Source organism: Phyllostomus hastatus, unplaced genomic scaffold (assembly GCF_019186645.2).
Source record: "Phyllostomus hastatus isolate PE091 unplaced genomic scaffold, TTU_PhHast_1.1 phas_contig_209, whole genome shotgun sequence".
In the NCBI taxonomy this organism is placed as follows: Eukaryota; Metazoa; Chordata; class Mammalia; order Chiroptera; family Phyllostomidae; genus Phyllostomus; species Phyllostomus hastatus.
This window is the reverse complement of record NW_025333735.1, coordinates 13,453,299-13,525,387: the sequence shown is the minus strand read 5'-3', so window position 1 is coordinate 13,525,387 and position 72,089 is coordinate 13,453,299.

The following is a 72,089-nucleotide window of genomic DNA, read 5'->3' as shown; positions in this document are numbered from 1 at the left end:
CTTTGCATCTTCTTCTGGTGAGTTGGCGTGGTTTTGTTGTATACAGGATAGTTGTGTCCTGCTCTGCAGACCTTGTTATTGTCTTTATTTTGAGACTAAAGATGGTTTAAACAGATGTGTATCATTCTCAAGTTCACAAGGGGTGACCTGTGATGGTTATGTGGCCCAGTTATTTGGTTACAGAGTTTAGATAACTGTGTGCAGGTTTATTTTTTAGATATGATTAACATTTAAATCAGTAGACTGTGTGTAAAACAGATTATCTTTCATCATGCAAGTAGGCCTCATCCATTGGGGTGAAGCTCTTCAGAGCAAAGGATGAAGTTTCCCAAAAAAGAAACAAATCTGTCTCAAGATTGCAACACAGAAGCCCTGCCTGAGATTACAGCCTGCTGGACTGCCCTGCAGATTTCAGGCTCAGGACTGCATGCAACGTCAACTCCTGCCTGAATCCTCAGCTTGCTGGCTTGCTCCGTCAATTCCAGATTTGCCAGCCCCCACAATGGCATGATTGTAGTGGCTTAAGACAAGAACCATGTTATTATCTCATTGTTCTGTCGGTTGAGTGGGAGCTCAGGTGGGTGATTTGTCTGCTCTACAAAATGTCAGCGAGGGCCTCACACATCATAGCATCTATTTTTAAGAAGAAACTGGCCAATTCTTGTGTTCAGTTTTGGCCATATGAGTTTGAGGTGCTTTTATGATATCACAGTTGAATCAATGTACAAATGATACTTAAGCCATAAATACCAAATACTTTGGCCGACATATTTATTGTCACTGCCCAGAGCAGGAACTATGAGAAACCCCACTGATGCAGTTGTCTGCAGCACCAGGGCAAACATTTTGCAATGGAACTCCTAGTTAAAAAAAAAAAAAATTATGGAGGCCCATGTTGCTACATGTCACTGCTGGGGAAAGACTGGTGGTTTCTTATTCCCTTTTGTTTTTCAGAGCTTGTGTATAGGGCTCTGACTGGAAACATGGCAATTGCGTTCCAGCACCTGGAAGTGAAGCAATCTGGCAAACACAGAGGTCTTTCCGAAGCCGTGATAATGGAGAAAACATAGCAGAGAGTGGTGATAAATCCCATTTTGATCTCAGATAACCCTTTTGGCTACCTTAAAAGTATCTGTTTTTTCAAGGTTTTATTTACACTCAGGCTATGAGGTCATATTTTTATTTGCTTTCTCAACAATCACTCTCTTTTTATAGTTGTGTCGATACCTAACTTTAGAGAGAAGTGGCGAACAGCAAAATGAGGCTAATAGCAATCCCAGTTTGAGCAGTCTTGACATGAGGTTGGAATATCAGCAAAATATCCCATAGAGGACAAGGGCCGAGAGGAGAATTTGGAAGTTCAATTCTACTACATAGAGGCCAATCACTGTAAGAGGTGGAGAGTGAGGCAGTGTACAGTTTAATGGCTTATTCTGTGAATCAAACAAAGTCAATGCTTATGCGTTTCAGTCTTTCAGTTAGTGCACAGTGTGTTGCCGAACGTCAAATGGACATTTCCCCACACCTGTTTGACATTCATCTTACATGCCTTAAGCCTACACAGACCTCATAGAGCTACTCAAACTGTTCTTTATTTTAAAACAGGGCTGTGTACAGATTTCTGAAATAGCACTTTCAGACTTTCACTGTTTATCTATCCATATGTATGTTTCTTTCTTTAGGCAAGAGCTCTTTGAGGGTAGAGATCATGATTTTTAAAAGCATTTTGGTGAGCTCATTTTAGAATAGCAAGATCGAGAATGTGAAATAGTTAACCCATGGTAAAAAACTAGCTTTAAGAATTGGACTACCCAGCTTAGGGTGAGAGGAATAAGGAGATAAAAAGACAAGATGAGAAGAATTCAGACTGGGTGTGTGTGTATCTGTGTATAGAACAAGAAAGGAACAATTTCAAGTTGCACAAGCTCAGTAGCTTATTGTTGGAAAGGCATGGACTTTTTATAGGAAATTAGATTGAATTCACATTTAAAAAATCTTTTCCAGCTTAAAAAATGTACAAGCACTTTTTCTGCCGGCCATAACGGAGCATTCTGTCCTCCATGATATTTCGCAGCACCTCACGCTCAATTGCCTCTACTCAGCATATCCTCCTATGTTTTGCTATATATTAAACCCCATGCTTTTATGGTTCACATGGACAATGTTTTTTATTAATGCCTATAGTCTAGGTGCCCTTAAGCAAACAGAAGTTTTAATGGATGGTCCAACCATTTTAATCACCTGTCCCAGACGCTCAGTTCAGAATGTCCCAACATAGAAGGAATGATACTTCAGTTTTAAAGCACTAAATTGGACATGTATAAATCATAGGTGATGCACCATAGGTTGATGACTTTGAAAAAGGTATTTCACAGAACAGAAAAATGATTTTTCCATAAGATTCACAGAAAAACAATTGACAGAGAATAAACACATGTGAACTCACAGTTTTGAAAAATACATCTTACAGTATTTTAAAAAAGCTTGTCTTTGATAGACTTTCAGGAGAGTATATACAGGGTAGGTTTTTTTCAGAAGCAATCAGTATAAGAATATGGTATTTAAGATAATTACGAGATTGGCTTCAAATAAATTCAAATTTTCCAGCAAATTTCTCTGCCTGTGATTCAGGTGACCTTTACAAGTAGCAAAACAGAGAATGAGTCTGTAAGCCATTTGATTTAGTGACATGAGAGCTCTGATTTGTAAAGAAAGTATAATAAATGTACTTTTTGATGACATTAATGTACATTCACATATTTTTGCTAATATTTGGTCTTCATAATCACAATGAAGACATACAGAACTGATAGTGTTTTTAAAACTCAGAATGTAATTTCTAAAACTATTATTTATATATAATACAAATGTCATCAATAGTATATTATTGATATGATAATATAAATATGCATATAATAATATTAATATAATATTGTGTTAATATTATATTAACACAATATTATATATATGAGCTATTTAATTTTTCTGCAGTTGAAAAAGCTTGGTAGTGTGACTTTTTGGGTATCTAGAGAAACCAGATATTGTAGTCCACAGTGTTTCTATGATTCTCTGATTTTGATGGGGATTCAACGTGGCATCTCTATCTGACCTGTTCTTCTATCTATCCTTTTTCTTTCTATTATTTCTCCCAACTGCTGTGATTCAGACTTGAGAAGCTCCTGAACGTGGATGGGAAGGCAGACAGCACATCTAACATAACGACTTTTACCTGCATCAAGCAATGTGAGTTTGCAGGGACAAAATGACAATAAAAACTAAATATACGTGTGTGTGTGTGTGTGTGTGTGTGTGTGTGTGTGTGTGTGTGTGTGTTAGGCCTGGCTTCCTTGTTTTTGTTACTATATATTAGATTAATGGAGTTCACAGATGGGATACTGGAAGAAGCTTCTGTATAAGAAGTCTTAGGAAATCAGTAAGACGCGATTACAGGGGAAAAAAGGCCCCATGGTCATTTTCTACAGATGAAGTTCTGCCTTTACATTTTCTTTTTAAAAAGTAAACAAGAAAGTATGAACACATTAATCCAACTATTCATCCTTTAAAAGTGTGAATGATATATTTCAATAATATTCATAATTCCCAAGAGCTTCTTTTTACCTAAGGTAATTTTAGTTTTTCATTTTGCACAACAGATAATTATGTAACATGAGATAGTTAATATTTTGACCTTGCATTTTAATTTTAAAAGTAAATTTAAAAAATTCTACCAAGGAAATTTACTCACTCATTTTCCATTGATAGCAGATATATAAAGCACACCGTGTGAGAAAGGCATCCATCAATCAGTTGCCTCTTGCATGTGCCCTGACTGGGCATCGAACCTGTAACCCAGGTATGTGCCTTGAAGTGGAATGGAACCGATGACCTTCTGCTTTGCAGAATGACATACAACCTATTGAATCACCTCAGTCAGGGCCACGGTTATGTGGTTTTCACTGAAAATAATTATTTTTATTCTTTCCTTTGTGAACTTTCTTTCTTATCCTCTTTTATTTTTTGGTAATTTTCTGTCCTTCATTAGCACATTCTGTAACGTGAATTACATTGTCATGTGTTTTGCTGTTGTTTCTCTTTCTCTGTCTCTACTGTATAGTGCTCAGGGTCTGTGATACCGCTTTTACTGTCCTTTACTTAAGCCTCTGTGTTTCACTCAGCATGTTGTCCTTTGTCTCTCCCTAACTGACTGATAGATCTTGCAAATTATTTTAGGATACCATTCTAACCTTCTGTATCTTCAGATACTATTTCCATAACTCTTTGTAGGTTTGTTTGTTTTCATTTTGATTATACTTCTGCACTGAGCAGAATTATTTATTCTTCTTAGCAAATCCTGTGGCTCCAGAAAGTTAGCAGAGTGATGCTAGGAAGACCATTAACCATTGCCCTGCTCATCTACAGCATGAAGCTAAGTTTCAGATACTTTATTATTTCTTCCACATGATGACTTTGTCAGTGACTCACAGATTAAGTAACAGAGCCTAAGCCTGACCCTACGGGAGCAATGGAGCAGACTATGAGGGGTTATTTGGACAAGATTAAGTTGTTCTCACAGGTTGCTTTCAACATTAAAAGAAAGTGAGCAATGTAAATAATTTCCACAAAATATGTTTTACTCAGAATATTTTTGGCCCTTGAAATGTAATTTAGATAACTAACTTTAGGGATACTACTGATAAAATGATCAAAATTGAGAATTTTTTCTTCTCAATTTACAAAGGTTTTGTTTAAAGTGAAAAAGATAAATCTCATAGTCTGAAGTTCAGTTCATCTCATGTGTTATTGAGTGATATGTATTAGATATTTTCAATTTATATAACACAAATACTTTACTTTTAAATTTGGAGCAGAATGAAAGTCAATTGTTAGATAACTGATGCTAGACGATGCCAATTATGCTGAATACTACATAGAAATTTTAGTAACATATCTTAGCCTCTTCCAGACCTCCTTGGTTAGATACACAATTATCGATCCTCAAAATATAGAGGAGACATTCTTTTGCATGAGAATTACAGAGGAATATCCAAGTCAGTCTCTGGTTCTTCACTCTGTCTCACCTCGTAATTCTATTATCTACCATCAGGAAGAGTAAAAAAGTCCATGCATTCTTTGTGAACAGCCTGAAACCTAGAGCCTTTGCTAAAGATTATGCTATGTCACTATAAGAAAAATAAAACATTTAGCTTCTCTAACCTCAATTACTCATCTGTAGCATAAAGGTAATAATTCTTACCTCCTATAATTATTGCAAAAGGAATAAAAAATGTTGACTGAATTGCTAAAGCACTTATCAGGCTGGATACTTTTCATTTTTGCCCCTTTTTTTACTATCTTTCTTCTCTGCTTTATTTATCATTCCTTTCATCTTCTTTGATCATGGTTCCTCACTTCTTTCAGTTTTTTAGAAGTTGTTACTTACTTAAATAAACAGCATTCTTAGCCACAAAAGCCACTAAACTCTATGCCAAAATAGAAGATCATTATAGCATCAAATGTTATACTTGTGTTCTTCATCCCTCACAAAATAACATAAAGTTTTATGAGTATATCAAATGACTTTTTATCTGCTTTCATATTTTTATAATATATGTAAGTTATCTTCATAGAACAATGTATGACATCCCTATACATTTAACACCTTCCACATACCCCCTGGTAGAATGAATTTATAGAATACAACAATTTGGCCCTAGAAAAATATATAAAACTGTGCAGGCAGTAGGAGGCAACATTAATAAAAGCAAACATAATGTCCCTTGAAAGAAAGGCCTCAGCCTACTCAGTTCAGCTCAACTCATCATATGGTCACAAATGCCCACCATGGGACTTGTCATGAAAGCATATTACATACTCATATTAAAAAAAAGTAGTTGTGTTCTACAGTGTGAACCCCAAATACAAAGTCTGTAGCAATTATGATAAATCAGTATTATGGGCCTAGTGGAAAACGTTACCTTTTTTTCTAATGGAAAGTGAGAAACTTTTTAAAAAAATTTCTGGGTTACTCTTTATTTCAGCTTCTACATGATAAGACAATAAGGGGAGACCCCAAGGACAAGGAGGAAACAATTTAATCTAGTAGTATATTATTGTCAGAGATAACTTCGCATTCTCTGAACAACCAAATTTTATGAGTTGATTTCAAATATGAATGCTAAAGCATATTATGAGTTTTGAGAGTCTTCTATAACACCTACAAAATCATTCTGGATAGACAGTAAAGAGTCATAAATATCTAGTTTAACAATTTGAACAGGTGAAAATTCCCTGAGGTCAAGATTCAGGAAGACATTGCCAGTTCAGTCAGTGCTATTTATCTCTGTGGTCCAATGCCTCACAGGCCATTATTGGCACATTCAGATTTGTCTTTACGCATTGCACTCATCTCTTGTTTGTCATATTTAATGATGCAAAAAAAGAGCACTGGAACTCATCATAGTCATTGTTTATCTATGTTCAACTTTCATTGTTATCTATTAAAAATACCTGTTTTAAGTCTCTCCACATCTGAATACATTCCTCCTCATTATTTACTATTATATTGCCCTCATTTCTTTCTTTTGCTTGCTCATTTATTAATTCCTTACCCTTCATCTTTGAAATTTCCACTTGGACCTATTCCACAAAATGTCCTTTAATTGATGACAGTCATTTACTGAATGTTGAACTTTGCCATAGTAGACAATTTGCAGGTACTATTCATGACCCATCCTTTATATTAATCTTAAAGCACAGTCTTTTGAAAGGATGAGTAGTTTGCAATCATTTTTTCCATACTGACAAACTTAGCTTTAATGAGGTTTTGTGTGCCACTGCAAAATAAGATACCAAGTACTCACTGGGGAATTTTACCAGTCTCTTTTCTTACTTCTGTAAAAACAAAGCAAATGTGGAAAAATTGGGCACCAAAAAAGAAATTTCAGAGAAGAGAAGGAAAATGCCAAGGAGAGGTATTTTTTTAGTATGCTAATTGCAAGAAAACTTGTAAGCAATATCACTTAGAAAAATAGCTCATTAGAAAATGAAGCTGTACTTATATTTCTGTACATACAAAGAGACTTACAGAATTGAGACAATTATCCGGATAACTCAGGCCCAAGAAGAATTTCACTAGAAATCTTGTCATGAGGCCAAATTATATGTGAGTGTGCATTTTTACCCTTGCTTTTTTTAATCGGAACACTTAAAAATTGTATTATAGAAGTAAGTAAAACTTTATCATGAAAGAATCATTTACGTACATTTTCATGTAAACCAGGTGAACACTCACAGAACTTGAATTTAGAGGTTATTCTTCTTGCCTGAGAAAGGAAAGTGCTTCATAGCTTTTAATTTTCTGCCTCTAAAGTTCCCAGTTAATATTTTGCTTTTCCAAGGAGAAAATTTTGAACCACAAATAAGGGTCTTGAATTAATTTTGTACATATCAAAGTGTTCACTGCTTTTCCTGGATTTAATTATAATTATGTCAATTTGTTATATTTACTCTATAATTATAATAACTGCTCTGCATTTATTTTTAGTACAGTTCAGAGAGGAGTTGAACAGGTTAATGACACTTTGAGAGCACATAGAATCAGTGTGTATTTGCTCAGTGAAATTACACATTAAGAAACCTCTCAGATATGGAAACAAAGGTAAGAAATGTGTTCCTAAATTTCAGTTACTGAGTCATATGTGAATATGGCATAGCATGGCAGGAAATCTGATTTGCAACATAGGTGCCACTTGTCTGATGTGAGCAGTACTTCTGAAGTACCATGTGCCATCCCTGACCCTTACTATGGCACAAATCGGCTGGTTACATGACATTTACAACTCAGTAGCACCTTGAATAAAGTAGGTCTTGAAACTATTTTGCTTCTTGGAAACAGAGGAATGGGCAAATTGCCTCACATGATGGCCTCTGCTTCATTAGCACACTGGTCAGAGTATGTTGTTAGGAACTAAAGAAGGATACTGAATTCAGTCACCTCTCTTTCCCTGGGATGTAGGAGACATTGAGTTCTCAGATGTTCTAAAATGAGAAAACTTAGGTCTTTAACTCAGATCGGTCCTGTGGATCAGTAGAGTAATCCATTGTCTATATGATTGGGTAGTTGAATGTCTTGAGTTACATCTTGGTTAATTGGTTGAATTGTACACACATGACTTTTTAGGCATCACTTTACATTCCCAAACTTTGATTTTCTTAGCTGTAATGTGGTCATGACACAGAATTATAACAAGCATTAAATAAGTCAATGGATATGGAATTATTTTATATACATTGTGAAAGCTGTGTAGAAGAATTGCTGAAATATTTAATCCTTAATTTCTAACAGTGTCTATCAATGAGATTACTAATCTGTTTCCTAAAATCTTTAAAAAATATAATTAACTTGTTTACTGTAATTAAAGACAGAATCCATTTTTCATATTGGACTAGTAATACCTTTCAAGCTCCTCCCTTCCCCTTCCCTTCCCCTTCCCCTGTTACTTCACAACTGAACCAACCTGTAAGAAAACCTTGTATTCCCTCCCTTGGTGCTGGCAGAAAGTTCAGTCAATGAACGTGCATATCCCAGCCTGCTCAGAGTACCTTGACTCTGGCTGTTCCTCCTAACTACAATTAAAACCAGACTTACCCTTCTCTCTTGATCTTTCTTGTTTCACTCTAGACCATGTTTGAGCCCTCCTCCTTGGAAGAGTAAACACCTACAGCTGTTTACTATGTAAATAACACATTTTAGTTCATACCTATTGGTGTTTGTGTCATTCATGACCACATCAACACAACTTCCTGGGGTGAGGATGAGGAGGTGGAGGTTTGGCAGTTACTCAACCTTCTTCAGAATTAGGTACCCAAATAAAGCATGTGCTCTGTCTAGCCAACACAATAGCTGGTTCTCCTTAGCGATGTTCCCTAGAACCTGGGACAAATCTAGACAGAATTGTTTAAAATGTGGAGAAAATTAAGCATTTAAATCATTCTGGAATGCCAAACAGTCCAGTTTTCTTTTGAAAACCATAGGAAAATGACTTATTTTCAGTGTGTTCAAGAAGGATGGGTATAGGAATACAAATACCTTATTATTCTTACTCCAAAGGGAGGTGCTCAATGTGTGTTTAATTGATTATCCCCATTTAATAAGACTCCAATTTTACCTGTGTATTCACAGTCCAAGAAAAGAAAACAACTGTGTTATAGCTGACTAATAATTATGGTAGGGTAGTTATTTTATGCTATTCTATGGAGATAATAATGGTGAGCCAGACTAAAACTCTACACTTTCATATTCCATGTGGTCTAGCATAGATAGAATAACATATAATAAAAATAATGGGTGTTTTCTGTTGTGTTTTAGGAAAACACATTAAAGCCAACTCACATGGTCTATAAATAGTGGATAGGTTATGAAAAGATGCATAGACTATAACTAAGTAATAATGCCAGGAATATGGGGAGGGGTAGGCTACTCCAAAAAAGGGATGGGATTTGTAAATACCTTGAACCAACAAAGAGTATAAAATGTCCATATGTCCAGATTTGATCGGGATAATCTAAAATTTCATCTGCTGTACCAATGTGATGATTAATGGTTCCCTCATTTACTGCCAAAATGTGTTAGATCTGACAACAAAAATATATAGTTCCTGTAGCCAGATTAAAATATAAAGTATTTTAGTATAAATTTAAATTTGACATATTTTTTCTCCTAACAGTACTATTTAGTATTCTTTTAACCCTAGAATAAAGCAAATTAAAAAATGTTTTGGTCAAATAAAAGCCATGATTGTAAATAAAATTTAATAAAAGTCCAACATATTTCTATTAACCATAGATAACTTCCTCTTCTTCCTTTAGGATAAACAATTCATCTCCAAATTTTAGTTCCTTTTAGTGTTTGTGTTTATTTCCCATCTCTCTTATTGAATAATCTTTTTCCTGGAAATTTAACATCTGACATAGTGCCTATAAATGTTATCAAAAATAACTTTGTTAGTGGTGTGTATACAGTGCAATATACAGATCCTGTATCATAGAAATGTACACCCGAAACCCGTATGATTCTATGAAACCATGTCACCTCAATAAATTTAATAAAAATAAAAACATAATACAAATAATTCTGTTACAATATTTCTAAATTATTGCAAAAGAAAAAAGAAAGGAGAAAGGGAAGAAGGAAGGAAGGAAGGAAGGAGGGAAGGAAGGAAGGAACCACAAAGTCTGTTACAATATTCTATTTTATGCCTGCTGACTGAGGAGTTAATTTAAGAGTTTGTCTTTTATTTCTACATCTGTAATGAAGGCCTAAGTATCTTGAGAAATCAGTTTACTGGCTGTAATTTTTTAGTTTGTCCTGTCTTATTGTGATCAAAGGAGAAGGGAGCTGTTTCTTGAGAGAATTTTTACTTTGGAGAACAGTTAAAAATAAGAAAAATGCTATATGTTTCCATGTAAAAAACATAATCATGTGTATATCTAATCTTTCGGCCTATGTTCATTTTTAATTAGAGATGTTACATGAAGTTTACTTATTAACATTTAAAACACGTAACATCTCTAAGAGTATGTAAATAAACTGATATTACACATGAAGCAATGCTTTTTAATGTCTCAGAGATTATATGAAGGCTATAGCCTATAAACTGGATGAGAAAAAACAGTGCTTATTAAACATGCCTATATATAATTTTAAATCCTGTTATGAATCATTGGAAAATAAGGGTGAAATGAATAAGCAGTGTTGTCAAAATGATATGGCATTAACATCTACAATGATACTATAAGAGGATTAAAAAGACACAAAACTATCTCGCAAAGAGAATAATGAAATGAATTCTACAAAAAGCTATTTTGGACATTTGCTGGTCTTTTCATGTTTATGTTTGCTAGATAAATATAGATATGATTGATTATGACTGATAGAATGTAGACACTGTAGAAATTTTACAGGCCCAATATTTGAATGGAAAAGTTTAGAAGCACACAAAAAGGAACCCAGGTGGTCAGAGAATGGCATGATGTGGATAGTAATTTAAGAAAACATGAATGAAATGAATAATCTTTTTATGCTCAAAAGCCTATTAAACACTGTTAGGGCAAAACATTTAGAAAATAAGCAAATCAAAGTGTCACAGGTGTGCACAGGTGTTCACAGGTAACCAGGTTCTTAGTGATCGAGAACAAAGAATTGAACTGAACACACAAAGTTTATAGCATAAAGAAAGAGGGGAGGTTTATTAAGTGATAGTACACACCACAGGACACGGGAGTGAGCCAGCTCTGAGCAGAGGAAAAAAAAGGGGCACGTGGGCTGGGGGGATTCTATTCTTATAGGGGCAGAAGCCCCCCTGCTAGTCTTTGGCGGGCTTTTCCTGCGCAGTTACAAGGAGTTGGATTTCAAAGCTACTGCGCATGCGTGGTTTCCCATGACTTTCTTGATTGGCTACTGGAGAAGGGAGTCCCACAATGTTATTTCATTATAATGATATTATAATGAATCAGGGGTAGCGCAGGCGCATTCTATGATTCAGAGTTATCCCAGAAAACAGAAACAACCCATCTTAGGGGGTCTTTGTCATGTATAGGTGTTTTCTACCTCAGCCCTGCGGGGCCTCTGGAGCTTCCTTCCTGACTACCTCCTGCCTCAAAAGTGTGTGGAATACCTTTTATAGACTGTGTATTGAACATAAATTCATTTCACTTAAGCCTCATGGTGATCTTATGACGTGTCAAATATCTTAAAATGTTTTGCTTGATAAGCCTAACAGATGTGTTCATTGGCCAGGAAGGATATTTTAACAAAACTTTGGTGTTGAAGTTCCTTTTGGCGAGGCATTTCCTTCTCACTTTACCATAGACAACCCCCTCTCTTCACACATTTGGTCCCCACACCTCCTTGTCCCCTGAAGACATTCATTGTGATAAGCATTAGTGTTTGGTGTCAGAGGAAGAGGAACTGAAGCTCAGAAAAACTGAGTAGCTTTCTCAAATTCAAACAGGAAAAGAATTCAAATGAAGAATTTTAGTTTCCTTATGTTTACTTCTTTGTTAGTGTGCATTGCCATCTTTATTCCTGTGGAAGGAAGTATAATGTCCCTCCAAAGATGAGTATATCCTAACCCCTAGAAACTGTGAACATTACTTTGCTTTTTTTAAAAATGTTTTAAAAGATTTTATTTATTTATTTTTATTTTTATTTATTTTAAATGTTGATAGTGTCCATAGAACAGATGTTTCATTTAAAAATACATACTATTGCTAATTCTAATATTTTGTTATTGTATGAATGGATAGTACTGTAGCAAAAAAAGTATCATCTTTAACCCTCCTGCTCAGTATTTTTAATATTTATTTATTTTTAGAGAGGAGAAGAGAGGGAGAGAGGGAGAGAAACATCAATACGTGGTTTCCTCTTGCCCACTCCCTACTGGGGTACCTGGCCTGTAACCCAACCATGTACCCTGACTGGGAATCTAACTGATGACCCTTTGGTTTGCAGGCTGACACTCAATATATACCATCCAGGGCCTGAACATGCTACTTTGAATGACAGAAGGGAATTCAGATTGCAGATGAAATCAAGTTGCTAATTAGCTGACCTTACAATAAGGAGAGTAACCTGTATTATAGAGGTGAGATTAATTTAATTACATGAGTTCTTTTTTATATAATTTTTGTTTTTTAAATTATTTTATTGTTGTTCAATTACAGTTGTCTGCATTTCCTCCCCACCCCAGCCAAACCCACCTCCCTCCCTTGCTTCCACCCTCCCCCTTGGTTTTGTCCATGTGTCCTTTATAGTAGTTCCTAAAATCCCTTCCCCCCATTATTCCCTCCCTCCTCCCCTCTGGTTATTGTTCAATTGTTCTTAATTTCAATGTCTCTGGTTATATTTTGCTTGCTTTTTTCTTTTTTTGATTATGTTCCCATTAAAGGTGAGATCATATGGTATTTGTCTTTCACTGCCTGGCTTATCTCACTTAGCATAATACTCTCCAGTTCCATCCATGCTGTTGCAAAGGGTAGGAGCTCTTTCTTTCTCTCTGCTGCAGAGTATTCCATTGTGTAAATGTGCCACCGTTTTTTGATCCACTCATTTACTGATGGGTACTTAGGCTGTTTCCAGCACTTGGTTACTGTAAATTGTGCTGCTATAAACATTGGGGTGCATAGGTTCTTTTGGATTGGTGTTTCAGTGGTCTTAGGAATATACAGAGGGCCCAGAGACATATGAAAAGATGCTCAGCATTACTAGCCTTCAGAGAGATGCAAATTTAAACCACAATGAGATATCACTTCACACCGGTCAGAATGGCCATCGTAAACACATCAACAAACAAGTGTTGGAGAGGATGTGGAGAAAAGGGAACCCTGATGCACTGTTTGTGGGAATGCAGACTGGTGCAGCCACTGTGGAAAAAAAGTATGGAATTTCCTCAGAAAACTAAAATGGAACTGCCTTAATTACATGAGTTCTTAAAAGTGGGAACACTTTTCTTCTTGTTGGATCAGCGTAATGAGATAGAAGGAAGAGTGAGTTAGTGTAAAAGAAACTAGACTTGCACTTGCTGGCATTGAAAATAGAGGGAGAGTCAAGGAATGTGGGTGACCTCTAGAAGGAGGAGCAGCTGACAGCCAGAAACAAAACAAGGATCTCTGTCTTACAGCTTCAAGGAACCTAATCCTGCCAACAACTCAAATAACAGAAAAAGGATTCTCCCCTAGAACCTCCAGCAAGGAATAGAGGCCTGCTGATACACTGGTTTTAGTACAGTGAGACTGATGTTGGACTTTTGACCTAGAGAACTATGAGATAATAAATCTTTGTTGTTATCCTTCTAAATTTGTGCTAATTTCTTATGGCAATGATAGCAAACTAATTCAACCACAAATGACAAAGAGTATTAACCCGAGTATAGGACACCAACTGGACCACTGCTAGTGGGTGGTGTCACTGCACTAAAATCTTAATGCTGGCTGTCTTTTACATTTCTTCTATGCCAGAGTGTAGGGTGGGGGAGTGTGGGCAAGATCCTTCCTGTTTATAGTCTGCTCTTTCTCTGACGTACTTTGGCCTGGGACTATTTTAGCTATAGCTGCAATCTAAGGTAAAGTAAACCTATGAGGTCAAGTGAACTCTGTCTTTTCTTGTTCTGATAATGGTGTGTGCATGTGCACGGGGCCCACATGGATAGGTAGTGGTGAAAGAACAAAGTTAGGTACCCTTGTTTTTTGAATTCCATAGTTATTTAGACTTTATTACATAATATTTAGAAACAACAATATTCCTAGCTATCCAAGACCTCTGTCTTTGGTTTGGGGGCTAAAGCCATGACTAATAATAAAAATGTATTTTTTATCTGAAATTTTTTTTTGTGTTCAACTCTGCTATGGAACCTTGTGGTTGCCTTGTCTGATGTTTATTTTGAACACTTCGGGGTTCTTTGACCCTTATCTTAGATTCTATCAGATTTGTACCTACCTGTCTCTAGATCTTCCATCCCAGGATTGTTACACAATGCGATACTACCTATCCCACCACCTGATCCCCCATGAAAAATTAACAGGTTGAATAATTACCACTCACAGTTCAATGCTCTAAAATAATATGGCTATTGCAGAGCCACAATAAACAGAGAGTATAAAGGTAGATTTATTTCTACACTCAGCTTACATGGTGAGAACACTTGTTTAGCATTCAACAAGAAAAAAACTAAATCACACTTCCTAATAATACATCCTGATTTTATTTTATAGAGATTATTTCAAAGCAAGTACCATTTTCTAATAATAAAAAGCAATTAACAATTTAACTTTAATATAATCTTATTCTAAGTGGTTTTGTTGCTATAGGCAAAATTTCTGCTATAGTGAACATGTGAAGAGAAAGGGAATTTGGAAAGGTCACGGAGCATGTTACCATCTTTCCAACCTTTTTAGGACCTGAAATTCTGTATTACAAATAGCATTTTCTTCAGGTGGGCTGTTTTCACAAAATCCTAAAGCTAGGATCTCCTAAAGCTGAAAGGAGAGGTGGGTTATCTGCTCACGTCCTGGGGCAGAAAGTGATGATGGTGTTTGTCTCCAAATGAGCTATTATTTATGCCTCAAGTTTCAATAGCCTCTTAAAGACTCCTTTGTATTTCTAATCTCTATTTAATAGAAATGCAATTGGTTTAACACAGTTACCCTTTTCGAATGCCACTGAACCCACAGATTCATTTGATGATAACATTAAAATCTTTATTTTTATATTTTGAATTTATCGGGGTGACGTTAGTTAATTAAATCATGTAGATTTCAGGTGTACAATACTATAATATATTATCTGTATACTGTATTGTGATTCTATCACTCCAAATCATTGAGGTCTTTATTTAAAGGGAAAACTCCAAAGGGGCTCTCCCAACCCTAAGCTTTTCATGGTGTCAGTCAACTCTAAGTAGAAAATTATGATTTTGAACTTGTTGTCATCACAATTTTTGGTAATAAACTTATTTAGGAATACTTAAGTATACTGAGTTCCCACTATGCACCATGGAATAAAATTGTTTTTTACACTTATTTCCTTTCTAATTATTTTTACCAGTCCACTGTTATAGGCACTATTTTCCTATTTTCAAGGAAAGGAAACCAAGGTACCATGATATTAAAGACTTAACTTTCAAGATTATCTAGATAGTAAGTGACAGTTTGCATTTCAAACCTGAGTGTTTGTCCCTAATCCCACTTTTTAAATAAAGTGACCCACATTGTCATGTATGCAAAATTTAAAAGGAAAGGGTACAACTGCAATATCAGTAAAGAAATAAATCACTGTAGCTAGATGTGTGTGTCTACTTTAACAGAATTCTGTATGTTTAATCTTGAAAGGATTAACCTTCTGTGTTGGAGATAGAAATTATTTCCTACATAGAATTACTTTAAAAAACATGCTGAAAAAATTCTCTCACAGAACTCAATTGATCATTAAAACACCAGCATGGCCCTGGCTGGTGTAGCTCAGTGGACTGAGCATGGGCTGCAAACCAAAGCATTGCAGGTTTGATTCCCAGTCAGGGCACATTCCTGGGTTGCGGGCCAGGTCCCCAGTGGGGGCCACATGAGAGGCAACCACACATTGATGTTTCACTTTTTCTCTTTCTCCCTCCCTTCCCCTCTCTAAAAATAAATAAATAAAATCTTAAAAAACAAACAAACACCAGCATGACGGTTCCCAGGTTGTGAGGGAAACTCTCCCCTTAGATGCCAGGAGCTACCCCTACTCTTTGCTCTCCCAGTGTGCCATGAACTAGTAATTATTACCTATCTGTCTGCCAGTCCTCCTTGTGAGACTGAAAGATTTTCAGAGCAGGGTGGGGAAGGCACTCTTTATTTCTTAGTATTACAGGGAACATTAAGTGCTCAAAACATCTGTTGAAAAAATGAAATGTATTTCAATGATATAAGGCCTTCATCTAACATGAGCCCACTTCTAAGACAGCAGAGATCTAAATATTTATCAGCAAAAAAGGAGCTAAAAGTTTTACCACCAAACCTGTGAAATAGATCTTTTTTTTATTTTTTATAACTTTCTAGTGTCAAGGTAAATGCCCTTTTTAATTGGTCTCTGCATTTCTGCAACGGGGTTCAGAACTCAGGGTGCTGGAGAATCTAGGAAAAAACCTCACTAACCCAGCTTGGGGGATGGTGAAGCAGAGGATGGCCATTGAGAGTTACTTTGCAACTTGGCTAGCTTCATAATTATGTTAAATGGCTGTACCTGCCACCTTCACACTTGGGGCCAGGAAGATGGGCATGACTTTAATCATGATGTAGCCAGAAGCTTGCTGCGCCTCTATGAGAGCTTGGAGGCAGAATACTCTGTGCCACGGGGTCATGCCTGCCCGGACTAATAACGGCAGCCAGAGAGAGGCAGAAGATAGAGTAACTTGCAGAATGTAGCTCATGGCAGAATGACTCAAAATGGGATCACACTGGAAGCTCCGCGTGAGATTTAAACTAGGGCTTCATTCGCTCTCTTGGCCATACGGGTTAAAAGGGTGCAGAAGGACACCCACTGGCCCACAATGAAGTCCGAGATGTAAGACGGAGCCAAGCGGTTTTGGATTAAGGGCTGGACCAGGATGCTGAGCTGTGAACTTCCTCCCACCGAAAGACACTACCTCTGACTGGCATATTCTGAAACTGGCCTGATTTGACAAAAGGGAGGTAGGAGTGTGTTTGTGGGTATTGTAAAGGGAGTGGGACTTATGGAAGAATTCCCCCATTATTTTAAATCTGTATAACTTTTAAATAAACATTTCCTTTCTTTTTCACCAAACTCTGGCTTTGGGAGCCATGCTTCTTGGCAGTGGGCAATTGGGCCCACACATCTGTTTCAGAATTTCATAGGCTGGGATTCTATAACATGTCCAGGATATTCTATGTAAATGCGTGGTGTTTAATGAGAAGCAAGAATTTTCAAGAGCTTTTACTTACCGGTATATTAAGGTAGTTTCTCCATCCTTTGTCATATTTTTCTGATGTTTTTATTATAATGTCATACCTAGAGATATATTTTTCTTCTACTTCCCTTTTATTTCTGCTAGCTAGTCCCTACCCTATCAAGAAACAAATCGCCCTGGCTGGCATAGTCAGTGGATTGAGCGTGGGCTGCGAATCAAAGCATCACAAGTTCGATTTCCAGCCAGGTCACATGCCTGGGTTGGAGGTCATGTCCCCAGTGGGGGGTCACATGAGAGGCAACCACACATTGATGTTTCTCTCTCTCTCTTTCTCCCTCCCTTCCCCTCTCTAAAAATAAATAAATAAAAATCTTAAAAAAAACAAATCTATAATACCTCCCATCCCTCTGCCCACTGAACTCTGTCTCTCTCTCCCTCTCTTCATCTTGTTCTCTCTTTCTCACAATTTCTGCCAAACACATGTAAACATAGTGTTTTCCTTGTTTATTCCATAGTGAGTATGACCATACCTACCGTAGTAAAAAGTTAGATGAAAGAAGTTGGTTCATCTGGGCTTGAAGCTTTTTATGAAAGAATTGGTGATTGTATGAGAAAAGAAAAAAGGGGATGAATATTTGAGGAAGAGGAGCAAGGGAATAGAACAAATAGAAGGGCCAAGTTTAGGGTCTCTAAACTATCTATGAGTCCGAAAAGCCAATATAGCAGTAGTCTAAGTGAATTAAGTTTTCCATACTTTAATTTTGCTGAGACTGAGAAAATATATATATGTGATAGACATCTTGTCTAAATCGTTTTTCCAATTAACCACTATAATTTAACACCTGCATTATTTGATATTGTTACTGATTTTGTTCTCATTAATTTTACAATGACATTACACCTGAATTTCCCTAAAGGTAATATTTATTACAGCATGAAAATATATAATTTGATGGAAAACATAAACAGAATAAATAATTAGTTGATTTACAACTTGTTTTAGATAACATCTTCAATTACTAAAATAATTAGTGAAATTGAATTCAAGATTAAAAAAAAACTCAGGTTAATTTGAATTTGTCCATGAAGCTACTTTCTGACCCATTTTAAAATATTACCTGATGAAATATTCATAAGAAAAGGGAAATTTTAGGCTTTGTATTTTAGGTGATGTTTTTCAGTCCACTTTCATTAAAAAAGTTCCTTCTCTCTTATATTCCTTTCCCTAGATTAAAAAAAAATCCTGAACATATTAATACAAATTACTTTAGTTCATTTTCTTTGAGTGTCTGTGTTTCTTTAGCAAAAGATTTTAAGACCCCTCTGCTTGTTGGACTCCTCTGTGGGAAATTCATAATTTACCTTCCCTTTTCTGTGCTATTCTGAAAAATAAAACATTGAAATATACCACTATGTAGGCAATGTGATTTGCTTTAAAATACAAACAGCAGTTCTCTTAATACAAAAGTTCATGAACACTGAAGAAAACCTGATTACCATCTGAAATGCTGTCCCAAATGCTATTGTTTCTTTTTTTAATTTTTAAAAAATTATTGTTCAAGTACAGTTATTGCCATTTTCCTACCACCATTTTCTGCCACCCCACCCTTGATCCCCTCTTTGGTTTTGTCCATGGGTTCTTTATATGTGTTCCTTGATGACTCTTTCCTTTCTTTCCCCTTATTATCCCCCTTCCCCCAGTTACTGTCAGTTTGTTCTTTATTTTGATATCTCTGGTTATATTTTGCTTGTTTATTTGTTTTGTTGATTGGATTCCACTTGTAGCTGAGATATATGGTATTTGTCCCTCACCTCCTGGCTTATTTCACTTAACATGATGCTCTCCAGTTCCATCCATGCTATCACAAAGGGTAGGAGTTCTTTCTTCTGGTACATAGCATCATAGTTTTTTGATCCACTCATCTACTAATGGGCACTTAGGTTGTTTCCAGAACTTGGCTATTGTAAATTGTGCTGCTATGAACATTGGGGTGCATAGGATCTTAGGAACTGTTGTTTCAGGATTTTTAGGGTATAATCCCAGCAGTGGAATGGCTATTGTTTCTCAAAATGAACTTTGGCCATTAATTTGGGGTTTTATGTAATAGAGATACTTATGAATTTGTGGAATAAATATATGCATAGTAGTGGGACTATTTTTAGCCCTTATAAAATTCAATTTAACACAATTTTATATGCTCAGAGAAAAGAGGAAAAATATTTTATATTTCCATTTCTCAAACATAATCATAATTTTCTTTGGAAACATTTCTTAGAATCTATGTGTGTTTCTCTTTTTTTAAAAAGATTTTATTTATTTATATTTATTTTTAGAGAGGGAAGGGAGATAGCGAGAGAGAGAGACAGAAAAACATCAATGTGTGGTTGCTGGGGGTTATGGCCTGCAACCTGGAATGTACCCTGGCTGGGAATCGAACCTGGGACACTTTGGTTCCCAGCCCGTGCTCAATCCACTGAGCTACGCCAGCCAAGGCAGAATCTATGTGTGTTTCTGTAATGATCAGAAGTCCTGTAGGAAAAATAAGTTAAGTACAGAGTATGTCTTACCTTGCACTGCTTAAAATGTATATGTAGGCTTGGAAAAGGCACACACAGCCACCTGCTCTGTTTTATTTACACTTATGTATTTCATTCTCTTTTATTTTTTAAAACAAAAGCAAGTGTGTTTTTTATTATAAAGTTAAGAATAGATCTTTTGTTTCCCTCTTTTATAAAATCTCACTTCCCTACCTGCAATAGTTCATAACCCTAAGAAGACTTAGGTTTCTGCATCCTTAATGGATTTCCCAAGTTCTTGTATGTTGAGAGCACAGACACAATTTTGACTGCCTTGACTCCTCTAAAAACCTGTATCCAAACTTAAAACAATAAATCTAAAAACATCTTTTGGTTTCAGCAGGATCAAAATTTCTCTGGTAACAGTCATAGCAAATAAGTTCCTGTAGCCCATAGTCTCTTATTCCACAAGTAAATTGGAAGTCCCCCAGGGCCAGGGTGGGGCAACAGAGTCCATGGTAAATGATTTAATCTACAGTTTAATCCTAGAAAAACAGCACTATAAATGACATCTACTACTCTTTTCCTTCTTGATTATGTTGTATTTTACATCACTAAATGTATTTTTTTAGCAACATAAATAAATTAGACAAGAAGTCTTATCATGTCACTTTGGTGATGGAGTCTGCATCTCTTTGTTCCACAACCTTGGGAAAATTTCAATGTTTGTTTTAGTATTAAAGCTTGTGATCTTTCATAAGAACACATAAAGCACCCTACAGAGTGATCTCTGTTTTACTGGATCTTATAGTCTAAATCCAACAAGGTTCCAATGAAAAAGTCGTTAGTAGACAAGGTTATTTTCTTAACAGAGAGGTCATCATCAGGTTTATCCAAGATTCTTCTAGTCTTTTATACAAATATTTATCTTTCTAAAATTTATGTGTGTTTTCATTCAGTGACACCTGTAGTCTATTTAAAGTGAAGCAGGTAAACTGGAACACACCTCAACATGCTGCAACTGTAATGAAGGCTGACATTTCAGTCAATGTAACACTTTTGTAAGATGCTGTCTATGCTTCAGTTTTCACTTCAGGATGAGGGTATGGGTACCATATTTTATCATGTATAATGCACACATTTTTGCCCAGATTTTTGAGGGAAAAACAAGGTGCACATTATACCTAATATAATGATTAAATGGGTATGATAATGGGCAAAATAATCTCGTGTACAATGCACACAAAAGTGTTAGTGCACATTATACATGGCAAAACCCCTGCCTTCCCCAAAAGTCAGTCTGGTAAGGGTAGAGATATAAAAAGATTATATTGCAGGAAGATAGAAACAATAACATAAAATGTTTCACAGAATCTATCTTAAGTGTAAAAATTACTTCCAATAAATTGAAGTAAAGTACTCATTTATTATTTTATACTCATTGATCAAATGGTGAACAAAACCCTGCTGTTTTGAGTAACAGTAGTTTTTAGTTGTTGTTACCTTTTTTCTTACTATAGAACCCCTGTGAAGGATCTACCAGCCAAGGCAAACACATGGTAGGAAGTATTCATGAAAATTTATTGGCCCTCTTCCTTATTTCTTCCAGATCACTTACCACTGGTTCTATTTACCTCTTATAATAATTTGGATATGCTTTTCTGACTTGACTCATAGAATTTTGTTTTTGTTCCTAATTCTCTGTTCCACAGTTGAAGATAAAAATCTTTTTCCCCATTCATATTACAGAGTACATGGAAAGGAGCAATACTCTCAGTGATATGTTGCTCTAGATTATATTAAATATTCAGTCCTCTGGGAAAATAAAACAAGCAGACCCGAGCTGTAGCATTTGTTGATTTCCATGGTGGAAGAACTCTCACTGTGGGTGTTATCAAACCAAGATGATGTCACCGAACACTGTGCTAGAAGTTCTCAATTCTCAGAAGCCAGAGAAAGTCAACTCCTGCACAGCACTGAGTGAATATTCCCTTGACAGCACAATTTCAATATGGTTCTTAAGTATGTGCCAAGTATATGACTGAAGACTGAGAATTTGTGACACTTAGTAGTGAAAATTAAGAGGCCTGTTAGAATAAAGGAAGAAATAAAGCAAGACCAGAAAAGAAATAGCTGTTCTTGGGCCATGCATTAAAGGTAGTGTTCAGAATCTAACAAACCAGCGGCTGTTCTGATGTCACTTGATGAATTGTGATTAGAATTACTTCTCTCCTTCATGAAAAAGTTGCTTAACATATGTAAAATGTAGTGTGAGCACTGAAACATTAGCCAATATCGTTTTTTCCTTCATCCAAGTGTTCGGAAAGACACAGCTTCTAGGCTCTCCTGAGGATAAATGTGGCTTAATAGAATATGAACAGGTGTGATGCCTCAGATCTGGGTGGAAGGTTTTAAGTGGGAATGTTGCACTTTCTACTTCTTTTTCTGCTGTGATGATTGTAAGGCATAGTACTGATGTGACAGTGATATGTGAAACCTGGACCAACATGTGGAAGGCAATGGCTCTGGAGACTGGCCTGGACATCTAGCTCAAGGTTCCTTAGTGAAAACCAAATTCCCTTCTGTTTAACCAATGGGATTTTTGTGTGTTTATTACCTCACCCCCAATTTCTCTGATCCTAGCTAATAAAATACATGTACCTAAGTTCAGAAATACTGGTGGGGTCATTGTTCTTGTTCCACAACTTAGGTTCAGTCTTTAATAAATTTTCTTACTGAATGTATACAACTTTGGCTTAAAGGATTTGTCCAAAAAGTGTATATAAATTAGTCCTTGTGATTTTCTTCAGGAAGATGGCATTGGAGGTGCAAAAAGTGGCAGTTTGTACTTCTTTTGTAATAAAATTTTTAATGTGGGGAGATTATGTGCTTTTAATTTTATTGTATGTATGTCCTCCTGTTTTTTCAAATCCACATTTAAGACTAAGTAAACCTTGCATGACTGCTGCATTTAACAGAGCGTGCAAAAAACTTTAGAAGCATTCATTGAACAATATTTTGATTGTAATGTATCACTTTCTTTTTTCTATTTTTAATATTTTATGTATTTATTTTTAGAGAGAGGGGAAGGGAGGGAGAAAGAGAAATAGAAACACCAATGTATGGCTACCTCTCAGGTGACCCCTATTGGAGACCTGGCTTGCAACGCAGGCATGTGTCCTAAACTGGGAATCAAACTGGTGACCCTTTAGTTCACAGGCTGGCACTCAATCCACTGTGCCACACCAGCCAGGGATGATAGATTTCTTTCTAAACAATCACTTCTTGCTAATAATGGAGTTATATGTTTTAATGCTCTTCTAAGGTGAGCAGTGAAGTAGAAGTGCAATAGAAGAATAACTGAGACTATATGGCAAAGAACTGGAGAAAGTTTTCAAACTAAATTCACCTGACTCCTCATTCCTAGAGATCCTAAGATGTATTAACTTAGAAGCCCAAGATTTAAAAATATTCTTATGTGATTATGACCTAGTCTTCTCTATCATTTATTGGAAAACACTGGAGTAAAGATTACAGATATCTTCATGCTATAACTCTTATGATACTTCAAGAGTTTAAGTTACTTAAACTATCAGTCCTGTATGTAGTATCTTCATTAAAAATATAAAAATGCCTCTATTTTGATGGCATTATGTGAAGATGAATTAAAATAAGTATGAAAAATACCTGTAATATATGTTGATCTGATTATTTCTCAAACCATAATAGCTATTCTGGTATTTTAAAAGTTAAATTATTGTTTAACTTACTCATCATTTCTATAAATTTTATATATTTGAATGTATAATTTTATATATTTTATATATGTGAATCACATGACCTCTGATTTTTCACCTTTCCATGAGGAGTTCCCAATCTTTAAACAGAACTGCACTGTGCATTGTACTTGCATATTTTAAAGTTTACTTTAATAATTATTATCTCATTACACTGTAACACAACCCTGTCAATTAATTTGCAAAAGTTATTTACAATTAATTGATGAGACAATTAAGATTCAGGCATATTACCTGGCTGCTTAAAGGTCACAATAATATATCCTGTTTCTCTCTCTCTCTCACTAGAGAGCATTTCTTTCATTGCTTTTTTTAGAGACAGAGGAAGGGAGAGAGGGAAATAGTGACATGAGAGAGAAACATTGATTGGTTACCTCCCAAATGTGCCCAGACCGGGGATGATATGGGCCTGGACCAGGGATCAGATCCACTACCTAGGTGTGTGCCCTGAGCAGGAATCAAACCTGCAACCCTTCAGTTACAGAAGGACACTCCTACCAATTGAGCCACTCTGTCCAGGCATAGTTTCCTGATTCTTTATTGTTCATTCCATAAATCCATGGTGGCTACAGGATGATGCTCAGATAAATGAAGGATAAATGTATGAAGCATCTCTCAACTGTAGATTTAAGAATATCTGACACTCAGCAATCATTACCTCTTAATAGCAAATATAATTCTTACCACAGTGCCTTTAATCAGCCTGGAAATTTCATAGCCACATAACAATAGAATAGGCATACATTTCTTTGGTAGCAAAACTGCATTTTTATATTAGGCTCAAATTTACTAGAAAGGACCAACTATAGGTTGCAAAATCCATTTTCTCACATTTGCTATATTTTACATTGTCATTTCTGATGGTTGCCCACATTTGGTGGCTATAGATTCTGAAAATTTGCTGCCAAATAGAGATTTCAATATATTATGCCTCATCTGACTCTTACAACCATAAACATATATATGTGTGTATATTCTACATATACATATATAACACATATATGTATAATGGCAAACAATTGTGAAGTGGTTGATTATGAAGGCTGTTGAGTCAGACTGGAATGTTTTGACACAGCTCAAGTGCCACCATCTCTATGAGAGTTAATAACTCACTCTCTTCCTGCTAAGAATAGAAAGCACAAATCTTTTCTGCTTCCATAGAACCCCACACATTCTGTTAGAGCATTTCCCACTTCACACTGAAATTGTCTTTGTCATATCTGTCTTTCCCAATTATCTTACAATGCCTTGAGAATAGGGAGTGTGCACATATTTTTGTCTGGCTTATAGTGATATTAATGTCCATTGTTCAATTTAAGAGTAAAATAAATGAAGTCATGGGGTCAAGAAAAAAACCTTTCTTTATGTTTCATGTTTATTGGTTGTTTGAACATCAAAACCCAGCCAACCACCTTTAATTCATATTTCTAATTTAAAGCTTATGTTCACTTGCTTGCCTGTGTAACCTTGTCAGTCTAAAAGCAGCTTCTGTGATGGTGGGATTCATGTCCATACCCAGAAAACAACTATCATGGTATTAGAATCAGCCAGACATTTCTTAGACAAAGTCAGAAAGTTCCCCTTTACCTGACCAGCAAAATAACAATTACAATGAAATAAAATGAATAAAAAAGTTATCAGAAACAATGTCATTTTTGTAATGGAAATATTTGGTAAATAAAAATATTCAAATTTTGTATAACATGATGCTTCCCTGATGGGAGAGATGTGAAAATATAGTCTTAATATGAAGTCACATCACCAAGATAAAAATAACGAGTTCTGGTGAGAACGTGCATTGAAAAATTCAGTTTACTTTTTTTAAAAAATTATTTTATTGTTGTTCAATTACAGTTGTCTGCATTTTCCCCCCACCTTCCCTCCCAGCCAAACCCACCTCTCCGCCTTGCTTCCACCCTCCCCCTTGGTTTTGTCCATGTCTCCTTTATAGTAGTTCCTGAAAACCCTTCTCCCCATTATGCCCTCCCACCTCCCCTCTGGTTACTGTCAGATTATTCTTAATTTCAATGTCTCTGGTTATATTTTGCCTGCTTTTTTCTTTTGTTGATTATGTTCCTGTTAAAGGTGAGGTCATATGGTATTTGTCAGTTTACTTTTAACATAGTATAGTATCTGTTTGTCTATACCAATAGCACAATAGTATCATCTTTTCCTTGGAGACACAGGGAAAAAAGCTATAAATTATGATCCACCCCTATCTCTGGACAGAGCCTTGCCTTAAGGAAGACTAGCATCAGTCGATATAAAATGATTTGAAAGATGTTTCAGTATACCCCTAAATATTCCTTCTAAATATTCCTTCTCTCCTCCATGTGGGCAAAAGAGGAGCTCTCTAACAAATGCCTTGATGGGAATGTATAGCTAGAGGATTCTAGGATATACATGTGATCTTTCAGACACATAGTTAACAGGTGCCTCCAAAATAGCCAAATTTATCTTCATTTTTTTAAAAGCTTTGCCTGAGAGGATAGCATGCATATATTTCTTTTCAAATTTAAATGAATGTGAATATAGTTATAAATGTTTTTACTTTTCTTTAACACAGTAGGATTTAATGGTTTGTAGCCAAGAGGTTACATTTTGACATTATTCCCATTGCTTTAGTTTAAATAGTTTTAAGATAAATTATTTCAAAGGCATACAAATTGGACCCTTTGGAAAGAACAGAGCTATGGGATTCATGCTTTTGTTACTGTTTCACAGGAATTAATCTGCATTTTGTCTCTGGGCCTCTGTTGTTTTGCACATATGGTGTGGAGAGCTGCCCATTGATTGGAGACCCCCTGGGACATAATGGGCAGCTGAAAGATGGCATTTTAAGATATTGTTGATATAATCCAGGTTCTAAGTATCATTCTTGTGGCATTGATTTATTTATTTGAGTTATTTTCTTGGCATTTTAACAAGATATGTCCATAGCAATTGCCTCAGGGATTACTTGATTCAACATTCAAAAAGAATGCATGAGAAATGGGAAAATACAATCCAAGAATTAGATTTTTCTAAAGAAAATGAAGATACATAATTACTGGAGCAAAATGATAAAGAGAAAACCAGAGAAAGTAATTTTATTTTGAAATTGTCAGTCATACTTTAACATGTGTATATGTCTATTCTCTTGGTAGCAGAAGAGATTAAAGTTTTTATCATAGAAGTTTGGTCATTGTTATTTTACAGAAATTTGGAAAAAAAGCTGGGAAGCAAACTTGGGAGGGAAACTGAAACATTCACTACATGGGTATCAAAATATTAATACTAGTTTAATAATAATGGTAATAAAAATTAAGATTACAATTAAGCATGTATTGGGGTTTATGAGTAAAGACCCTACAGCAAACATGGGTGTCCACAGCTGCATACAGCTGACCAACTCTATTTTTCATGACCTATCTTATGTCTCTGTACTGCATTCATGATTTAAAAAAAATAATTGTAAAAACATGATCATCATCCAGCCATTCCACTTTGACTCATTCACCCAGATATAACCATTAATAAATAGAGCGCACCTGCACACACACACACATGCTCTAAAGAGGCCTACATTCATATAATCATATAAATCAATGCACAGACAGCCATGATCTTGGCAGGAGAAACTTGTAGACCAAAAATGACATATGGATGTATTTTCAGAATTGGGTGTATTGGCCAATCAGACATATAACTTCATTTACAAACATATAATCATAAGCCTATGTGAATAGATTAGGTAAGATAATGTGGAAGGAGTCAAATGAGATGAATGAACAGATGGATTATGGAATCGGGTTCTTTAAAAGAACAAATATTCAGTGTATGAGAGAGCTAAAAAGAGAGTGGACCAGTAGCTTAGTGGCCCATGAAGGAAATAGAGACTACTGGTACTATGACTTTAAAATAATAGCAGCAAAATTTTAGTGCAATGTTTACCCATGACAGGGATAGTTCAGGCAGAGGAATGTGTTCTTGGTGTTATTAAACTGGAAATGAAAGAAGTAGAAATACTCTATACTAAAATATTCATTATAAGTTTTATCTGTTCCAAGTAATTTTTAAGGTCTCAGTGCGAACAACATGGAAAGAAATTCATGCTCTCTATTCTCAGGAAGATTACATTTAAAATGCATTTTATATTTTCCAAGTTGCAATGGTGAATGGGAGGCAGGAGGGATACAAATGTATATCTACTCCATTGGGTTTCCAAAGAGGGTGATGATGCTGGCTCCTAATATTGTGGGGTACAAAAGGCAAAAAGACAATTCATTTCCATTTTGTTATTAGTAATCAAACCGCATCACCTTGTGTACTAAGGTACACATTCTTTGATTTCCTTGGAAAGGAGGAATACAGTCAATTTTTAAAAATTTATTTTTATAAGCAATGCTAATTTTTATTCTCATATAAAATTTATATTGTTTGTATATGTCCTTTGCCAATTTTTTAAATTCAATTTATTGGGATAACATTGATTAATAAATAGACATCAGGTGATGAGCACAGAATATAGTGCACACATGTAAAATTATAATCTTATACACCTGAAAGTAGTGTCTATTTTTTCTTTTTTATTGAATTTATTGGGGTGGCACTGGTTAATAAGATGATATAGGTTTCAGGTGTACAATCCTATAATGCGCCATCTGTACATTGTATCACATGTTTGCCACCCAAGTCAAGCCTCCCTCCATCGCCATTTATCCCATACCCTCTACTACCTGCCCACACTGGCTTTTCCCTCCAGTAATTAACCATGATGTTGTCTGTGTCTATGACAGCTTTTGCTGTTGTTGTTGTTTGCTTCCTTGTTTATTTGTTTGTTTCTTTTGTTTAATCACTTTTTTAAACCTAAATTGTCTCACATGTCTAATTTAATAGCAAAATACATTTTTGTAGCTTTTTCCTTTGCCTTTTCTTTAAGTTTAATCATAATGCTTGAACAAACTTCCCATAACTTAATATTAAAGCATCAAAAACAATTAACCTAAAGAAATGCAAAAGTAATATATGATGAAAGTAAGTGATCATTTATAGGTAGTCTACTTAGTCAAAAGTATAGTGCATCAGCTAGGAAGAGAGTTGATCTTTTGAAAGATGCTATTCATTTGATTCCACTTTCTTCTGGTGCCTTTGCTGCTGCCAAGTTCTTGCTGTGCTTATTCTGAGTCGGTGTGCATTTGGTCCTTGCCTTAAACACTTCCAGATCCGATTACTATAATACCTTCGGTAGAACTTTGCCAAGAATGCTCATGAAAAAATCTAAATCTCCTTTAACAGGAAATGGTTATAAGAGGTGAACAAAACACTGTTTTGGTCCCAGTGAAACTGAGCCTCTGCCTGTGAACCCACACCTGCTCTACAATGCTTCATTTACCCTAGCAGGGCCTTCTCTTCTCGGTGCTGGTATTTGCTCCAGAAAATGGGATCATGCGGATTGACTCTCCCCACAGATTCTGCTACTGCAGTCACACAAACAAAGCAGAAGTCTCTTTTTTCCCTATTTCACTGCATATCTTTCTGTTTCTCTTCCTATGGGAATATTTAATCACTCGATTAAGAGTTAAAAATAAAAATCTACTTTCTATCCCCCAATATTATATTGTCAGTTCTCAAGTCAATTTTTTCTCCTTCCTTCCTTCTTTCCTTCCTTCCTTCCTTCCTTCTTTCCTTCCTTCCTTCTTTCTTTCTTTCTTTTTATTTTTAAAATTATGTTTTGTCAAATGTTTGGTTAAAAGTTTAAATCCCATACAAAGACATATCCAGAAATCTCACAAAAATCTTCTTGTGCCTCTGTTTTCTTTCTGAGTCAAATGTATTTTTAGCAAACTAATTAATACCAGGAAGATAAAAATACCTTCTCATTTAATATGAAATATTTATAACCCTGAGTCTTTAATAGTAAGAAATATCTTATAGAATTAAAAAGCAGGACATTAATTTGTTCAATGATAAAATATGAAGCTCCTAACTTGAGGAATCACCACTGTCTTCTTAAAAAGTAGATTTTATTGGGGACCTCAACCCAGATATATAATAAGTAAATGTGTGGCTATAAACTTAAATGTTTGCATATAAATTGAAATTCAAAGGGAAAAATAGACTTAAAAAGAACCTAATTTACTCAACTTTTTAAAATATTTAGATAAATTTATAATGCATATCAAGTGGGTAAAAGAACATAAATTACCTGTCAAATCTTGAACCTCTGTCTTTGTAATTTTTCAAAATTTATTTCATTAATACTTTTGTTCAAAAATGCAAAATATAGGTTTTAATTCTCTCTTTTATGTTTTCTCTCATTCTCTCTCCATGTCTTTTTTTGTCCCTTCTGCCTCATTCTCCAGATATTTTGTGAATATTTATCTTTCTTTAGAAATTCACTGTTATACTAAGATGTTGTCTTAAATTAAATACAATTACACAAAATAAAACGTTTCCGTAAAGTTTGAGATTATGTAAAAGGAGAACATCTTGTTGCTTTTTGCTGCTGCTCATATTTATTTTCCCTTATTCAGATGCTACCTCAGACCTTCGTATCTCCTTCACTTCTGCAGCACTGCAGGTCTGTTTGCTTGAAGTAAATTATACTTTAATCATTTACAATACGACTTGGGGGAAAAAAGGAGGAAAAGCAGAACAAACGAAGGAGAAAAATGGAAGGAAGGAAGGAAGGAAGGCAGAAGGAAGGGAGGAAAGTAGGAAGGAAGGAAGGGAGGGAGGAAGGAAGGAAAAAGGTGATATGTTGCAAATAGTCTTTAAACAAAATAACTAGGTGTATAAAAAAGAGCTTTTCCCAGTAAAGTTGGCATTGTTTCTGTGATTACAGATTACTGACAGGCACAATACTTAACATTACTTGAGAATGGATGAACACATGCTACTGGGGTAATTATAGAGCAAGGCATCTCATACAAAATACTATAGCATAAAATAATTTATGTTGGGTTGAAATTCAGGAGACCTAATGTATGGCCCCAATTCAACCAGGATTCTGGGGTAAGCTCTCCTAGATTTTATACTTCTCATCTAAAAATGAGAGATGCTACACTTGCATTATCTGCATGTGTCTAATAAACACACGCATATCATCTTAAAATATTTTGCTTTGTTGTGAATATAAGCCCACCACCTATTATTTGCTGGACTCACAAACAAGTTCATGCCAGCCAGATTTTGCTACTTGTCTCCACTCTTTCTTCTTTTCTAATAGGTGCTGAGCATAACAGTTTTGTGTTCATGGCTATCACTGGTCAACCAGGCAGATATGCTGCTGCATTACTGGGTGCCTCTGTGCCCAGGGCACTGGACTCCACTTTGTCATTGCTACAACCTGCACCTCTGTCTCCTGTGACACCAGGCACAGCATTTCCCCACTGGTGGTTGCTGCTGCACAACAGCAAGAGCGGGTTTCCACTGGTACTGATTTCCTGAGCCTCTTGATGGGAGCCTGTGATGGAGGGCATCTGGGGATAGAATCCAAGAATAATTCTCTGCTGCTGGAGTATTTCCAGGCCCTGTTGATTGTACAGTAATATGTCTCTCACTTCTGTGAAGTACCTCATTCATAATTTTTGGAAAATATTCATTACAGTTTGCCTATACCTTTCATAGGTCTCAAAAATGGATATAAAAGAAAATAAGGGCAAATGCAAATTCTACAGATCAATTCTTTATTATGCCCAGAACCAGCCTTTTACCATTTGGACAGTGGTACCAAGTTAATGTTTTTACACCTAGTCCTCTTATCCTAAAAATTGTTTTTTCCTGAGCAGCTCTTTCTACTGCTAATAGGCTTCTCTTAAATAGTCCTGTCAGTTTTCTGCTTATAACCACAGTGTCTGAATCCCCCAAATAGGTTCAGTTCATATTCTTCCTCAGAAGGTTCCTCCACCCCACAGACAAATAGATTTCAATGAACAATTGTTATACATCTCAGCAAGTGTCTTTAGATGATCCATCACTTAGCAGTAGAGCAAGAGTACGCTGGCATTAGTGTTACAATGCAGACATAAGGTGCGTGAGGAGAGAAACAAACACTGACAGGATCTACCACAAGCTGTTAACAGTGATCATTTCTCTACCACAGAGTTGTGGGTGAGTTTATTTTTTTTTTACCTTTGTCTTCTTCTGTGTTTTTCAAGAGTTACAATGAGAATGCATGATGTTTTAAACCTAAAAAGGAAAGGGAAAAATAGTTTTAAATGGTATTTTATCAGTTTAAACCAGTATGCTGTTGTAGTAGGACTGTTGGATCGCAGCCCTAAGAGAAATAGAAGAGAAATACCAGAGAAACCAGAGGGAGAAAATGAAGAAAAGGAACAAATGATAGGAAATCCCTGGGTGATGTGTGGTTGCTTTGAGGGTAATGGAAGGAACAAGACCAACTGTAAAAGGAAGAGTTTAGGGAAAAAACATGTACAGTCCTCCCCTTGAGCTTCCATCACCATTGTGTTGGGATGAACCATCTGCCTTTTCATCTGTGGCAATTCTGCCTCTGGCCCAAGTGCCCTCAAAAGTATAATCAAGTCAGCAGAGTAGACCTGTGTTTATCAGGATTTGAGACAAACAATATAGGAACTAATTAACTCCTCTTAGTTTCTTCCCATTCATTTAGGAAATCTCTTCACCTTATCCTTGGGGCTTAATGAATGAGGTTGTAATCCAAAGAATTGTTCTGTGGCATGAGGGGTACTAATGCCAGGTTTCCTCACCCTCAGGGCTCAATCCAGCCCCAACCCTAGGGCTCACAGGTTTCAGCTTGGATTGAGGTCTTGCTTTTGCTCACATACTGGCTGTGAAGGAGAAGTTAACATAGGAGGCTGGAGACTGCATTTTACAAGTTTGGCCCTTCGCTTGTGTCTTGGAACTTGGCTTGTATCTGGGAACTTGGCTTCTGAAATATTTCCTAAATAACAATATCTTGTGCCTGAGCCTATATTGTTTGTACAAACAATATAGTTAACAGCGAAAACCTTGACTGCTTTGCTTTTGAGAGCCTAAATCTTCATAGTTGCTAAACAAAGAAGGCCTATGTGAACAGCTCTCACTGAACACCCCAATTTCTGAGTCTCAGACAGGTTGACCAAGGCAAAATAATCACACAGGTATCACAGGAGGATGGGTGTACTCTCTGTGACCCCTTATAGGAGGAGAGATCGTAGGAAACCTGCACAGAGACTGTAGACCAGGCATATCAAACTGATTTTCACCGGGGACCGCATCAGCCTCGTGGTTGTCTTCAAAGGGCCAAATGTAATTTCAACTCCTTAACAGTTAAGGAGTAGTTACATGTATACAGTCTTAAAATTACACTTGGCTCTGACACCCCTGCTCTAGACTCTGCCTGTTTCTTTTTCCTAATTGATTTCTGTTGCGTTTCTAAATAAATCTCAGAAGTGAGTATGACCATGTGCTAAGTTCCTTCTAGTGAATCATGAAATATGTAGGCAGTCTCAGGACACTAGAATATTCACAAAATAACTGATAACCCTGGGAGATATGAGGTCTAAAGCCAAATTAACAATTACCTTTGTGGAGTACAGCTATCTAAAAAAAATAAAATAAAAAATAGCACATGGACTATAAAGGTTTAAATTATTTTTAAAATATTCTAAGAGAGATGAGATATTGGCAACAGAAAAAAAAGTATGAAGTGTCTCTGAACTGCTTTTCAGTCAATCTACAGCCCGTGAGATACCTTACTTTTCCTCAGGTGTTTCACAGGTAGTTTGCCATGTTGTTTTTTGATACTATTTCATCTCTCTGTCTTCCCTGTCTTCAACTATATTTACAGAAAATTAAGAGAGAATAGTAGCTAGCTTCCATTTTAGGTAGAAATTTTGTTGCCCCCCCCCTTTTCAAGTATATTTCTACTTCTCCACCTTCTTTATGTGTCAAAATCATAGTTTTCTTTCATGGTTCAGTTTAAATTTCACAAACTGTAAATCATACTACCTTGTTCTCTTATTATCAATTTTGGTTCATGCTGGTCCAGATTTTTTTTTTCTCATGACTATATTTATAAGACCTTTCCAGTCTTTGGGACCAGAGTGTGCCTACCCAATACTCCATTTAGATAAGAGAATACGTGGTAGTTAGGTACTCTGTGGTACTGTGCAAGAATGTATCGAAAGGCATTGTGTTAGTATAACAGAAAGGATGTAATGAAAATAATAATTGCAATTGCTAGCATTTATTGAGTACTTACTATGTGTCATTAAATTTTAAAGTTCTACTTTTATTAACTCATGCAATCTTCATAAGAATTTATGAATTAAGACCTCTTATTTCCCCCATTTTAAAGATGAATTAACTGAAGCACGTGGGGAGTGAATACTTTTACCAAGATTAAACTGCTGCTAAACAAAATAGACAAGCTCTGAACTAACACAGTACAGTTCCAGAGACTGAAATTTTTAAATACTATGTGAAACTGCTTTTCATAAGTCCTGGTTAATGTTAGGATTACCTTATTAAGGAAAAACAAGAAGCAAAAACCCAAAATACCAAGTTGAATTTGAATTTTAGATCAAATCCCTATTATTAATAAAGATCTCTCAAATATGGCATGGGACAAACACTAAAATGGATTTGTTGTTTATCTGGAATTCCAATTTGACTGATGTCTTGCATTTTATCTGGTAATCCTATGACTGTGCATAATGATATACGAGGTCTGTCTGGAAAAAGTCCACCCATTGTTAATATAATGAGATCAGTTTGTGTGACATTGATGTAACCTGTAACCAAGGAGAGTGGACTGGAATGCACATGTGTGGACAATGACAACTTCACTGCACTAGTCAGTGGGGGGTGGTAGATGCCATTGATTGAGCATGTGTACTATATGGCTGTCACATTCAAAGTAACTGAGGGAGTAAAGCAATAAATCTGCATCCAATTTTGCATTGAGTTTGAACATTCTGCTACAGAAACTATTTGGATGATTCAGAAGGCTTGTGGAGATGATGCAATGATTGCAGTGTGGCACAAATGCTTCAAAGATAGTTGAGTCGAGAATCTGATGGAAATGACCCACATTCTGGAAGGCCTGCAACAAGCAGAACACCTGAGAATGGCGAATGTGTATGGCTGCAATCAACAGAGATCAGCAACTGACAGTGCTGGGAGAACTGCATGGGGTCCCAAAGTTCCTACTTTGAAGGGGACTAAGGAATCTTTTTCCTATGTACAATGTTTCTTGTATTTTGCATCTCGTTCAATAAATGTCTCTAATTTTCTTGTTACATGGCTGGAAACATTCGGGACTAACCTTCGTACATCTAAATAGAAGTACACTGACTTGTGTGATAGATAGAAGGATACATCACTCAGATAACCTTAAAGAAATGACTTGCTTTCTTTCCATCGTGGAGTGGAGTGTGAGCAGACAGACTGTACCTGTCAGCCCCTCAAGGCCTGCTGGAGTTCCAGAGAGCTCCAATGTCTATCTATCTAATCAAGCCCTTTCTAGGGCAGCTGATAACCATTTAAAAAGGCCCAACCAGTTTAATTCAATGCCAGGCAGCTCTGAGAGGCAATATTCAATCTAGAGCTCCTGCAGCTTGTTCACAGTTTTGGGGCCTGCATGATGGTTTGACTTCCTCCTTGGCCAGCCCTGCCTCTACACCCTTTCCTTTCACGGGTGTTAACCCTTAATTAATAACTTATACCACAGACTCTGTCTTAGTGCTTGCTTCCAGAGAAGCCAACCTGTGAAAGCTTATAGATAACCAAGTAATAGGACAAGAAGAATCCCCTTCATCCAACAAAGAACTTCTGTTAACAGAAAAAAATTATAACCCCTTTGCTGAAATCAAAGCAGTACACACTGGATCAGTTAGGGTTCTAGCAGGAAACAGAGGCACACTCAAAAGTAAAAATGAAAGGAGTTTAATGAAGACACTGTTACAGTGATGTAGAGTGGGTGAAGGAACCAAGAATGTTGTTCATAACAGGAACTTGTTACCAAGAGCAAAAGTTGACATAGAGACAATGAAAGTCTAATCAACAATGCAGGGAAATCCTTCCTACTCTAGTCCCAAAACAATAAAGAGAAGCAATGATCACTAAAGTCCAGTTAAACATGCAGCTGTATCTGGGACAGAGGCACTTCCTCACAGACACTAAAAAAGTGTAATGATGGACCACCCATTGCCTGGGGAATAATTCCCCATTGAGCTGGAGGAACTCCAACACAGAACCCTCTCTCTTCCCAATCTCAGCTGATGACTCCCGCTGGCTGAACCCAAGCAGAAGCCAAAGGACCAGATACAGGCAGAGCAGCCTTCACACATAAAACAGGGCTGAAGGGCAAAGAGTGAATCATGACAAATGGAGAATATCCAAAACTACCACACCCAAGGCCAAGAATGACACGCCAGTAAACTAAATAAAGTAAATGCAGAACACTCGAGAGAGTAAGTCTCAGAAATTCAAAGACCTGAGTTGTGCTATTAAATCCCCAACTAGCTTTGATATTTCAAACAAATCACTCTATCTCTCTGGACCTATTTTATCTTATGTTAAAACAGTTCCACAAACTCCAGAGTTTCTTTGAGTTTTAACAATTCATAAGTGTACCTACCTAAATTTCCTGTGCAAACTATATACATAGAATGAATTTGGGAAATGAGATCTAGAATTATTTAAGAAATCAGGATAATTATCAGGTAGCAATGACATGTTTAAAGAAAATTAAGAGAGCAGCAGGAAAAAGTCAGTGTGGGGTTTGCTAACAACAATGGATTATTACAAAGAGCAAAAGTTGGCACAAGAAGTGGCATGGAAATAGTACAACAGAAAACACAAAGGAAATCTAGGTGAATTGATGAGTTATTATAATAAGCTCAGTTTAATATGATCTAATTCAAATCAAAACAGACATAAAGAATACAAAATGCATAGGCATGTAGTAGTAGCTTTCTTATTAATTTGTAAATAAGAACACTATGGGTTGGCCAAAAGAAAGGTGAATTTAAGATCAAAGTTCATGAGCTCAGATTTTCGTAGAGTACTTAAGCAAAGTAAATGAGATATTTATTTGAAACTGCTTTGAAAGCTTTGAATTGCCACTTAAACACTATTGACCTTTTTTGTAAGGATCAATCTATTGGAATCTTAATGGATTTTTAAAAATTGGATGAAAAGTACTTGGATTTTTCTAGGCATGTATTTTTGAAAGAGGAATCAAGGTTCATGGCAAAAAATTGACATGGATAAAATGCAGTTCATTAGTATGGCAGATCATAATATCCTTTATCAAATATTCCAGTTTCTGTTCCTGTGGTGCCTCTTCACGTGAGAGGATGATACCCTGATGACCTTTATAGCAGCTCTGAGATTTCTTTTGACTGATGAAGTATAGGTAGAAGAGACACTTGTCACTTTGGGGCAGAAGTGCAAGACCTGGCATGTCTCTTTCTCCTGTGTCCTAATGAGTAGCATTGTACTGGGTAGAGGCTGTTCTATTAGCCCAAGCCCCAGAGTGACTACAATATGAAACAAAGTCACAGCCAACCCTAGATGGGCTTATAGTGTGAAAGATACATAAACCTTCATTGATATAAGTGACCTGGGTTCTTTTGCCACTTGTTACTACAGCGTAACTTAACTTTTCTTAACGGATACAGTTAATTTTCCATTATATTTACACATTCCAGTTTATATATTACATTTGCTGCAGCTATGACCTGTTAGTTTTAGAGTAGAAATACTTTACCTGCTGCCTTCATTTTTAAGTGCATACTGAATTCAAGATTTGTGGTTTGAGACTATAGAAAACAAAGGAATTACTCAATGTGTTAACCTCGTGTCTCAGTCAGTCTGTGGGTTTTTCTTCTTGAGGCCAAATAGGGTATTTTGTATTTCTGGTATCAATGCATTTGTTTACTGCTTATTTTTAATATTATTTGTTTAAGTTGTTTCTTTGGACCTTTTTCATCAGGCCTGAATTTAATATTTATATTGTTATTTTTTTAATTTTAAAAAATATTTTATTTATTTATTTTTAGAAAGGGGAAGGGAGGGAGAAAAGGAGGTAGAGAAACATCAATATGTGGTTGCCTCTTGCACAGCCCCTACTGGGGACCTGGCCCACAACCCAGGCATGTGATCTGACTGGGAATTGAAACGGCAACCCTTTGGTTTTCAGGCCAGTGCTCAATGCACTGAGCCACATCAGCCAAGGAAAATTTAATATTTTCATTTATTCAATATTTCACTGGATAGCACTTCAAGTTGACACTAAATGCTGAATCCATTGTGGACAATTAAACTCATTAAACAGAGGCCACACCCTTACAGAAATTATAGTGCTTTCCATTGTCTGAACCCAAACAGAAGCCAATACTTCAACTGTATATAAATGTATTTAGAGAGAGAAAAAATAAGAAGAAGAGATGAGGTAAAACAAAGCAAGGAGAGAAGAGGAGGGACAGTATCTTACAAAAAACAAGTAGAAATAAATTTGTCATATGAGTTCAGGGCAGGGAAAGATTGTGTTTTCTTCAAAGAAAGAGTGGTGGTTAAACAGTAATTAGCAGGCTGTGTAAAATACAGATCATGCCTATGCCCCACAGACAGATTATTGAAGAGCCAGGTGTATTATAAAATGTATGAAGTTTAAGCTTAAGCATCAGTCCTCCTGCTTGCACTTAATATCCCAAAGCCCTGGGTGGAGGGGTTTTGGCAAAACAGTATTTTCACAGGGCAAAGTCTTTCTGTAATGCAATTTTGAACTGCTGTGAGAAAACTACTATTTTCTCTTCTCACTCTGATTTTTCTTTGTCACAATTCTTCTTGTTTCATGTCATGCCAGAGTGAACATGAACATTTTTGGAATCTAGTTAAGGAAAAGTTGAATTGGGAATACATTTATTTGGGGTTTAGAGATATAACTGCAGTGCATAGACACCTCTGTGCAAATTTATTAGTAAGTTTACTGATGTAGAAATATATTCCAGAAATATTCTCTTCTCTTCAATGTGCAGATAACTTAAACAGCATTAAGACAGGAAAATGGAGAGCCATTAATTATAGTGATATTTATACTTCCTGAGCACTGAACATTGAATACCATAAGTATGTTAGCACAGGAACCAAGATGAGGGGCTAGAAACAGACTGTGGAAATTTCTTCTAAACATCCAGTAGGTGTGAAAATTTATAAATGAACAATAATAGTCTACTTCAATGCACAGTTAGAATGGGCACTATATCTTGATAAGAAACTAATTAATAATGTGGTCTACATAATAATACAAAAACCAAGCCAATTTTTTCCCTTGTCTTTGCAAGACTTACATAAAGTAACCTTTTTTTTCAGAAGCCCTCTGTTTGAAGAATCAAACTTTCAGCAGTACCATAAATACAAATACATAAATTTGTGATGTTGCATGTTAAATTATGCAAGTCAACTTTTCTATTTTTTTTCCTCATCTGAGGACATTTTTTTTTCAGTGCTTTTAGAGGGAGAGATGAAGGGAGAGAAGAAAAGAGAAACATCAATGTAAGAGAGAAGCACTGATTTGTTCCTCCCATATGTGCCCAGACTGAGGATCACACGTGCCCGGTGAGCAAAACTGCAAGCCAGGTATGTTTCCTGACTGGGAATTGAACCCATAAACATTGGCTATGGGATGGAGCTCCAGCTACTGAGCCACACTGGCCAGGGCAAACTGTACAACTCAAGTGTTAATAAGAAAAAATCAGTCAATTATGCTGAAGAAAATATTTAATTAATATGTAATCTGTCCAAAAATGGTATTCAAAATTATTGTCATATAAAGAGATAATGAAAGAGTATATATATATATGAAAGATGAATATAAAAAAGTAATATATGTCAAGCAATTAACAAAAAGTATTATGTTATCATCCTGAAACTTTTGATGTTTACAGTGTGTATTAGCTTTTAACATTTCTATTATGTTGCCATTTCTTTTCTCATGCTAAAGAAATATCCCCATTCATAACTAATTTTTAATTTATAATTTGTAGAATTAATTTTTTAAAAATTAATAGGCCTCAATTTATAAAAGCTTTAGGACCCACAAAACCTAAATCTCTATGTATGGGTAATTGAAAGTTATATGAGGATTACAATATAAAGAAAGATACAGAAGTGCCAAATTTAATAGCAGTTGTGAGAGAAGATAATATGTGAATGCATGAATTGGGTTGGTGTCATCAAATACTATTTAAATAACTTGAGAAATTCTTGAAGGCTATTATTGGGCTAGTAATCATGTTTGTAGCTCAGTATTTATACTCTGGCAACACTGATGATGAATGAGAAGACTAATGAATTGTACTACTAAAAGGAGATTAAGTGAAGAAAAAAGAGAAATATATATTTAATAAAAAAGATAACGTAAAATTACCAGGAGTTGAAGACTCATTCCATATGAATGTGTATCTGCGTGTGTGTGTGTGTGAAAAAGACAAATACCATATGATCTCACTTACATGCAGAATTAATGAACAAAATAAACAGGAACAAAATAGAAGCAGAGACATAGATGCATGGGGTAGACTGACAGCTGTCAGAGAGGAAGGGTACTGGATGGAAGAAGTAAAGGAATTAGCCAAAGAGCATATTTGCATGACCCATAGACACAGACAATAGTGTGGCAATGGCCAGAGGAAGTGGACAATGGTGGCAAGGGTGGGAGTGAGGGATGAAAAGGGGAAGGGAAAGAGGGGCATCTGAAATAGTGTGAACAATAAAAATAAGATAAAAAAAGGTAAATTAGAAATGATATTGTTGTATCATCTCAAGGAGCCTGGAAAGAGGGCAGTGATAATAATAGTAATAGATTTTAAAGAAATAAGGTTGGTAGAGGAATATGTCTTGGGCATAAATTTGAAAAAGAAAAGTCACTCACTGTCTCATTCTTCTTCCCAATCAACTTTCCTGCCTCTCTTCTCCGTTCACAGGCCAACCTCTAGGAGGAGTTGTCGGTATCCACAGCCTCCCTTTGTGATACTGCTAGTAACTTGTCAGCCATTCAAATCTGAACTTCAGTTCCTGCCCACTTCTAAAACTGTTCTTCCAGACTACCAGAATCTCAATAGTTCTTAACACCAATTGATGTTTTCCAGTTATTTTTTTACTAGCTCTCTCATCAGCATTTGAAAATGTTTAACACATCTTCTTAAAACACTATTGTCCCTCGAATGTTCTTGTTTTTTCTCCCCATATTTTAACTATTCTTTCTATGCCTAGTTGGTAGCTCCATCCTCCTTTACATAACCATTCAGCATTTAAATATGAAGTTTCTGTAAGACAACGCTAGACCCTCTCCTTTTGCCTGCAGTACACTTTCTCTCTAGAAGATATCACTGAAACCTTCAGTGACCGTATGTATGCTTTTGACTCACAAAGGTATATCTCCCATCCAGAACTTTCTGTACTCCTGGCTCTCTTTCCCTCTCTGAACATATATATTCTTATATTCTTTTTTTTTTTTTAAACAAAGTTTTCTTTTTTTTTTCTTTTTTTAAAATATTTTATTTATTTATTTTTTAGAGAGGGAAGGGAGGGAGATAGAGAGAGAGAGAAACATCAATGTGCAGTTGCTGGGGGTTATGGCCTGCAACCCAGGAATGTACCCTGGCTGGGAATCGAACCTGGGACACTTTGGTTCCCAGCCCGCGCTCCATCCACTGAGCTACGCCAGCCAGGGCTATATTCTTATATTCTTATCCTATATTCAGATTCTATATCTCTAAGAATACAGATATAGAATTAATGTTCTAGAATATATAAATGATATATACATATATAAATTTATAGATATCAAGAATATATATAGATGATATATACACATATGTATGTGATTATTCTTTAGTATCTAACAGTAACTACTGTTGGAATAAAATGAAATTGAGGAGTTTTCTCAATCATCCTTATCTTCTTCCTGGGTGTCCTAATGGAATTACTGGATCTGCCATTTATCCATATGAAAATCGTATGATCTTTATCTTGGTCTCCAAGAAATAGTTTCAGAAACAAACAAAATAATCAAGGAAAATAATTTATTTGGAAGGTACAGTGAACACCAGCAGGAAAGTAGGAAATTTATCCACTGAATACAAGATGAATTATTAAACCAGATGTCACAGAGAGTAAACAGAACTTAATCTCATAGAGGAAAGATATGAAATGGTGTAAAGCAGCACAAAATCATTTTATTTGAAGCAGCATTTTTATAGCAAATCTGGCAAGTCATTGGTTAAGGGCTTCCCTGGAAGGAGATTTATTTGTCAGTAATTCTGGCATTTTGAGGAGACATGGCTTCCATGGATCTAAGCAACAATGACAACAACAACAAAATAATCTCTCAGGCACTGAGATGCAGATATTGACAATTGGACATCATTTTGATTACGTCGAAATAGTGAGGTCTAAGGGACACATGCAGGAATCTCTCAGTGACTGCTGCAGTCCCCCTTTGTACTGCTCAGATTAATTTGCTCCCCACATAAAGCGCACTCTGTCTTCTCATTGCTTATTCATAGTATTTTAAAAAATGAAATGAGAGAGGAAAGTGGGACAAGCTGTTCCACTTGGTCTCAGGAACACAGCTGGTATTTGTTGTTCCATTCCGCTATTCCCTATTCTAGTATTCTTTCACCTCAGGTTTATATCTGAAGTTCTGAACTCCAGAATAGCACATCTTTGTCAGTTATTACATTGTTTAGAAAACATCAAGTCATGCCACAGTTATTCACCTGGGTTCCAGATACATGTTCCCTATGATTATATAGTAGCAATCTCAAAGCCTAATGATAATCATAAGAAATAATTCTTGTTAACATGGTTACTCCTTTCTTTGCCTGCTAATTGTACTGGCATAATAAGCCCAACACGACTGACCAAAAGTTATAACTTAAGATTTAGTGGAACTCTGCCCTGGCTGGCATGGCTCAGTGGATTGAGTGCCAGTCTGTGATTCAAAGGGTCGCTGGTTCAATTCCCCATCAGGGCACATGCCTGGGTTGCAGGCCAGGTCCCCAGTAGGGGTGTGTGAGAAACAACCACACATTGATGTTTCCCTTCCTCTCTTTCTCCCTCCATTTCCTTCTCTCTAAAAATAAATAAATAAAATTAAAAAGATTTAAAAGCATTTAGTGGAACTTTTATTTGACTGAAAGTAAAAATGGCCTCCTTTAGGAACAAGGACCTCTATTTTAACAGATCCTAAGTTTGTGGGAGCAGAAAGTACCACATTCTTAAGTGGATCATTGTGAATAATGTTGAGAAAGGTCACTTCTTTCACTTCTTGGTTATTGTCCCCCCAAATAAACAAATACCTATTAGTGTACAGCATATATAATGCCCATTTGTTCAAAGTATACCACCCTATAGCACTCTAACACTGCAAGGTGTCATTTCCAAAAATATCCCTAAGCTCAGCTTTTAAAAAGTAATTCCAACAATCCATCAGGACAGCCACTCCTGGATAATGGAGTATATACTACAATCAGTGGGTATTATCATAATGGGCCCATGGTCACATCTCCCTTCCTGTCAAGTGGATGCCTTTAATATTGTTATCTGAGACCCCATCTTGATAAATCACTCTGTTATCCCTAGGAGTGTGAGCTTGACTAAAACTCGACACATGTGAATCATTTCCTCCTTCCAGAATGGAAGGATTCAATCAAATCCACTGCTCTATGTGGTTGGGTAGTTTCCTTAGAGGTAGTACTGTATCAAAAATTTAGTGTTAATCTTTGATGCTGAAAGGTCAAGCACTAACTAGATCATCCATAGTGAGAATGATTCAATGATGTTACCTTAATGCACAGCCTTCATTCCTGCAATCATCCACTGTGTAACTACTAGTATGGCCAAAGGTAAAGACAGGCTAGCCTTTTCTAGGGGAATTACTCTGACTACCTGTTCAGTATTCTTTGGTGGGCCATACCATGAAAAACAGAGATTGTCATACTTCATAGCCATTCCCACAGATAAATCTTCAGATATCTTTGTTTCTAATCATTTAATTTTGTTCTTTCCAGGACCTCAACCAACCAGTTAATCATTTACCTTTGTTCCCCAAAAACATGCATGTTATTACATGAGACTGTTTCTATTTTCACATAGGCACTCAAAACTCTACCCATTGTGAAGATTTCACCTCTTTTTAAAGGCCACTTTTAAGTGTGAATAAAATGTGATAACATTTTTAGCTTTCAGCCACACATTGAGTCTACTACCCATTATGAACTGGGCCACATATTTGTATAAACTACATGTGCCCTGTAGTTTCTCTTAGACCTTCTCTTGAGTATATTATATTCATCATATGATGGATTTTTGCTCCTGGGTCTGACATACACAGCTAGTATGGGCAGCTCTGAATGCACAGGAGTTTTATTCCTCTGGTTAAATAATACTAGGACCTGGGAGCAGGCACAGGGCAGATTTTCAAATTCTCAATTCTCCTACTGCAGACCACATGCTACTGATCTAAAATTCAGATGAATCACTGCAACCTTGGGTGGGGAGGAGGGGGCAGTTCCCAAATAGTCTGCATGGTAACCTTATCTACCACAACATGAGATCCCTTGGGTCATATTACACAAGCAGTACTATTTAACTTCAGCTGCTTCAGTGGCCTTTCTTGTTTTGGCTTCTCATCAAAATTGACAGTTTTCTGAATCAACTGATAAATTAGCTGGATCGTTATTCCCAATTGATGTGCCACCTTCATAACATGAAGGGGGCTACAAAGCATTTCCATATTTTTCTTTGGGAAGACATGACGTACATGGAATGTGTTCTTTACCTTGGAGAGGTTTCTCAGAATACTACTCCACTTTAATAAATTCCTAAAAATGTCACTGATTTGCCAGGTACCTGAAGCTTTTAAGCTTTTATCTTCTATCCTTTGATGGGTGCATGCCCTACAAGGGCATCTAAAGTATGATCTCCATTTATTAACAGAGTATTATACATCTAGTCAGACAGTTTAGCATTCCACAGAATGTCCAAATAAAGTTTCTTGTGACAAAAGAAACAAATATTTTACGGCCAAGGGGCAAGCCTGTGAATATATCTGACTGTTCGTCTCATTAATGTATCCCACTGTCAGTTTCATGTGAATTGCTTCAGATTCTTCTTCAAAAAGAAATTGAAAAGGCCACATTTTCCAGATCAATAGCTTCTGGTGCTTGCTTTCAGGCTATTGATGTGGTGGGTATGCTCTCATTAATTTCTGCCATAATTGGTATAGTCTATGTTATCTATATTATAGATCTGTTTTTGTGCTATAAAGATACCTAGAATAGTAGCTACAGCTGAAGCTGCCACTTAAGTTTATGGTAGTCCCTCATCAAAGAAAATGATTTATCCAGTTCTTGGAAAAATGAACAGATTGATGAAATAAACAGTGATAAAGGTGACTACCCCCCCCCCGGAACGTTTTAAGTTTTTGAAAGTGGCACTAATGTTTCTATGATGGCTTCCAGCTTATCCTCTTTAGGGCTTGTGGGGTCAGAGTTACAGGGACTTTTCTTTGGCTGTTTCCTACCTTGTAGATCTTGTTTCACATGTCAGATTCTCAGCTGCTTGATGGAGCAGCAAGCTGAGCATAATTACCACTTGTCTGAGTGAGTTTGGGCTGCCGTACAAAAATAATATAAACTGGCTGATGTAAATAACTAACATTTCTCACAATTCTGAAAGCTAGGAAGTTCAAGATTAAGGTGCCAGCAGATTTGGTGTCTGGTGAGTCCAACTACCTGGCTTGCAGACAAATACATTCTTGCTATATCCTCACATGGTCTAGAAAGAGATCATTCTTATATGGTCTAGTCTTATATAGTCTCTAATCCCATTCATGAGGGCTTCATCTTCATGACCTAATTACCTCCCAAAGGCTCCACTTCCCAATACCATCACTCTGGGGATGAAACTTCAACATATATATTTGAGGACACACATTCAGTCCATGCCTCTACTCTGCTTACTATAGAGCTCTTATTTCATCTGTCTGGCTAGTGATGCAACTCCAGAAACTTTTAGAAATGACTCTAAGACCAGTTTTGGTTTCAATCATTTGAATTTGTGTTCCTTATGATGGAGACCCTGAGGTAAAGATTCAGTTTTAAGCTGTTAATCATGGAGGTGCAGGAAGCAGAAATAAAGGTATGGAAACTTGATGCAAGAAAGAAACGTCACTAAGCTAGCTACCTCTGGCGACTGAAGCTTAGCCATACTGGGGTACAATGTGAGATATATTCTTTAGAGTTATAAAATTGCTTAGTATTAGTTTATTAATTTCTACCAGTCATCATTTTACAGCTACTACCAAGGGGTGCTGATTCTTAGTTCTTCCAGTCCCATACACATGTGGAGTGAAATTGTCTCCAATGTGTTCAGAGAGAGAAAAAGAACAGCCCTCAGGCACAGGACTACAGAAACTGACATCTGGGAATCTGGCACACCAGGAAATGCTGAAGTCTGAGCTTGTGCTGCAGGGTCTCTATGAGTACTTACTCTGAGATGAAAGGCCCGTGCTGGGATTATCCTGGATAAACCAGCACAAGTGGCAACTTCATCTCATCTCAAATAAGCTGCCCCTCACTGACATACTCTACAGTGGATTTAGAATAATCATCTCAGGACGCAAGTCTGATTGTCATCTTCTTATGTCCGAGCCTTTGGTGGGGATGTAGTGGGCAGTTAGACAGATGCATTTCCTCTCCCATCATATCAATGGTCAGGCAGGTTAGATTCTCTGACCTTTTGTGTTTACCAATTATGTGGTAGACCCTTTAAAGGAAGAACAGGGCATGAGAGAATAGCCTCATACGGCTCCCATACAAGCTCTAGCGCAAACACGCTGCCTTAAGCATTACTTGAGCCCTTAGAGATAACATCTAGGCCTCACTTGTGTTTCAGCTCCAGGCCCAGAAAAGCAACAAGGCAGGTGGGGGACACTACGGCTGGCATCAGGACCATCTGCAATGACTAATGACCCCTGCCCTGGAAATGACTGATCAGAAGAGGTCATGATCCTGAAAGGACACACCTGGAAAACTAACGAATATACTGAGATCCTCCCATAACGCTTCTCCTAAAATTCCTGTCCTTAAAAACCCGTGAGGCAAGGAACGGAGCATGCCCTCTTTCTCTCTTTTGAGCACACCTGCGCCGTTCCCCACCTGCTGCTTTCCCCAGGGCAGCTCCCTCTCTACGGAGCACCCAGGGCCTTTCCCCCAGTCCTTCCCCCAGGCATGTTTTCTTTGTCTTTCTTACTCCTAAGCTCCAGGGGGTCCTCTTTTTCCTCTGTAACTTGTTGCTTGAGTTTATGCAGCCCAGCTAGCTCACTTCTTTCATGGCTCACCTCTTCTACCTCTGTGAATTTCTAAATAAAATTTTGTTTCTATTTGAGTTAGTTCTGAATTCTTTCTTAGCCAGAATCAAGTACCGAGGTTGCTGTTTTGCTGTTAACAGTTTGTTATGGTTAAAGGATTAGGTAAATCTGTTTAACATGACCTATGCCTTCTGATAATCTGTTTCTGCCTGTCCCAGGACTTTTGCATATGCTATTCCTTCTGTTAGAACACACTTCCCTCACATCTTTATATTTCCATTCAAGCATTACTTCCTGAGAGATGCTGGTGTGTGTATCTTACCTACTGGTGTTTTACTTTAGTCAAAACGATCTGCTTTATTGTGTAGAATTGTGGGGCTCTATAGATTCTGTAGGTATCAAAAAAAATGAAACATGTTCAAGATGTCTGAATAATTATAAAGCCTCTTTTTCTTGTATAATTTCTGGGTTCAGGTCAAGGAAGAAAAGGGAACATGTTTTATAACCTAAGCATTCCTATATGTACCCTTTCTCCATGGAATACCTCTGCTTTCTTTCCTCTGGGATTGAACATTGGCCTAGAATAGCTGCAACCTGTTAAAGACTCTAGGTACCTAAAATAGTTGTCACAGACTCTGGTAGTGATGTAAACGTGTCTGGATTACAGCTTGGTGCAGCTAAATATAATTTCAATGCAATATATGTAGTTTGAGCCTTGTTAGAGGCTGCAAAATAATGACATCATGCTTATACAGCAATTCAGCATGCCATCTTTTATGCTATCCTGAGTGGGATTCTGATGTTCCCATTGTCAACAGGGTTTTTGTTTCCTGCTTGGCCCCACCACATAATTGTGCTGCCTGGATATGGACCTTCAATACACATCAGGCAGTTTCCTCCCTGGCAGCAGTAGAACACTGTACTGCATTATTAATATTAACTACCCAGAGTTAGCAGACTTCACAGGTTAAGGGCGATGTCTTCCACAAAACCTTCTTCACTTTGGATGCCAGCAATGTATTCATACCAGGGGTTCCAAGGCCACTCACACTTCTGATTACTGTCTACAATTTGAGGGTTCACACTATTCCCTCATGTTCAATAATTTACCAGACCTTCTCACAGAACTTAAGAAAGTGCTATACAGAGAGTTTGGTTTTAAAGGATACAAATCAGGACCAGTCACATGATGAGGTGCATAGAATGAAGTTTGGCAGGTCTAGGTACAAAGCACTCACGTCCTTAAGATGCCTCATCCTCCTACCACATTTACAGGTACCACCACCTAGGACCCCAAACACATTTAGATGTCCAGAGTTTTTAGTGGGCTTTTATTACCTAAACATGATGGATTACATCATTGACCACCTGCTTGAACTCAGTTTCCAGCCCCCTTCTCCTCCCTAGAGTTGAGACAAATATCAAGCGGCTCAAAGACCCAAACCTCTAATAATATGGTTAGCCTTTCTGGCTTGGCCAGCCTCCATCCTGAAACTATCTATGGGCAAATTTGAATCACCTAATTAGCATAGACACAGGCCTGGCCTCAGGAGTCCACCATGAATATAACAGACACTTCCATCCATTCTGAAAATTCCAAGGATTTAGAAATCATCTTAGGAATCTGAGACCAGGTCCAGATAAATTATATTATTATTATTATTATTTATTATATAAATTATTTTTCTATAACAGATATTCATACTACTTATTGTCTATGTTTACAGGAGTCACATTAACAAGTTAACTCCTCACAACTTCTTTTTTAATAAACTGGCCACAGTCTATGTAGAAACAAAGTATTCTTAAACTATTTCTGGAATAAAATAATCAGTTACTCAAATATTTTGACTACAAGAGACAGAAGAATATAAAACTGATCTACTTCATCATGTTGAAGATAATGTTTATTATACTTACGTTATTCTTTTGATTAATGGATCACACACATTTATAGTATAACAATTACAGATTATTATTTTTTATCTCATAAATAAAGTATAAAGCCAAAATAGAATTTTCACAAATAATTTAAGCATACTTCTTTTTACATGGCTCTTGAAAACTGTAAAACGTATTATGCTGTGTATTCTTAAGTGCCACAAATAGAAAAAAAGTCATGCATTTTCTTCTGTGTGCAGTTTAGCTCATTGCTAAAATAATAGATTATTTCTTTAAAGAGTCACTGTAATTTAATTAATAAGATTACCTAACTAATCTAATTAATATAGTCGAGTTACTTCAGCATTTGAATTCTAATACTCAACACCTTAGCCAGCCTGCTTCTTTGATAACAAAACTTCCAATCATATTGAATGCAAGACACCATCATAGTCTGACTTCTAGTTTTTCCACTAGAAAAAAAAAAATCCTCTAATAAATAGAAAATGAAGTCAGTTGCTGTGAGATCTTAAACAAAGGAAGTGTTCCGAGATCTTTATTAGCATACTGCTTTCCCCACCAAGTGTTAAACATGTCCCCAGTCTGGGAGCTTCGGCTCTCTACCTTTACTTAATCATATTTGGATGGATGTACCTGCCAGGACTGCCTAACTCTTTTAAGCCTGGTTTCTTTTTGTTTGAAATCTTCCGAACTGCCCTGGGGCTGGGAAAAGAGGAGAGAAAATAATCTAAAGAAAGGCTGATAACAGTAGGAGTGAAACTTTGTATTTATTTTGTTGGAAATATAATTTTATAATACTCTCCTCACCTACTGAAAGAATAGGGGCCAATTGCATTCCCAATGTTATCCTGTTAAATTATTCTCTTCATTAGATATTCTTCTCCACACCAAATTATGCTCCATAAAAGGAGTCTTAACTTTTAAAGTATTAACATGGGATATTCTGAGACTAAATGTTTCCATCAAGTGTATATGAATCTTCCTGGCACTCACGACTCATACTTCAAGAAATGGATTTGCTCATACAATTAAATATAAGCAATTGCAAGTTAAGCAGATTTCTATTGCCTCTTAACAGCCAAACTCCAGTGGGGGTAATGTAGGCAGAGCCTTAACCTTTAAAATTGTGGCTTTCTGCCATGCCTATATTAAAGCATCTATGGTGCAGGGGGCTGAGCATGTGTGATAATGAGAGTTTAAAATCCCAAACTAAATATAGGGAGGGAAATTGTCATGGAACCTAATTAGACATATACAGCCTAAACAACTTAGCTTTTAGGAGCAGTGTGAACACACAGTTACTTCAGAGAAAGAGATGGCAGATTTGGGTGTGAAATGTTGCAAAGGTTTAAGTGGAATTACTTCATTACCACTGCCATTACTGCTCTGGTTTAAACTGTTATTGGCACTGGCCTATCATGTTGCAAATTGTGGTAAATATTTGCCAGTGATCGTTATCCCAGTGTCAATTTCCTTTCTCTTTCCCTCATATTTTTCAAATGGCTGCCTAGGTGGGTGCATTTTCTAAGAGTCACATGTAATGACATATATTTTTATACTCTTCAAATGTACCATAATATGTAGCATCCAGGTGAACTATCATAAGAAGTCACCCACTTTATGGACAAGCCCTTATTTCGCTGTCCATCTTGATCTTAGACTATGGTGTGATCGTCTATCCATGCTTAGGAAAATCCAGTGTTGAATTACATCTATGTTCACACTTGGAATAAAGAAGATGCATAGCCAAGGCCCCAATTCTGTAGATAGGGTTTACCTTTCCTTACTACCTCTTTGTTCTCTTTATAGGAAGTCAGGGGTGGGGGAAGAATTGAAGGGAACATCTTCCAACAAATTGTTGCATCAATAGCAAGCTCTTTATTTTTTCTCAGTATCTTATTTTTCCACACAGAACTCCTATATCTGCTTAATGAAATTGTACACAATAATGTTGAATGAAAACATTCTTGTGGTCGTTCAAACATTTATTAAAATCCACTAGGTGTAACATTTTAAGCTATTAAAATATAAATTTATTCCAGCCACAGAGTTTAAAATAAATATTTTTGTTATTTTAAGCAATAACAAAATAATAGTTATCATTAGGGAGTTAGGAATAGGTGACTGGTGAAGCATATGCCACCAGGTAGAATGACTGAGATCTCCCTGATACAAGTCAGTGTTGGCTCCAGCTGAAACAGTGATGCACACAGGTGTGTGTGTGTGTGTGTGTGTGTGTGTGTGTGTGTGTGTTGGGAAGGATGTGAAGTGTTTGAATAAGAAAAATGATTGTTAAAGCTGTTAAAGCTAGTAGAATCTAGTGCTCCAGTACAAAGAAAATGCCTTATAAATTTAAGCCTTTGAACTTAAGCCATTTTAAAAACACATTTTTAAAAAATATTTTATTTTTTAAGACTACTTATTTATCTATTTTTAGAGAGAGGGAAAGAGAGGGAGAAAGACAGGGAGAGAAACATCAGTGTGTGGTTGCCTCTCACATGGCCCCACTAGGGACCCGGCCTGCAACCCAGGCATGTGCCCCAACTGGGAATCGAACCACCTACCCCTTGGTTCACAGCCCATGCTCAATCCACTGAGCTACACAAGCCAGGGCTAAAAATACATTTTAAAACTGTGTTTTATAGGGCATTACCACGTTCTAGATGGTAAACTGTCCATCATAAAATAATTTAGAGAAACTCTTAATACCTTATCTTAGTTCTTGGAAATTCAAAGACACACAACACTGCAAGTATTTTTAGTAATGTGTCAAATAAATTAAGATGTTATTCATTGCCGTGGTTTGACCAGGAAGTTTTTACTAACAGAAGAACTATTTATATTTTAAGGACATTAAATTTTTTGAGGAACATTCAAAGAATGATGCTTCAAACAGTAATATATCTTATTCTGATGCTATGATTTTCCTATTCTTATTTACTCCTATTTAATTTTTTAAATTTTTGTCCATTTAAGTATTCTGGTATTTAACTTGCCCAGAGAATTCATTTTATTAGAATCAGCTAATCAACTCATAAGCCAGAAATATTTAATGGTGTGGCTCCTACCAGCCAGAAGCCTTTAGTCTAGTAGAGAAAAGAATTTTTTTAAAAAAGAAATAATAAGTCTTCCTGAGATAGCAAGTTTCAATCAACCACATTAAAAGAAAACAAAAATAAGAAAAAGATTATCTTCTAAGGATAGAAATGAATAATTATTTTGAAACTTACTTCTATAAATAAATTATGTATTCTGAAATCTCAGAATATTTCTACATAATTTCAAGCTGGATATAAATTGAAAAATTCATTTGTACGCAAAAATAAATATTTATTGGCTATAATGTCAAATGGTTAAAAATTAGAGTGTAGGCTAAAAGTTTTTAGCTTTTCTAGTTTCATGCTATAGTATTTTGCAAGTGCATCAGACTTGAAGCCATTGTAGAACTTTGTGCTGAGACAATGACCCTGTGATCTTGACTGACTTAATAACTACTATGGATTTTTTTTTTTTATAATATCCCTTACTAGAGGTAATGGTTGCACAGTCCTAGTAGGGGCTATGTTGGAAAATTACTTGTATAATTAATCAGAATCTAGCCCAGGCCTAAATATTTCTCTGCTTATAGATTACTTATTGTCTAATTGTATCCTTGTTAATTATAGTCAGTTTAAGCTTCTACTTTGTTGTGCTTGGGGTTTACTTTGGAGTCTATTAACACAGAAATTGTGGTACAGTACTTTAATGGGGTTATTTGATGCCATAGGGAACACTAAATTTATCAAAAGTTATATTAAATTACAATCATTGAATTTTATTTAGTTGTAAAATCATGGATAATTGTAATTAGGCTGCCAGTTCAGCGGACAAAGAAGTATTTGACTCTCAAATTAAGACAAAACAATAAAATAATCTAACAATTTTATGAAGCAAAATATATCTAATTTAATACTTATAATGGTTCTCTGAAGTAAGCAGTTATAGCTTATTGGTCACTTAGCCTAAAATAAGTTGTTTTACTTTGATCAATAATACATGACTACAAAAGGAGAGCCAAAATTAGAAATTACTTCAAATATCCAAAAAACATTTATAAGTCAACATATTGTAATAAAGTCTTCAGTCTTCTAGTTTTATCCCTATGCCATCACTTAGGAACAAATAAGGGCTATCACCATTACTCTTCCTAGGGGCTTTGTGATGATTAGTTTTATGTGCTAACTTGATTATAACAGGGAGAGACCAAATATTTGGTTAAACTTGACTTTATATGTGTACCTGAGGGTATTTCTAGATAGGAATAACATTTGAATTGGTAGATTGAGATAGCAGATTGCCCTCCAAATGTGTATGGAGGGGTGTCCCATCCAATATGCTGGAAGGCCTAAACAGAGCAAAAGGTGCATCCAGGTGATAGGGGAACTCAAGAGTTAAAGATTTTAGCATTAGCTATAGTTAATAGGCTTAAGTGATTAATGCCCATGGAAAGCTGTTATTCCAGGAACTGGGTTTCCAAGGAGGAAGACAAGCAATTCAAGTTTTGTGCCCCACAGTGGAGGGGGGTGGTGTCTGCGAGCAATTGAGATAAGACCTTGTGTCCCAGGGAAGGAAGTCTGTGACACAGATAAAGAATAGTTGATCAGCAGATAAAGAAATGCTAGGAAAATCACATGACTATAACTCTTATCTGATTAATCTTTTTTTCCCTCAAACCCTTTAGCAAACCTTTCCTTCTCCTGATAAAAAGGTTGGCTTGAGATGAGATGTTAAGATGGTTTTTAGGGTACACAACCCACCATAAAGCATCCCCAGCATCTCCATAAAGCACCCTTAAAGATTCAGTCCTTGTCTCTACTTATTGGTTCTGCTAGTGACAAGCAGCACAAATGTGGCTTTCTTGGTTTCAGAGGGAGGATTTTATCTCTCTAGTTGTTTTTAAGCTGAGACATTATCTTCTCTAGCACTCAGACTGGAAGTTACACCACTGGCTCTTCTGGGTCTCAGGCCTTCAGACCTGGCCTGGAACTATAGTAGGCAGTGAGGCATGAGCAGAGCAAGGATGACAGACTAGGTACAAGAGGTCACTAGGGCAGAAAACTCTGGGTGCCTAGTAACAGGTAAAACTGGGAAAACAGAGACCTCAGCTCCAGGGTGTCCTTTCATCATCTAGCATATTACTCTCCATGGGGTTTAGAAGTCCTGGCCTTTCATGTCAACAGTCATGTGGCTAAGACCCTCCTTTGAGCTTTCCTCCTTTGACATGTCCATGGTTATTTAGTAGACATTTTTAGAAGAGAAACAAGGGGGATGGAGAATAGCTTTATATGACTCCTATACAAGCCCTTGCTTGACCAGCCCATTAAGCATTAATCATTAAGCTCTCAGTACAGTGAGGTTATAACTCACATCAAATGATCTTGAAAGCCAAATTTAGTTCTGTTGATCACAGAGATGGAGTTTTGGTCAAGCTGGAGATAACATCTAGGTCTCAGTTGTGTTCAACTCCAGGCCCAGAAAAACAGCAAGATCAGGAGGGGCAAAACCATGACTGACATGAGGACAAGCTGCAATGACTAATGACCCCTGCCCTGGCATCAACCAATCACTAGAGACCAGGATCTCAAAAGGACATACCTGGAAAGCTGAGAAATATTCTATTGGGACCCACTCCTGAGAACTCCAGATAAATACCCTCAAAACAGAGGACCCAGGTTGGCTGTCTCTATGGAGCACACCTTTGCTTTTCCCCACCCCCTTCACTCAGGTGCATTTTCCTCACCTCTCTCTTTCTGCTAAGTCTCAAGGGCCCTTATTTTGCCCCTCTAACTTCTTTTCTGTGCCCATTTCTTCCACAGCTCACTTCATCTACTTCTGTGACTTTCTAAATAAACTTTCTCTTGTAGTTTGAGTCTTGACTTGAATTTTTTCTTAGCCCAAACTCAAAGTACCAAGAATCAAGTACCAAGAATCAAGTATCAAGTATCAAGTACTCAAGTATCAAGTACTCAAGTATTCAAGTATCAAGAACCAAGGTCCAGTCTGATTCATCTGGTTCTGTACTGCTCCAGCACTGTACCAACACCTGGTGCTCTTTCATTGCCACTAGGGCTACAACACAGGCTCTCCTGGGTCTTCAACTGATAATGGGATTTCTCAGCTTCCATAATTAAATGAACTATTTTTTAAAATAAATTTTAGATTGATAGAGATATAGGTGTATAGATATCCATAGATGATATAGATACAGATGATACAGATGATATAGATATAGATACATACAGATAGATGATATAGATATAGATACAGATGAGGATGATATAGATATAGATAGATATAGATGATATTGATAGATGATAGAGATGATAGAGATAGATAGAGATAGAGATAGAGATAGAGATAGAGATAGAGACGATAGAGATAGAGATAGATGTATATGTCCTACTGGTTCTGTTTTTCTGGAAAACCTTGACAAATACAAGCTCTGTCTTATCTTTGATACAGCAAGATTTATAACAGCACCAACATACTCTGCATTGTTTATAGAAAAACCAAATAATTGAGTTTCACATTTTAGAAACACTCTCAAAAGATTAAGAAATATATACTTTTCTGAAGGAAAAATTGGAACCAAAAAAGTTAACAAATGGAGGTTTTCATGCAATTACATGGCCATTCAAGACAGATGTACTCTGAGTTTTGGAATAGAATGAGAGAGATTAATAAGTTAAAAATATTTCTTCAAGCTTGGTTTGTTTATTCTCACTTAAGAGTTATTGTTATTATACCATAACATATTCTGACAAAGGGTGGTAAGGAATCTCTTTATAACTGAGGGAAAGCATATACATGCAAGTTCAGTTATAAAATTCTGATTGTTAACATAGTTTAAAAAGTTGAAATATAACACTCAACATGCAAATTGAGTACATGATTTTATTATTTGGTGGTGAAAACAGAACTTGTAAAGAGAGTGACTTGGAAATTAAGGAAATATCTGTCCTTAGCAGAATTTTGGACCCTGGCAAAAATACACATTTATTTAGGAATGAAGGATTTAGTAGCAAAATTTAAGAGTTAAAATTGAGAAGAAACTATTTATTTTTATATAGAATATTTTTATTGTTAAGAAAATCTTGGCATGCTAGAATATGAATCCATAGAAAAGAGGTTTGAAAATTCAAGGTGAATTCAGACAATGTTATATTTGATTTTTTAAATAGAATAAGGGGATCTAGACCTTGTATAGTATATGCAGAAAGTTAACTTTTTTGCAAGTGGATCAAAGATTTTAACTTGAAAATAAAGCTAGACAAGTGACAGAAGTATATATGGGGGAATGCTTCACGAGTGAGTAGAGAATATATGCTATTATTCACCCTCTCGACTCTTACGGGGAATCTTAGAGGCTCAGTTAGAATGTCAGCTAGATAAAAGCGTGCAAAGTTAGTGTGCATAAGGGATGCATAACTGTTGTGTTAGAGATTGCTCATAGAGACTCAGTGTTTTCAAAGGCAATGTTGGAGGGAAATAATCGTGACACTTACTGAAATTCACTGAAAAAAAAAACTAGGATTATAACTACTATACAAAGAAATAAAATTAAAACTATCAAAATGCAAGGCATTGCAGTTGAAAATATACTCCATTAAAAAATATTCATTCTGAAGCAGTTCTTTTATGGAAGTTAAGTAAAGAATATAATTACTTGTTCTGGAATTGCAAATTTACTAAAAAATTCTTGAAGTGTAGTTAAGTAGACAAAAAAATAAGTATAAATTCTAAATTACATGCCAGCCATTTCTAATAGAGTTGCCCATCAAAAAACATGACCATATAGACTCTCACTAATGATGTGAATCCCTTTTATAACAATATTGACTACTTTAGGAGGAAAGAAAGACATCCCTTCATTTGCTGAGGAATATGGCTGTAAATGGTAAAATTTCCCAGGTTAGATTATCAATGTGCGTGTTACGTGCAATTGTGTCATCTCTGACTCCTGGCATCCCTGTGAATGAGTGATGTTCACAAGGTCTATTGGTCAACAGCCCTGCTTGGTTCTTACAGTCATGCCAATGACTTCTTTTATGAAGTCAATTCATCTCATAGGTGATCTTTTTTTCCTTTTGGCTTCTTTGGTCCCAGCATTATTGCTTTTATGTGTCTAAAGTAGGATAGCTTCAGTTTTTGCCATTGTGCCTCGAGTGATGTTTCAGCCTTAATTTGTTCAAGGACCCACTTGTTCATCTTTCTGTCAGTTCAGGATATTTGTAGAGCTCTCCTTTAACACCACATTTCAAATATTCTCTACAAAATCTTCATGGTCGCTTACTTTTCTTTTTTCTGTACTTCATTTTGGAAAGTTTCTATTACTATATATTCAATTTCAATGATCTGTATTTCTCCAGTGAATAACCTAATATGAATCCCATATAATGTATTTTTCTCCCCAGGTAATATATATTGTATTTTTGGAAGTTTCATTTGAGTCTCTTTTCTGTCTTCCATTACTTTCCTTCTCATACTCACTTTTTTTAACCATACATATGTAATTTTAACAGCTATCCATTAACTTGTAAAACATGCAAACAAAATATTTTGTACTTTTTTGTCTCAAAGACATTTAGTATACTGAGGAAAAAGCCAATATTAAAGGGTCACTTACTGTATGATTCCATTTATATGGCATTTTTTTTCTAAAATTTTTTTATTGTTATTCAAGTACAGTTGTCTCCATTTTCACCCCACTATAACCCCTGCCCCACCCATCCCCACCTCCCTGTTGGGAACCACCCTGACTGGTATCAGAAGCTGAAACCCCCGCCTAGGCTAAGGCTAAGGGAACGCCCTTGGAACTGTAAGCCAGCAAAGAGACAAAAGCTTATCTCCCTGGCAGGAATGCTGCTTCTGCTGCTTTATTCATAACTGAACCCCCAAAAGCTTGGTCGGTTAGCCAAAGACGGGTAAGATTCCCCAAGGGGGGAATGACCTAAGACAGGCACGATCACTTTGGGAGGCCCCCCAAAAGAAGGACTTGGGGGGCTGCAGCAAAAGGGGGTGATGGACCCTCGCTCCTCGGCTTTGACATAGCCTGAGTTCTCATCATCTGGGAGGAAATCTCCTTATCTCTTGGTTGCCTCAGTTCCCATGCTAGCCTGAAACAATGACAGGGTGGTGCAGCTCTGTGCTGAAAATGGCGGATTCCCCGGGTGATCAGGCCTAAGAAAGAATATGTAAATTACTGTGAAACCTTCTTTGTTTAGAATGCTCTCAGTTGAATGAGAAGGGTCTTAGGAGGAAGTCAGTTTGTTCCTCAAAGTCTTACAGCTCTTTGACCCTGACTCAATAGACCGGCAGAGTTCCTTACTTCCCCCTAATGAGTACTGTACTTTACCTGAATTATTATGCAGAATGAGCCCAATAAAAGCAGGTTTGGACTGTAAATCAGCGCGCTCCCCACTAGGGGGGGTGGCCATTTCATCCCTACTTCCCCACAGAAACTAGTCTGTCTCTGTGCATGTTGTTTTTTCTCGCGTGTTTTTTGGTGAGCCATCCACAGCGTTCTGTGGTCACTGCTGGCGGTGACCCATGCATCCCCTCCCACCCTCAAACCTACCCCCATTGGCTTTGTGCATATGTCCTTTATACATGTTCCTTGGTGGCTCTTCCCCTCTTTTCCCCCATTATCCTTCTCTCCCCTCCTCTCTGGTTACTATCAGTTTGTTCTTTATTTCAATGACTCTGATTATATTTTTCTTGCTTGTTTGTTTTGTTGGTTAGGTTCCATACTCATTTTTTTAACATTTGCATGTTCTTTGGTTATGTTATATTTTCTTTCCTTCACATACTCACTTTTCATGCTAGTATTTTTAACTAGATATAATACAATGTAGATTTTACATTGGGTGGTACTTTATCATCTTTAAATATTTAGTGGTTTTACTTTAAGAAGTAATTTTATGTTCTCAGGATTATTTTTTTTTCCTTTGGGGTTTGCTTTTAAACTTTCTTTGGGCAACCATTACAGTGGGATTACTAGCCCCACTACTGAACTAATAATGCTTTTCTAAAGACTCTATCCAATTCCCTGTGGATTTGGAGGTCTTTCTCTTCTGGCCGGTAGCAACACAAAATACCTTTTGTCTTTAAAATTCTTTATCCACTCCTTTTTTGTGGTTATTTTTTGTTGTTGTTCTCAGATATTTTCCTTATAACACAAAATAATACATTCTAAACCATAGGCTGAAAGGGATGTTTCTACATATCTCCAGAGCTGTCTCCTCATGCAGCCTCTTCCTTTGCAGAGTTCTGCCCCACCCCCAAAATCTAGTCACTGTCCTTCCATTACTTTGGACTCTGCCTTCTCAGGACTGCTCATTTCTGTTTCGGATCTTCTTCTTTCCTTTATATCCTGGAAATTCTTACCAGACAATAAATGGGTCAATCATTCATTTCACCACTTGTTTCTCTTGTCCTAGGTGTCACTATCTTGAATTGAATGCCATTTAATATTTAAAAACTGTTGTTTTATATGTTTTGCTTGCTGTCATAGATATTTAAATTGGGAGGGTCAGTTCTGTCCCTGCCATTTTACCATAGCCAGAAATGGGGGTTCAGATTCCTTAGATTCTCATAGTAAATATACACTTAGGTGTACTAAGCCAATACTTGGCACAAAGCTGAGATTGGTAGCTGGTAGTATAAGTCAAAGGCTGTGGTTGCTTTAAAAACATTAGAAATATGAGTTGACTTTCCAGACCATACGAGAGTCTGGTTACAATAGGATGTCTGGTGATGCTAAGGCAAATGCTATCAATGGAATACACAAAAAGACAAAAATTGTGTGAAACCCAGGGTATCACATTTATTATTTGAGAACTAAGTTGGTCCACTATTGACTCTGGGTCTAAGCAGTCTATATAGAGTTTATAGATAAATATTACTATCTATATAGAGCCACCATGTGGTTACTTTGTTTCAGTGTATATACTCTACTCTTATGCAATTATAACATTTGAAATGTGTATTTTGCTCATTACAGTAGATGACAACTACCTCAAGATAAGCATATGGTGATCTAACTCATTTGGGAAAATTAGTAATGATTGGGGAAAGGAAAGGAAATGCGAGCATTTCTCTCTGGGTCTAAAGTTGCTACTGTATACTATATGAATGACATATAATTAACTACTTGGTTTTGCAACCATTTCTTTCATATATATTCACAAATATGCATCCAACAAATATGTATTCAGGACTCATGTGTAAGATAATCTTGACACTGTAGATGTATGGTGAAGCAAAAGATGACAGATATCTCTACTCCATGGAATTTAAGAACATTAGACTATAATAAACAAACAAATAAAGAATGTCAGAGCATTGGACTTAGGGTCATAGCATATTGATTGGAAGTGGATTTAGCCTTTTAATGTAAGTTTAAGAAAACCTGAAAAGCACTAAAATATCATTGTTATTATTGAGAGGGAAAAAAATAAGTAAAGTGAGTCCCGCAATGCCCTGACTTTCTGTTTGGAGCATTTTCCAAACCTCAGTTCAGTGTTAGTGTTGACACAGATTACAGAGGCCTGGCTAAGTTGAAAAAACAGAGCTCTAAATTCAGGGAAAGGGAGATGGCTTTAATTTGTGAGACATACTACCTGGAAGAATAGAGCTATGTAGAGGAAGAGCTCCTGAAATCTGCAGGGGAATCTTCCTTTGTTGCTGAGTCATAAGCCATGCATGTGTAAGTAGAAATGTCCTTTGAGCTGCTATAAAATGAGGAGGTTTAAGTTAAAAAATTCCCAGAGGTCACACAAGATTGAAAGATATGAGATTCAACCATTAAAAGGAAGAAGCTCTTCCTGAAGTCTTTCAGGCATGGAAAATATCAAAAATACCAAATGGTATTTCTATAAATAAAAACTATAGTAAATGAAAAAAACTGTTATTGACTTAGATTAAATATTGCTAAAAATATAGATCATTATACTTGAAGTAAAAGCAATAGGAACCATCTAATAATCACTGAAGGGGGAAATAAAACAAAAATAAACAGATCTTTAGGGAAAACTTGGAACACTATTAAGTTTGGTAATAATCTGAAAGAAAATTGTTATAAACTGTAAGCTTTCAGACTTAAGTAGTTTAGTGAACTCTTTAAGAAAATAAATAGTCCTGAGTAGATGATAATTCACTAAAAACAAAACAAAACAAAAAACAGAACAAAAAAACTGTAAAAAACATAAGAAGGAGAAGGAAAAAAGGGCACACGTGCAAAGAAGCAGAGACACCAGCACAGTTCTCATTACCAAGTGCATAAGATGAGAATGAAACATCTTCAAAGTTATAAATGATTTTTAAAAAAAATGCCAATGTAGAATTTTACAACTAGCAAAGATATTCTTTAGAAATCAATGAAAAATAAAGACATTTTCAGGAAAATAATGATGATAATATCATCACCATCATCCCATACCATAAGAAATACTAAAGTATTTTTTTAGGTAGAATGCCAGATAGAAATTTGAATTTATACAAAGGATAATAGAAACTAGAAATGGTAAATATATAAACAATTTTATGTATTTTATATTTCATTTAATATATGTTGGCTTTTAAAGGAAAAATGGTAATGATTTTATGATGTTATTTTAATGCAAAATTATTTTGATAGTTACATTATACTATAAATGACATTTATATTGTTATATATATTTAAACATATGTAGCACATGTATTATATGTAAAATATGTGACAGATATAGCTTATATAAAGGATAGAAAAGGGAATTTTGAAATGTATCAATTTAACAATCTAAGATTATATATGACATTGTATATTGCCATTTATTTAAGTTGTGATAATTTAAAAATGCACATGTTAAACTGAAAAATGAAAAATAAACATAAAAAGAAGATATAATTTAAAACAAATAAAAATATAGAAGGCATTTGACAAAATTGACAATCTGCTGAATAATAAAATTCTTAACAATAAAATAATGAAAAGGTTTAACCTTAACCTGATAAAGTGTATTTATAAAAAAATAAAATCTTAGCCCTGGCTGGCATAGCTCAGTGGATTGAGCACGGGCTGCGAACCAAAGCATCGCAGGTTCGATTCCCAGTCAGGGCACATGCCTGGGTTGCAGGCCACGGCCCCCAGCAACCACACATTGATGTTTCTCTCTCTCTTTCTCCCTCCCTTTCCTCTCTAAAAATAAATAAATAAAATCTTTAAAATAAATAAATAAATAAAATCTACATTTAACATTACATTTAATGGTGAGAGATTAAATGTGTTTTCTCAAAGATCAAAAATGAGGCAATGATGCTTACTCTTCCTTTCTCCATACAACATTAAATTGGAGGTATTATCTAGTTAAATAAGGCAAGTAAACAAATAAATAAGACAAACATTATACAATTTGAAAAGATCAAAGTAAAACTACTTTTAGTATCTATTAACATGCTTGTGCATACCGAAAATCAAAAAACTATGAAAAATAATGTAAGTAAATGTAACAATAGCACAGGATATGAGATTAATATACAAATTTATATTGTATTTCTATAGATGAGCAATAACCAATGGAAAAACAATCTTAAAAATTATCATTTACAACAGTATCAAAGGAGTAAAATACATAAATATTTAACATGTATTTAAAAACTACGTCTTGAAAAGTATAAACTATTTTGAGAAATTAAAGAAATACTAAATAAGCACAAAATTGTATTTCTTAATTGAGGGACTCAATGTTTTAAAGGTGTCCATTCTCCCTGTATTAATATGGAGATTAAAAGCAATCCTCCTACCAAAATGTCATCATATTTTGTTTTTTTGTTTTTTGGTTTTTGTAGGTTTTGAGAACTTGATATTAAAACATGTTGGAATATTAATCATTGATTGGGGTGTATTAAGTTACCACAAGTTTATCAGCTGTGAGCAATTTGCATTTATTAAACTATAGTTTCTGTGGCTTAGAAATACAAGGACACTTGCCTGGCTGGAGTAGCTCAATGTATTGAGTGCAGGCTGTGAACCAAAATGTTGCAGGTTGGATTTCCAGTTAGGGCACATACCTGGCTTGTGGGCCAGGTCCCCAGTAGGGGGCATGTGAGAGGCAACCACACAGTAATATTTCTCTTTCTCCTTCCCTTCCTCTCTCTCTAAAAATAAATAAATAAAATCTTAAAAAACAAAGAAATCCAAGGACAACTTACCTATTCCTCTGCTTCATTGTTTCTATGGCTACAATCCAGTGCCAGCCAGTGCTTATCTGGGGAACTATCTGTTTTCAAAATCACTTATGGAGTTGTAAGTACACTGACATTTCCTTTGGGTATATTGGACTAAAGGTCTCACTTAATAGTTGGCTGTTGACCAGAGGTCATCCTTAGTCTCTTGCCTTTCAGGCTTCCCCAACTTACATTGATCATTGAGAGAGATCCCGCTAGCAAGATTATTCAGGGTCATGGAAATAATATCCTCATTTTAATAGTGGTGTTTTTATCGAGGCCACGAAGAGGAAGTGAGACACATTGGGGATCATCTTTATATATTTCTAGCATATATGAAAATGCAAAGGATCAATAATCAGGAAAAATATTGTTTAACAGAAAAATAAAGTGGGAATATTTCTAATATCTGATTTAAGAAATTAATTCTGATCTAGATCAAGGTAATATGATATTGGCATATGAAGAGTCATACAGATCAATTAAACTGAATAAAGATTACAGAAATGGACTCACACATATATGGTCAATTTATTTTATTAATGGAGTAAGTATAATTTAATTGGGAAATGATTGTCATTTATAGATCATTTTATATTTTCAGTTCTAGTTAACATATGTTATTATATTAGTTTCAGGTGTACACCCCAGTAATTTGATATTCCATAATTTATTAAGTGGTCATCCTAATAAATCTCATGGCCATCTAACACCATACATAGTTATTAAACTATTATTGACTATATTCCCTGTGTTGTACTTGATATCCTCATGACTATTTTATAACAACCAATTTGTACTTCTTAATCCATTCACATTTTTCACCCATCCCCACCAATCTGGCAATCATCAAAATGTTCTCTGGGTCTATGATTCTTTTCTGTTCTGCTTGTTCATTTACTTTGTTTTTAAGATTCAGTTGTTGATAGAAATGTATTTATTGCCATTTTATTGTTCATATTTTTTATCTTCTTCTTCTACTTAAAGAAGACCCTTTAACATTGCATATAATACTGGTTTGGTGGTGATGTGGCTCCTGAAGTTGTTCTTGTCTGAAAAGCTCTTTATCTGTACCAAACGACAGCTTTCCTTGGTAAAGTAATCTTAGTTGTAGTTCCTTGCTTTTTATGACTTTGAATATTTCTTTCCAATCGTTTCTGGCCTGGAAAGTTTTTTTTGAGAAATTAGCTGACAATCTTATGGGAGCTCTCTTATAGGTAACTACTAATTTTTTTCTGCTTTTAAGATTATCTTTTTGTCTTTAAGCTTTGGCATTTTAATTATGATGTGTTTTGGTGAGGGCCTTTTTGGATTTACCTTGTTTGGGACTCTGTGCTTTCAAGAGGTTGTATGTCTATTTCTTCAAGTTAAAGAAGTTTTCTGTCATTATTTTATCTTTATTTTATTTTTTTCAATTAGCAATCATCATGCCTCAGATAAATCTCATTGGCTACATACTGCCACTGTGCAAAGTTTATTATTTTTTTATTTACTATTTATTGTATTCTTTCCACTTTCATTTAGCTCCCTTATAACATCTCCTCTAGCAATCATCACACTGTTGTTCATGTCCATGAGTCCTTTTTCCTTTTTGCTCAATCCCTCTAGCCCCTTACCTCCCCTCACTAGCTGTCATTCTGCTCTCCATCTATGAATCTGCCCCCATTTTCCTTATTAGTTCAGTTTGTTCATTAGATTCCACATATGAGTGAAATGATGTGGTATTTTTCTTTCTATTACTGACTGACTTTGCGTAGCATAAACTTCTCCAGGTGAGTCCATACTATCACAAAGGGTAAAATTTTCTTCCTTTTAGAAGCTGAGTACTATTCCATTGGGTAAATGTCTTATGCTTGCTCTATCCACTCATCTATTGATGGACATTTGGGCTGTTCCCATGTCTTGGTGATTATAAATAATGCTGGAATGAATATATGGGTGTTTATGTTCTTTCAAATTAGTGTTTTAGGTTTCTTTTGATATATTCCCAGAAGTGGGATTGTTGGGTCAAAAGGCAGATCCATTTTTAATTTTTTAAGATATCTCCATACTGCATTTCACAGTGGCTACACCAATCTGCCAGTATTTTCTTCTATGATATTTATGGTTTCAGGTATAATATTTAAGTCTTTGATTCATTTTGAATTTATTCTTATGTGTGATGTGAGAACTTGGTCTAATTTCATTTTTCTGCATGTATCTGTCCAATTTTCCTAATACCACTTGTTGAATAAAACTGTCTTTAGCCCATTGTTTATGCTTTATTCCTCTGTCAAATACTAATTAACTATAAAGTTGTGAGTTTATTTCTGGGCTTTCTATTCTGTTCCATTGATCTATGTTTCTGTTTTATGCTAATGCAATGCTGTTTTGGTTACTATGGTCTTATTGTATTGTTTCATATTAGTTAGCGTGATTCCTCCAACTTTGTCCTTCTTTCTCAGTATTGCTGTTGCTATACGAGACTTTTGTGGCTCAATATAAATTTTTGAAATATTTGTTCTAGTTCTGTCAAATACGTCATTGGGATCTTCTTATCAATTTTGTTGAATCTATAAATTGCTTTGGATAGCATGGACATTTTATTTGTTAATTTTTCTTATCCATGAACAGTTAATTTTTCTTATCCATGAACATTGTAGGTGCTTCCACTTATTTATATCTTCTTCTGTTTACTTCTTCAGTGTCTTATAATTTTCTGAGTACAGGTCTATTACATCCTTGGTTATGTTTATTCCTATGCATTTTCTTCTATTTGTAGTAATTGTGAATGGGATTATCTTCTTAATTTCCCTTTTTGTTTTTTATTGGCAGATAAAAATTGAAGTGATTTCTAGATGTTAATTTTGTATCTTGCTACTTTGCTAAATTCATTTATCAGTTCAAGTAGTTTCTTGGTGAAATCTTTGGGGTTCTCTAAGTCCAATATCATGTCTTCTGCAAATAAAGAGTGTTTTATTTCTTCCTTCCAATTTGGATGCCTGTTATTTCTTTTTCTTGTCTGATTACTGTAGCTAAGACTTCCAGCACCATGATGAATAAGAGCAGTGAAACTGGACATCCCTGTCTTGTCCTTGATCTTAAGAGAACACTTGTAGTTTTTTCCCATTGAGTATGATGCTGACAGTGGCTTTGTCATAGATGGCCTTTATTATGTTTAAGTATGTTCCCTCTAATCCCACTTTGCTGAGAGTTTTTATCATAAATGGGTGCTGGATTTTATCAAATGCTTTTTCTGCATCTATTGATATGGTCATGTGGTTTTTGTCCTTCATTTTTTAATATGGTGAATCACATTTATTGATTTCCAAAGTTATACCAAACTTGTATTCCTGGATAAAACCCACTTCATCACAGTGTATGATCTTTTGGGGGCATTGCTGTATTTGGTTTGCTAACATTTTGTTGAGAATTTTTGCATCTATGTTCATGAGGGATATTGGCCTTTTTTTTTCTTTGTACTGTCTTTACGTGGTTTTGGAATTAGGATAATGCTAGACTCATAAAATGAGTTTGGGAGCTTTCTCTACTCTTGAATATTATGAAATAGTTTGAGAAGGACAGGTGTTAGTTCTTGAAATGTTTGGTAAAATTCACTTGTAAGTATATCCAGTCCAGGGCTTTTATACATTGGGAGTTGTTTGATTATTACTTCAATTTCACTAGGTGTAATCTGTCTATTCAGATTCTCTGATTCTTCCTGCTTTAGTGTTGGAAGACTGTATGCTTCCAGAAATTTATCCATTTCATCCAGCTTATCCAGTTTGTAAACATACAGTTTTTCATATTTTGTTACAATCCTTTGTATTTCTTTGGTGTCAGTTGTTATTTCTCCCCTTTCATTTTTGATTTTATTTATTTGTGTCCTTTCTCTCTTTTTCTTAATGAGTATGGCTAAAGTTTTGTCAATCTTGTTTATCTTTTCAAAGAACAAGCTCTTGGATTTATTGATATTTGGTTTCCTTGTTTTAGACTCTATTTCATTTATTTGTGCTCTGAACTTTATTATCTCCTTCCTTAAGCCCACTGCAGGCTTTGTTTGTTGTTCTTTTTCAAATTCCTTTAAGTGTGAAATTAAATTAACTTCTTTCTTTCTCTTTTCTTCTCCTTCCTTCCTTCCTTCCTTCCTTCCTTCCTTCCTTCCTTCCTTCCTTCCTTCCTTCCTTTCTTTCTTTCTTTCCTTCTTTCCTTCTTTCTTCTTTCTTTCTTTTTCTTTCTTTCTTTCTTTCTTTCTTTCTTTCTTTCTTTCTTTCTTTCTTTCTTTCTTTCTTTCTTTCTTTCTCTTTCTTCCTTTCTCCCTTTCTCCCTTTCTTTCTTTTCTTCTTCTTCTTCTTCTTTTTTTTTTTTTAGATAGACTGTAATGCTATGAATTTCCCTTTGAGGATTACTTTCCCAGTGTCCCATGGATTTTGGATTGTTGTGTCCTCATTTTCATTTAATTCAAGGTATCTTTGGATTTCTCCCTTGATCTCATTGTCAGCCCTTTCATTGTTTAACATGTTATTTAGCTTCCATTATTTTGTGTATTTTTTATTTCTGTTTGTGATTGATTTCTAGTTTCATAGCATTATGGTCAGAGAAGATGCTTATTATTTAAATCCTCCTAAATTTGTTGAGACTTATTTTATGTCCTAACATGTGATGTATCCTAGAAAATGTTCCCTGTGCACTTGAAAAATATGTATATTCTGCTGGTTTGGGGTGAAATGATCCAAAGATACCAATTAAATCCATTTGACCTAGTGTGTCACTTAAGGCTCTGTCACCTTGTTGATTTGTTGACTTGTCTGGAAGATCTATCCATTAAAGTCGATAGGGTGTTAAAATATCCAACTATGATATTTCTGTTGATCTCCCCCTGTGTGTCCATCAAGATTTGTTTCCCGTATTTAGGTGCTTCTATATTGGGTGTGTAAATATTTATTAAGTTTATATCCTCTAGTTGGATTTTTCCTTTTATTATTATATGGTGGCCTCCTTTCTCTCTTAGCACAGACTCAGTTTTAAAGTCTATCTTGTTGGATATAAGTAATGCTAGCCCAGTTTTTTTTTCTGTTTCATTTTCATAAAACAGTTTTTTCCATCTCTTTACTTTTAATCTGTTTGTATCTTTCCATCTGAGATGTGTCTCTTGGAGGCAGCATATATATGTATGGGTCTTGTTTTCTTATCCATTCAGTTATCTTATGTCTTTTGGTGGGAACATTCAAGCCATTTATATTTAAGGTGATTTCTGACAGATACATATTTAGTGCCATTTTATAGTTAAACTGTTTCCTTCTTTTTCTTTCTTTCTCTTTTCTTCTTATTCTTCTTCTTAAAACAAGCACTTTAACGTTTGTTGTGGTACTGGTCTGGTGTTAACAAACTCCTATAGTTTTTCCTTCCCCAGGAAGCTCCTTATTTCTCCTTCAATTTAAAATGATAGCCTTAGTGGGTAAAGTAGCCTTGGGTGTAGATACTTGGTTTTCATCTCATTGAATATTTCATGCCACTCCTTTCTAGGTGAAATATTTCTGTTAAAAAATCAGATGACAGTCTAATATGTGCTCTCTTGTATGTAACTACCTGTTTTTCTCTTGCAGCTTTTAGGATTCTCTCCTTTTCTTTAAGCCTTATAATTTTAATTATGATCTATCTGGGCATAGGCCTCTCTGGGTCCAATTTGTTTGGAACCCTCTGAGCTTCTTGAACTCTTGTTTCTTTTTCCTTCACCAGAGTAAGGAAATTTTTTATTATTATTTCTTCAAATAGGTTCTCTATCCCTTGCTTGCTCTCATCTTCTTCTGTTATTATCAAGATGGGGATGTGCTTGTGCTTCATGTTGTTCAAAATGTTTCTTAAATTGTCCTCATTTTTAAAAAAAATTTTATTTTTTTCTGCTTTGTCTGAATGTTTTTCTCTATCTTATCTTCCACATCACTGATTTTTGTTCTCTGCTTCATCTAACTTATTGTTTATTCCTTCCAGTGTATTATTTATTTCAGATATTTCATTCTTTATTTCTGCCTGATCTTTTTTATGGTTTCTATGTCTTTTTTTCATGCTGTTGAGTATCCTTATCATCATTACTCTAAACTCTTTCTAATAAAGTTCCTACTCTAATTCATCTAGTTCTTTTTCTGGATAATTATCTTATTCTTTTGTTTGGGGTCTGACTCTGTCATTCCATTTTTGCTACTTCTTTGTATTTCCCCAGTTAGTTGTTAAACTAAACAGTGATATAGCCTCAATCTGGAATCAACAGTCTGGTTTAAACACCACAGGGTGGGGAAGATTTATTCCTGTGGGTGGGGCTATTACTTCCCCTCAGGCTATGCCATTCTGAAAAGGGTGGTGTTCTCTCTGAGAAAGATGGCTTCTGCATTAGGGGAATGACTTAGCACAAGGATCCTGACTGCTGTTCCTTCAGTTCCCTGCCCAGAGCCTCTTAATGAGAGGAACCACTTACTGAGAGGCTTGCTGAGGCCAGATGCTGCTTGTTTGAGATAATTTAGGTATATCTGAAGTATGAACCAAGACAAGTCATTCATATGCAAAAGCCACTGGGTGGTCCTGAAAGTTGGGTGGGGCAGGACCTCAGGGAATCACCAGGTTGGGGTAAATAGTAGGAACCAAGTTGATAGAGTTTCAGTAAGGTGAAAGGATGGAGTTTTAGCAGGCAGAGCCTGCTTGATGGCTCTATGCAGGGAGGGCTCAGCAAAAAAATAATAGCCACTGCCAACACTTCTGTCTAGGAGAATGCTGCTCTTCCAAGTCTTCCACTAGTGCCAAACAATTCAACTTCTCCACATATGTCTCTGGTAACTTTCAAGTTGCTTTCCCAATGCAAGAGCTCAGAGGTTGTGAGTCTGAGTAAGTCCATGTGCAGTGTCTTTAAGAAGAACTTCCTGGGACCCCAGAAGTTTCCATCTTCTTAAGCCTCAATCTCTTCTGTTTTTTTCAGCCAGATGTTATGGGGACTCATCTTCTGGCACTGGAATTCTGGGCTAGAGAATCTGGTGAGAGGCTGAAATCTCTTGTTCATCATGGGGGACCTCCTCAGCTGAGATATCCCTCTCAATTTTTGTTCACCACACATGGGTGGGGGATCAGCTTATTCCATGTTCTGTCACTCCTACCAGTCTCAATGTGATTTCTGTTTTAATTCTATGGTCACAGGACTTTAATTCTTCTTGATTTCTCATGGTTCTGAATGATGGTTGTTCTATAGTTTAGTTATAATTTTGATGTGGTTGTGGGAGGAAGTGAGTTCTATGGTTATCAACACTGCCATCTTAACCAAGTCTAGGGTAATGATTGTCTTTTCAACAAATAATTGTATAATAATTGAATAGCCATACGTCATAGAGAATAAATAGATAGCCCTGGCCAGGCAGCTCAGTTGATTGGATCATTGTACCATGAATCAAAAGTTTGCAGGTTCAATTCCAGTCAGGGCATACACCTGGGTGATAGGTTTGATCCCTGGTCAGAGGAAGTGATTGATGTTTCTCACTCATGTAGATTCTTCTCTCTCTCTCCATCTATCGCTTTCCCTCTCTCTCTCTCTTTCTCTCTCTTTCTCTATCTCTAAAATTAATAAACACATCCTCAGGTGAAGATTTATAAAAAAAGAATTAATGGATAAAATACAAAATGTGAAAACTAAAATTATAAAATTCCTAGAAAAAATTTTTGATGTTGAGGTAGACAAATATTTCCTAAATGAAACACAAATTAAAAGTTATAAAAGTAAAAGTAATAATTAAGCTGGATTTCATCAATATTTTATAACTTCTACTCATTGGTAAACACTTTTATAAAAATAAAAGAATGCCACAACCTTGGAGGAAATATTTACAGTAAATAGAAGTTTTATTTAGATATATCAAAAATGCCAACATTTCAACAATAAGAAAAAATTACATAATGGGCAAAAAATTTAGATGGGTAACTCACAAAAGAATGTGAAAATTACAATTAACACAAGAAAAGATGCATACTATTTTTAGTTATCAAGCAAAGGCAAATGAAATCCATAAAGACATGTCATACACATCCACTAGTGAACACTAAGTACCAAATATTGAGGATGTGTAATAAATGGACATTCATATATTGTTATAGGGAATATAAAAGTGTACAAGTACCAAACATTAAAGAAGAATTAACAATAATCCTTCTCAAAACTCTTTAAAAAAGTGAAGAAGAGGAATATTTCCAATTAATTTTATGAGATCAGTTTTAGCCTGACCAAAGTCAGACAAATACACTGCCTTCAAGAAAATAAAACTGTAAAATCAATATCCCCAATGAATACAGATGCAAAAATATGCAACATATTACTAGCAAAGTGAGCAGTGCATTATACACCCAGAACAAGTGGAAGTTATCCATTTGATACAAGCATAGTATAATATATGAAAATCAATAATGTGACATACAACATTAGCACAATAGAGGAAAAACATCATACAACTACTTCAATAGATGTAGTAAAATTTGACATAATTTAAGCTTATCATGGTAAAAGCACTTAACAAACTATGATTTAAAAAACTACCTCAACATAATAAAGGCCATATGCAAAAAAATCAGAGTTAACATTATTCTCAATGGTGAAAAATGGAAAGTTTTCCCTCTAAGGTTAGTAATAAGACAAGGTTTTCCACTTTCACCCCTTTAATTCAATGTAGTATTAAAATTCTTAACAAGAGTAATTAAGCATAGAAATAAAATAGAAACATTCTAATCAGAAAAATTAACATATAACAATCTCTATAGAATGTATGATTTCCTAAAGATTACACATACACACACACACACACACACATAAACTCTTACAAATAGTAAATGAAT